This window comes from Chiloscyllium plagiosum, unplaced genomic scaffold (assembly GCF_037043375.1).
Source record: "Chiloscyllium plagiosum isolate Xiang-an unplaced genomic scaffold, Cpla_swu_hap1 HiC_scaffold_52, whole genome shotgun sequence".
In the NCBI taxonomy this organism is placed as follows: Eukaryota; Metazoa; Chordata; class Chondrichthyes; order Orectolobiformes; family Hemiscylliidae; genus Chiloscyllium; species Chiloscyllium plagiosum.
In genome coordinates, this window is record NW_028270190.1 from 25,573,677 (window position 1) to 25,645,765 (window position 72,089).

A 72,089-nucleotide genomic window follows, 5' to 3' on the forward strand; every position below is an offset into this window, starting at 1 on the left:
TCACCGAAATTGAACAAACTTTCTCCCCTACATTTTATTTCAAGATCAAGAACACGAACGTGCAAGTGTTTACGTCTGCTCGGGTTTTTTGTACTGTCAAATCTATTCAAGCATGTCGTTACCATTTCAAATCACGGACGTGAACTCCCAAATCTCTTACAACGTGGAGTAACCCTTGTGCGTAATTTAAAACCAGCAACGGAAAAATAGAAATTTCCCATGCAGTAATTGATGGAAAATCGATCGGCTAAGAACTATTTTTTAAAAATAACAACTTTATTTCTTAAAGTATAACAGAGAATCATTAGCTAACAATTATTCCTAAGTCCTTACTCTAACCTGTCTCTTACGTTCCCTTCGATAATAGCAGTCTGAGAAAACTCCAATTAAATTTTACAAAACAAAACTTCTATCTCAAAACCAGTTAGCTTTCAATTTTTCTATTTGAAATTTCTTGCAAATTCTTTTCTTCTTAGCGATTCTGCTTCATAGGTTACTGGTCGATAGAGGTATTTTTTAAGGGAGCTCTTTTCCTAGCAGTCTTTTACATGATGGAAGATAGGAAGTTCTCCTCCCAACTGTTCAGAACTTAACGCGGTCATATGCCCCACAGCATCGGATTGTGTCATTGGATTTTAAGATAGTCCATGTACTCAATTCAAAATGGATTAGAATTTGGTATTTTTCAGCGTGTAATTTAACTGGGTGGCCTAATTCGCATTTTATTTTGTCGTTTCCAGGGATCCAGCTAATCCAACATCTGAAGCATATGTTACACTGAGAAGACTTCGTGCTGTCACTGTTCGCTTTTAACTTTCTAAAAAGGTATATTTTTCACCCACATCTTCAAAGCACAGACACACACACACACACACACACACACAAACATACACACCAACACACACAGAGGTGTGCACGATCTTTCACACACACAATTACATGTGTGTGCACGCAAATGAACACACAGATGTACACTGTCACTCCGTCTCTCTCTCTCCGCCCAAACATAGATACACACCTACACATGAGCAGGCACGGACCGACACACACGCTCAGATGTACACTGTCTCTCATACACACTCATACATACACACATTCACTTAGAGATGTAAACTGTTTTTTCTCACACACACACATGAACACACACACGTACACAACGGCACCCAGGTTCCTCTGCACATCGGCATGCTGCATTTTTTTCCAGTTAAATAGTAGTGCAATTTTGCTGCTATTCTTTGCAACATGGATGACCTCCAATTTCTCAACACTGTACTCAATCTCTCATACCCTTGCTCATGCACTGTGCTGGGGAACTCGGTTTGATTCTTTGAGTGACTGTCTGTGTCGATGTTGCGCATTCTCCCCATGTCTGTGTGGGTTTCTCCGCATGCTATGGTTTCCTCCCACAGACCAAAGATGTGCAGGATTCATGGATTGTCCATGATAATTTTCCCAAAGTGTCCATGGATATGCTGATTGGGCGGATTAGCTATCGTAAATGTAGGGTTCCAGCTGGATAAATTATATGGGGTGGGTCTGGGTGGAATTCCCGTCAGAATCTCATTGAAGACTCGGTGGGCGGAATGGTCGGCTTCCAAGCTGTAGGGATTCTGTGATACATGTCTGCGAATGACTGACATCATTTATCAGCTGTTCGATGACAGAATTAACAAATAGCTGACTAATCTAACAACAAGCATAACCAACTTTTACATATGGGCTTGTAATTCATTTACACAAGCTACTTTATGTTCAAAAAGGAATAAGTGCAGCAGCCGCCTGTTCCGATGGCCAACTTCGCCAAAAATCAACAAATTCAGACTACATTGGCGAACGAAAACTCTCAAGATACAAAAGCCACTCGGCAGACTCAGTGCAAATACAGCAGCCAGGTGTTTATGCTGTCAGTATAATGTAAGAGTTAACATTTCTCTTGGAAATACATACCCACACAAACATAACCACCAAACAAACAAGGGATCAGACAGGAAGGCACCGGGTCTTGCTGCAATAAGAAACATACTGTAGCAAGAAAGCCAAATGATCGACAACGTTTCAAAGTATGAATGAATTCTCCTGATTGGTCAGAATTGTCGAAAAGGCTTCCCCTGAAGGCTGGTTTGTCATCGTATGCCTATATTTGGAAGGTATTGTAACATGTTTCACAATAAAGAAGAAACTGATTATATTGTTATTGCCTTGTGTTCTCATTGAACTGATTGTTTCAGTACCGTGTGACAACTGGGCCCATTCATTCAAACATTTAATAAGTTGTCGAAATTGATTTAAGTGGGAACTAGACAACAGCTTCATTGCTGGAATTACCTCTTACAGTTCTTCTGAACAGCCACAAATGCAATAATAACCCTCAATCTCAATCATAACCCCACTGTTATGCTCTATTATTTTAGACGTAACTGCGAAATTCAATTTGTCTTCCTTTTTTGCTGCTGTAGCGGTGAAGCTAGAGTGAGGTCAGAGATGGATCTCTATGGAGAGGGAAAAAAAAGATTGTTGTTAGTGATGCCTACATTGCAGGAAGCCCATCCTGCTCACTGAGTCCCCTTCTCTCAGGAAAGGCGGTATGTTGTCCCCATGTTCTCCTTCGTGTAACTCCGTATCCTGGAATAATAGTGTGAGGAATAAATGCTGAACTCGTTCGAAAAGCACATATTCAATGCATGAGAAGATTCGCGTTTCAATCAGTGAGTGAAATGTTCTTGTTTAAAGAGGGCAGCTCCTGAAACAGAGTACAGAATAACGGCTCTGAGACATATTTTCACACATGGAACGAACTGACTCGATGGAGCATCGGTTGAAATGATATGTGATCTTGTGATTGGACTGTACTTGAGTGGAAACTGTTATTGCTGGCAGATTCCAGATGCTGGTTTTTGTTATTTCATCACGATGAACTGAGCAGCAACGCTCCTCCCTAATAGGAATTAAATGTGTTCTTGTAATTAACATATCTTGTACAATACCGCCCTATTCTGAAGTAGATCACCATTTCATTAGTTTACTGTTGTTTTATTCTTCCTGCCATTCTAGTAAATCGATGTCATGTTACTGTTTCGGACGAATGTTTTTTTTTTAACTCACTTCCCCTGCCTAAATCCCAGTAGAGACTCTGGGACTCCACTTGCCAAAGTTTGAATGACCTTCCAGGTGTGTGAGTTATTTGAGCTGCAATGAATTCAGTACGCTCATCCAAATCATTGAGAAAAATGGAAATTAAGTGAAGATCCTGAACTGATCTCTGTGGTACTCCACTCGTTACAGCTTTTCAACACATCTGTCCGTACATTTGACTGCCTTCTGGCTGAAACACAGACCCAGTACTGTTCTTTTGGCGATGTTAAAGAGCTCATTCTCCTCCCTCTAATATGCTCAAAGATTGAATTATATAATATTGTTTCTGCTCATTTTTTCAGAGGAAATCAATGTTTTTTTTTCCAAATGGTAACAATCGGAGGTTGATGGGTTATCTATTCCTCGGCCACAGTATCAGCTTCAAAGATTGAATAAGAGATAAACGCACGAGCTAAGAGCAGCAGTCAGCTATTAAGACCGTGGACTCCACTGTACTGTTCCTTAGAATCCTTACGTTATGGCAACAGGCTCTTCGACCCAACATGTAACACGGACTTCTCTGCAGAGTTACACACGCAGACAAATTTGCCTTCTTTTCCCCCTGGCTAATGCACCAGAGCTTCACATCCAAAAACACTATGGGCATTTTGGCATGGCCAATTCAGGTAACTGGCTTATCTTTGGATTGTGGATGGAATTTGGAGTACAACATGGAGAATGTGCAAACTCTATAGGGGGAGGCAGGCGAGGCGAGAGTGGAATCTAGGATACTGCTTACTGTGAAGCAGCAGTGCTGACTACTGACCGACCGTGCAACCATATTGCAGTTGATCTGATTGTTGCTGAGCACCCTATTCCTGTCTGTTTGAAATAAGCATTAACTCCTCTGTCTATCAAAGAATTGTGACGGTCAGACTTCAATGCTTTCCGTATGCTCCACTGCACTGTTCCCTGGGGAAGAAAATGAAGCCTGAAGATGCTTGAGGGTCTGAGTCCATAATTGTGGCGCTGGAAAAGCTCAGCAGGTCAGGCAGCATCCAACGAGCAGCTTCAGCCGTTCATCAGGAATACAGAAGGGAAAGTGTTCTGAGAGATAACTCGATTTGTGAGGGTGCGTGTGAGGTACCTGGAAGTGCAACAGGTAAATGCAGGTGGGACCTAATTTGATATGTCGGTGGGTAAGGTGGAGAGGAGAGATTGGAAGGAAGATGGACAAGTATGACAAGGCACGAGAACGATGCCGAGTTTGAAACTTGTGTCGAGGATGAGGTGTGGGGAGGGGAGAATTGTAAATTAGCAATATCGATTTCAATGCCATGTGCATGGAATCTACCGAGGGAAAGTTGAGTCTTACTTCCTCCAGTTGGCAGTGCGATTGTTATCGTGGTGGAAGAAGTCCTCGCATGTCTTTGAGAAATGCGAGTTTGTGTTGAAGTGGTAGCCTGCAGTTTTGTCTGGTGCGTGTGACCCAGACATGTTCCCCGAATCACACTGCCGAGTTGACATGCAGTATCCCAGATGTAATGGAGAATACATCGAGTGCAACACATGCAGTCAACGAGGTGGGTGGGTTTGCAAGAAAATCTCTGCGGGATGTGGAAAGATCCTTTGACGACTTGGACGCAGGTGAGGGGTATGTGTCAGCATAGGTTTTATACATCTTATGGAGCAAAGGGAGGCGCCACGTAAGGAGAATTGGGTGGTAGGGGGTGCGCACCTGACAGGGGAGTGGAGAAGGGAAACGTCTCAGCGGAATTCTAAAAGGCTGGGGATGGAAACACATCTTTGGTAGTGAAGCATGACTGCGGTTTGTGGAAACGGCGGAGGATGACGGTTGTATGGTGGGCTGGAAGGTGAGTAACAGGGGAGTTCTGTCTTTGTTGCAGTTGGAGGGGTGTGGTTCAGGTGTGGGGTTGCGGGAGGTAGAGGACATGTGTTGGAGGGCATTGTTTATAATGTGGGCGGGGAAATTGTGGTCCCTGAAACAGGAGGACATCTGGGGTAACATGCGATTTCAACGATCACAAATTCGCGTCTGTCATGATCAATAATGCTCTGAAACGCAACTTCTCCACCACCCCACCCCTTCTACCGTAACAAGGATAGAACCCCGCGTCCTCACCTTCCACTATATTAATCTCTGTCCACAATGCAGTATCCTCGGCCATTTAGACCACCTACAAACAGATTCCACCCCCGGAGATATTTTTTGCTCCCAACTCTTGTCTGCGTTCTGTGTATGCCATGCCCTCCGTGACTCCCGCATTAGGTCTGCAGCCCCCAACAGCCCAGCATCCACTCCTGGCACCTTCCACTGCTCCTGCAAGAGGTGTAAGACTTGCACCCACACCTCCCTCCTCACCTCTCTCCAAGGCCAAAAAGGTTAATTTCACATTCAGTGGAGATTTTCCAACACATCCACCCACCTCATCTGGTGCATTCATTGCCCTCGATTTAGTCTCCTTGCTCTACTGGGGTGACGTGCCGGCAACTAGCGTTGTAGGTGTTCGGCTGGTCTCTTACTCGGCTCCTTGGAATGCGTTCAGAAGATTCAAGAAATCTGTGTGCATGCGAACTTTGTTTTTCGACTTTGGTGGACGTATTCCGGAACTTTCTATAACTCTGGCCAATGGGAGAAACGCGTATTAGTTTGAAATATTGTCAATTGTTTGGATGAATGTTGTTTCTTTGTGGAGCTATGATTTGGGCTTACTAGTGCTGGACTGGAATAGATAAAGTAAAAATTCACACAACGTCAGGTTATAGTACAAAATGTTTACTTGGAAACACTAGGTTTCGGAGTTCCTCTTCTTTCTCAGGTAGTTGTGGTAAATAAGACTATAAGACACAGAATTTATCTCCAAATAAGCACAGTGGCATGAAGATGTGATGATATATTCAACAATCTTATGCGAAGTCATTCAATATTTAGGATGGGATGGTTTGGTTTCTGTTCTTTGATATGTAAAGCAGAATGACTACTAAATTACATTGTCAAGCAATGTTTTCTTTTCGAAAAATAGGTGTCATCTCAGCTCAGATAATGCGTTAATTTTGGAGGCCTGTCTGTGTCCCAATGCTGAGTTAAGCTGGTTCTGTTTATAAAGTGGAATTTACGGGGTTTTACATGGATTCATGCATTTTTTGAGCAAACTAAAATGTAATCGTACAAACACAAATTGAATCCATAAACTCCTGGGTCTGCGTATGCAAAAGAGACAGCGCGAGTGTGTGTATGTGAGTGTGCGCGTGTGGTTGCGAGTTCATATGATAGAGAGTGTGTGTAGTCTTGGTTCAGCGTGTGGTAGTGTGTACGCCTGTTAGAGTGTGCATGCGTGGGAGTGAATGTCGGGCGTGTATGTGTGTGCATATGAGAGTGTGTGTGTATGAGAGAGGTTCTTCATGGGTATGCGAGAATGTCAGAGTATATGTGAGAAAGACAGTGTACTTATACATTAATGGCAATATTGACACATTTATTCCTGCTCTGTGGAGTGTGGCTTCATGTAGTTGTCAATAGCTGTTATGTGAAGGGTGATAGTTGGTTAAGGAACACAACATCGCAATAGATTTCCTCACCTTTGCAAGATGCAGATTCTGAATTAAATAAATCTTCCGCAATGAATTTAAGCAAGTAAAATAACTCACTGATAATAACTTGCCATGAGTAGCTTGATATTATCGTGGCATAGTGGTTCGCACCAATGCTTCACAGCGCCTTGTGCCCCAGTTCGATTTCAGCCTCGGGCGACTGCCTGCGTGGAAATTGTCCACTCTCCTCGTGACTGTGCAGTTTTCTTCCCACAATCCAAAGATGTACACATTAGCTTAATTGGCTATGCTAAATTGCCAATATGATGGGTGTAGTACAATTATCAGGGATAAATGTAGGGTAATGAGTTTGGGTGGGATCGTCTTCGGTGGGTCAGTACTAACATGTTGAGCCGAGGGCCTGAATCACGACAGCAGGAATTCTCATTCTAATTCTGAACCAAAACCACTCTTAACGGTTACATAAGCTCCAATGAATACAGACTCTCCGACGAGGGCAAGTGTGCCTAGAGCATGTTTCAGAGCTGACTTTGAGACACACACCATCTGTACAAGAGCTCAGGGGCATGATTTATTCTCTGTTTCCTGTAGTGTAGTGCACATGTACAGATGAGAAACCTAAAACATCTGACTGATGTTCGGATGCAACAGTTTCAAGCAAGATGGGGATGTGAGGCCAGGGAAGGATTTGCGCACATAAGGAGGTATAACTGTCAAATTTTGGAAATGTTTGAGCCGGAGTCCAAATTATGAATGAGGCCTGCAGTGGTGGGGAATTGGGACTTTGAGTGAGAACTGGGAAATGATAGAAAACAGAGCAGGAATAAATGTGTCGATGTTGCCATTCTGGTAGAAGTCATGGTCATTTCTCGAGACACAGCCATTTATAATCTCAACAAATGAAGAGAAGATGACATTATGTATTACGTTTGTTGACAATACAATGTTCGGTGTGACAGTAAAAACCAAGGAAGACAGGAACACGGAGAAGGAATAGGACAGTTTCAGGGGGTGAAAGAAAACAACATTGTCTGTGCAACATAATGTTCATTCATTTCAGTCTGGAAACGTTTCCGCCCATCGATAATTTTTTAGATGCTTATCCTAGTCCAGTCAAGAGGGCAACAAGATGCCTTTCCACCCATTCAACGCCAATAATTTTCTTTACTATCTTGAAGACTGTACTCATTTCAGACCTTCATACATTTGAGGAATTCACCCTTGGGTTGGAATTATTACATTTCCTCACCATTGTATCCGTGTTCTCCAGCTATCATTTCGTCAATCGATGCTGCACTCAAATGTTTGTGCTCTTCAATCTCCTCAGTGATGTTTGTCTTTCCCTATTTGTAAAGTCAATTCGGTAATCTGTTAACGTCAAATGGCAGCAGTGGACAAATCTAAAAAGACTGACTCACTCAGTCAGAATCATCAGTCTTGACTTGACAGAGTGTAGGATGGTATATTGTCTCAACTGTGCCTGGAGTCTGGAATGACTCTACAGCACGTCAACACACATTGAGGTATGGAATTGGCAAAGGTGCGATAGGGATGGGAGCGAGAAAGTTGGAAAGTGAAGAGCCCGAAATCCTGGTGCACAAAGACAAACATTATTTGTTAACGAACTCACTCTTTAAAGGCCAGCACCCTGTCATTCGTCACCTTTTAGTTACGAATGCATAGCTTCTTCCAGTGGTCTCTTATTGAGTCTGACGTTCAGCATCTTAATATCCCTGATATTCATGCTTCTATTTTTTAAGCCGTTGCTCCCTAATTGGATCAGATATACAGCCACAATCAGAGAACTCATATTTGATAAGTTCCAGTTGGCTGAACTCATGACAATAATAGATATAAACAGCGATGAACTCCCATAAGTAAAATTCAGGAAATCGGGCAAGAAATTGAAAAGCTGACCACTTCTTACTCTGAGCAATCTTTGGGCCGATGAACATGTGGCTGGAAACAGTGGTTACAGGAGGAAGGGTTTTGGACGTGTGGATTATTGGTGCGGATTCTGGATCTTGTGCGAACTGAACACATTGGAAGCATGGGTTTTGCTGTATTCTGATGGGGATTGCTGGTCTTCTGGGAAGCATTCTACAGCCATTGTGAATGCTTTACTCAAAGCAGTCTGAGGATTGGGAAAATGGCATCAATCTCAGTTTGGAAGTAAATGAAGTGTTGAGAAATTGGAGGTCATCCATGTTGCAAAGAATAGCAGCAAAATTACACTACAAGAGCACAGATGTGAGCATGCAGAAAGTTCATATACTTTCTTCACGAAATACGGACACAGCTCAATATTATTGCATTGGGGAAGAGTGATCATAAAGTGCTTGAAATGTTCATTCAAATGCAAAATGAAGAATTTCAGTAAGAATCTGGGCCCTGAATCTAAGTAACGAAAGAAATTATAGTTGAACAACGATGGACTGAGAAACCTAACTAATTAAGTTCTCAGTGGATAGACTGTCGCCAAAGAGGAAGAAACACTTGAATGATTTTCAACAATTATTCAGATTCATCCAGTTCAACAATCAGAGAGGAAAAGTGAGAGTGACAGCCCTGTCGGATTATAGATCTCATCAGGAAGCTTTCTGATTCCCAACCACTGCACTGATAATATTGTTTAGAGCAGTCGCATTCATTTGTGGATTCACTTCTAAGAGCGCAGTTTGAAAAGAACATCCAACATTTATGTGTGTGAGACCCTGTCAATAATCTTTACCTGGTCGGGGCTGGTGAGATCGGCTTCTAAGTCCCCTGCACGTGAACGACTCCATTTCTGAGAAGTGAGAGATTTTCACGAACCGTGCTGCCAGTACAGATCACCTTTGTTCAGAGTGAAACACTGGGCTCAATGCAGAACTGACCCAGTTGGTGACGAATTTAGTCCGGACGTTTCAATTTACATTCAGCAAGGAAATTGGTCGTCAGTCATCCCTCTCCTTTTTCTGATTGCAGATGAAGTGGAATGATACCGGTCCTCATGAATTTACAAAGACTACCTTTTCGAAGCGTATTGCTGTCCATTTCCATCAGATGTTGGCCAATCAAGTCTCACAGAATCAGAATATAAATTGGCTGGTAATCCGTCACTTCCAGTAGTCCTATTCTTTTCTGACGACTCGAGGGCCTTTGTCAGCTCAACTCGAGAAAACGGTTAGTGCAGCCTCTCCTGGGTGCTGTCATCTTAGACCGACATGGTTGGGAGAAATGACTAGGAGGCTGTGCAGTCTGAGGGCTTCATGTCATAAAATAATTTGTAAATAGTTTGATATAATATAATTTGCTAATCCTCAGTATGTCCGACTGAGATAACGTTACAGAGCGGTCTTCTGCCTTCAGTCTCTGAACACAGAGCTCTCCATATACACCTTCTGGAAAAGCAAGAGGGAGCACGGTTTATCCTGCTCCACGGTGTGGAGCTTCGGAGGTCTTGCTGGCTCTTAACCGCCTTAAAGTCCTCCATGACACCAACCCAGATTGTCTGCAGCAGGCGTAGATTGTGCACGCTTTTCTGGAGTGTTGGCTTTTCTCCACGTTACTCTCTCACCTTGAGCAAATCTTTAAGGATAGTGAAACTTTTGTCGCTCACATTGAAAGTTTCCCACAAGTTTCATTGGGGACGCAAAGAAAGCCTTCAACTTTGTCCAAACTGCGTATTTCCTTTCATGATTATCCATATTTACTGGGAGCAACGGTTTAACGTACAGATTGCACGTTCCCTTGATGGCCAGCAGGAGGGAGTAACACCGACCTACTGGAGGTGGATTTGACTGAAACGAATCCCAGAGTCTCTCGTCTCACTTCACAGCAGAAACACTCGAGTACTGCTCAACCCCCCACATTCCCTTCCTTTGTTTTAATGTGGCAGGCATTTGCAGTATAGACAGCATCGAGCCTTCTGAGCATATTAGATTTTGATAACCGGTCCAGTCGCATCGTTTTTCTTCTCTTTTGTCTCACTTTCATCTTTGTTTTCATTCCTTGTGGGGTGACGGTGGAGGAAGATTGCATCAGTGACGTCTCCGGAAGCAGCTAGTGGAAATGGAACAGGACTCATCGGATCGATGGTCGTGTCGGTGTGGCCGGCCCACGTACACAAACCCCTTATCTTGATTGATTACGCAAACCCCTTATCTTGATTGATTGTATTGAACTGCGGTTCATGAAACAGTGCAGCTAAGATATTAATCCAGGAAGATATTTGTTTTTAATATGGAGAATTGAAGAGGAGAAATTAAAGTGTTCAGTACCGTCTTATGTAACACCTGTCCTGAGATAGAAACAGAATTTAAGTTAAGCTGAATACATCGTTGCAGCAAACTATTGATATGCCAAAGAAGTCAGACATGTTCTGGATAACTTGCTAAAAGAACGTCGGAATTCACTTTAAAGCTTGTGGTTTCAAATAAAGCCAAACAGCGATAATCTGATCAAGATGACAGTGCTGCTGGAAAATACAGCAGGTCACACGGCAGCGGAGGAACAGGAAAATCGACGTTTCAGGCAAAAGCACCACTGGCTGGTTTCATGCATCTTCTGACATTCTCCACACAAGTCCAATACTAGCATCTCCACCTCAAAGGTTAAAAAAAAAGCCACTCAATTCAGAGACGTTCCAGATGCACTTCAGAAAACATCAGGGCAAAGAAGCAGAAACCTTGGAAGTAGGAAGAACAGACTCAATTCTAGTTTGATGAGTTGTAGTGGAGGATTATAAACTAGTGAATGGGCATATACATTTCAGAACTGTAAGGTCATTCGGGGTAAGACGGATTTTGTAAAGTTGTATATCTATTTATCTTGTATTTTAAAGATAATAAACCTCGTCTCACTATTCGTGTTAAATGAGGCCCACTAATTAAGCAAGTGATTCAGATCAAATGAAAAGTAAGATTACAGGGGATAGTGTCAATGTTCATAGGGAAGTGGTCAACCCACTGATTCATTATTTTGTCTCGGTAATTTCTAGAAGAATAATGTGCTGTCGGAAAGGAAGCTGCCATCCTTCGCCGATCTGACCTATATGTGACTCCAGACACACAGCAACATGGTTGATTCTTAGGTGCTCTCTGGAATGGGCAATAGATGTTGTCCTTAACAGTGAACGTCTATTCCCATATATGACCACAGACATCATGCTGCAGTTATAGAAATCACATTTTAGAGATCTCCTGAATTATTGTGAGCAGAGTCAGGCAGCACATCTCAGAAAGGATGTATTAACCTTGGTGGGAGTACAGTGTTGATTGGCAAGAACTTGGACTTTCGTGATTTATTTATGAGGAGAGACTGTAAAAATCAGGCTTCCTTTCTCTTTCGCTTGAAATTAAGAGACAAAGTGCATAACGATAACCTAATTTCACTGTTGGGAGATTCTGGAGAAAAGGGACTTTGTCGGAGAATTCAGGCCAATATGTTCAGGAGACGTGTTAGGAAGCACTCCCACATAGAAAAGCTGGTGGATGTTTGTCACTCTCTGGCACAAATGGTATGAATGCTGGATCAGTTGTTCGTTTGAAATCTGAGATAGATGTACTTTTGTTCAGCACAGGTATTAAGGGAAAAGGTAGAAGTGTAGGAGTATGACAATAGCTTACAAAAAAGCCAAAGCGTGGCAGAACAGGTTTGAGGGGCTGAATAGCCTTTTATCATGCCCCGACAGCTCTTAATCTCCTCTCATAGAATATCCACGGTATGGACATCCTAAAATGTGGTGTTCAGAAGTGGCCAGAGCTCAGTTTTATCGCGTTCCAAGTCATTTGCTCTTAAAGAGTTCAAATCAGATTTCCTACCCGCTACTGTGGTTGTAACAGTGAATTCCGTAAGCTTAGCAACATTTCCCTTCCCTTTGCACTCTAACTGACTATCATGTGGCTTTTTGCACGCCTGCCCAATCTACCCAGTCACTTTCCAAAAACCGTGCATTTCCAAGTCTTGATGTTATAATGTCCTATTCAGGATTGGGGCAGTTTACCTATATTATATCGCCATACCAACCATATTAGAACTTTGTCACTCCCTACGATATCTGCCAATAGTCTGTCAGTTTCACTGGTTACCGGTGTAAAAGGAAGCCAGATATATCCTACTAATTGATAGTGAATAGCTGAATTTTTTGAATACTGCAAGCAGCCCTTATTTCAAAGGAACCACTAAAATACTACTCAACATTATAACAGAGAGTTGACAATTTCACTGAGGGATTTTCTTTTTAATTCAATTGTCAATGCATTGATTAGTATTCAATGATTAAATGAGTGTATTGTTCGCAAAGAGACATCCAACAACACTGGGATAGGTGGACGCTATTCAGTTCCTTCTCCAACCTGATCACTGTTAAAGGAACCACTCAGCTTAGATTTCTCTCCGAAGTTGCTGCCAGACGTGTTGGATTTTCACAGCAGTATCTGATTTTTGTTTTTGATTTCCAGCAGTTACTTTTGTTTTTATTCAGTCCCTGTACCAGCCTGTTACACAGAAGAAAGCAATTCAGCAGGGAGAGGCAATGACCTTGTGAAATTACCGCTGGACTGTTAATGAAGAGATCCAGCTTACGTTCCGGGGAACAAATATCACTGTGGAATTTGGCCTCAGTACAAGTCTGGAAATAAAGTGTCAATGATAATCACAAATCCAATGCCGACTGTTGGTTCTGTCCCCTTTTGAAAGGGAAACTGTTGTCCTTCTCTGGTCAGGATGACTTGCGACTCCACGCTTACAACAATGTGAATGAGACAGTCAATTAGATGGGCAGTAAATGCTCGCGCTGGCCAGCAACACTTTCTTCCCATGAATGAATAAAAGAAAGCCCCCTTTTCAGCCTGGTACAGAAGCAGTCGAGGAGACAATCTTGAGATGGGAAGAGGAACACTTGAAGGCGATTCATCCATTTCAATTTGAGACCAAGCACAGCGGAAGGGCACAACATCAGTCCACACTGCTCTACGTGAAATAGCGGATACAGGAGGGAAAATGAAGGTGTGAAGAGGGTGGGCGAATGCGATAATAGACGACAACTGGATAGGGACTAAGTGAGCAGTCAGTGAGGTGGAGAGAGGTGATCCTGGGATGTAGCGCAAAATGGATGCAACTAGCTATTGTGATGGACGGAATGAGAGTTCAAGCTCAACTCTGTGGTTTGAAAATTTGAATGAATGACATCATTTATTGGTCGCTCATCCCCAATCCCCTAGCACGACACATACTGAAACTGGATCCTCATCTCAGTAATTGTAATCTCTTCCCTATTTCGCAACATTTAATCATCTCTATCTCGCTCCCTGTCATCCACTATTTTCTCCAATGTTTTATTCACGCCCTATTGCTCTGCATTTCACTCTCTCCCTCAACCCACGTATTTAAGCTGCATTTCTTCTTCACACATCTTATCCACTGCCGTTTACTCTATCTAGTCTCCATTGGTTCGTGGTTAGTCGTCCACCATCACTCTTTACTTCATCCGACAATTATCTGTATAATCAGAACTCCCGTATTTAATTATCTCTGTCTTCCACTGTATTCAAACCTCTCCCTGTTAATCATGATGAAACCCTGTCCCTATTACTTTCCATTTATTCCTCTCACAATTGTTGTCAAAGAACAAAGCTGGCTAAATAATTCAACCAGTTCAGGTATTCGGATTCCACCCCACCACCCCCCAAAAAGCAGAAACCAACTGCAACAGTAACACACTGACTGTGGCTCAGCCAGCACAGCGTCAATCCCCGAAACTAAGGAGACTCAGAATCTCCTGTTTATGTTGTTTTTAATTTTATTGAACAATTTACAATTTACAGAGCAAGTATCACTTACAGCTGTATACAGAGAAACAGCAATTTTACAAGGGAGAGGAACGCCAAAGCGAAGCCCCAAAACATGATATTCAACCGGTTTTCAGGGAAATGAGGACAAACCTCAAATCCCAGTTTCAATCATTACAAACAGTAACAACGACATTTGTATATATAAGACAGTCCAATCACGTAAGGAAAAGTGCATACAATACGGACACCCGAAAACCCCCCGCAAGGACGCCAAACATCCCTCCCACCTTCCCTCTAAGGCAGCTCACCCCTACGAATCTTCCCGGTACCATGCCCCTTCCAGTCTTCGGTCCGCCCTGTCGCAACTTTCGACCACCAGCCCATGCCAGTACTTGCCCGAGGTGACAGCGGTCAGCACGGTCTACCCGCCTTCCGGCGTGCCTAATCGCCCTCAGCACCTTCCGACCACCTCTAGGACATCCGCCCCGGTACCCGCGTGGTGTGACAGAGCTGAGGACGGCCTACCCGCCTACCGACTCTTCGTCAGCAACGACGTACGTCTGGGCTCTCACCTACCTAAGTACGTACCTAGAAGCCAGTGGTCTTTTTGCAGCAGAGAGCAGAGGAAGCTGGGCGGAAGTGAAGTCGGAGCGCAGAGGCTGTTGGGAAGTTGGGTGAGTGTTATTTAAGTAGGTGCATTCTCGGCCCCAGGTCCGACACAGTAGGACCTCCCTCCCACCCTTCTCCTCTAACCTAAATTAAAAGTCCACAGACTTGCAACACAACACGGGGGTCGAGGGAAATTTCTGTTGAGAAAAGAGCGAGGCTTTGGCTCAGGAGTCTTTGACAAAAAAGTTGAGAGAAGTGTTTACGCCACAGTTGAAGAGGGTGAAGATATACTGCCAAGCTAATTCATTGTACTGCGTGCATGATGTCGGAGGTCAGGGACTCTGGTGTAGCTGGCTCGTATAACAGGGGAATATGTGTACAAGTTCAACTATTAACAGAGCATAATGCAGCACTGAGGAAAGAACGAGATAACTTCAGGCTCATCCGAGAGAACGAGATCTTTCTGGACAGGACCTTCAGCAAGGTTATTACACCGAGCATATCAGAAGGGAGAAGGCAATGAGGAAGGCAGAGATAAGACAATTGCAAGACACTCCGGGGGAAATGTCTGTCAGGAACAGGTTGGATCTCCTGGAAATTGTAGAGACAGACATCATTGCCAGTCCGAGAAGTGGTCAGGTCTTTCAATCAAAAATTGGCGTGGAGGCAGACCTGAGGAGTCAGACATTACACAAAGCCGTGGTAATACGAGACTCCTTTGTGAGAGGGACAGAAAGGGGTTTCAGCAGCAACAGGCGGGATTTGAGGATGGTGTGCTGCCTTCTCGGTGCCAGGATTAAGGACATCACAGATAGGGTGCAGGAAATTCTCAATGGCGAAGGTGAAAGACCCGGACGTGGTAGTGCATATCGGTACAAATGACTTCGGGAAGAAGAGGAGGGGCATTCTACAGCGGGACTTCGGAGAACTCGGAATAAGGCTGAAACGTAGGGCATCCCGGGTGGTTATCTCCAGCTTGCTTCCAGTTCCTCGGGCTGGAGAGAACAGGAACAGGGAGATATTGGACTTCAGTGTGTGGCTGGGGAACTGGGGCAGGAAGTAAGGATTAAAATTATTGGATCACTGGGGTATGTGTAGCGGTAAGAATAACTTATACAAGAGGGACGGGTTACACCTTAATAGGCCGCGGACCAGCATTATGGCAGGTAGGTTTCCCACTGCTAAACAGCTGCTTTAAACTAATCAGTGGTGTTGGGTGGGCGGGGGTGGGGGGAGGCTGTGGGGAGGGAACAAACTGAACGTTTACGAAGGAAATTCAAGGGAAAGTTAGAGCAAGAGAAGTCGAGAAAGACAACGGAATCAATGGAACAGAAAACTCAAAAAAGGATCATGCCCTCAGGTCAAGTGAAATAGGGATTGATTGGAAGGTTGAGGGGAGTATTAAATTAAAAATATTATATTTGAATGCTCGAAGCATTAGAAATAAGGTGGATGAGCATGAGGCTCATTTGGAAATTGGAGTTACGACGTTGTGTGAATAACTGAGACGTGGCTTCATGTGGAGAGCGACTGGGAAATGCATATTCAAGGCTATACGTGTTATCATAAGGACAGACTGACTGGCAGAGGGGTGGGGCGGCCCTGTTACACGGGGGGGACCTAGAATCAGAGGATGTAGAGTCAGTAGGATAGTGCTGAGAAATTCTAAGGGTAGAAACACACTTATGGGAATTATCTAGAGGCCCGCAAACAGTAGTCTGGATGTAGTGTGTATGTTGGATAAGGAACTGAAATTGGCCTGTCGCAAAGATATTACTGCAGTTGTTATGGGGCATTTCGACATGCAGGTGGACTGGGAGAATCAGGATGGTACTGGACCCCAAGAAAGGGAGTTTGTGGAGTGCCTCCGAGATGTATACTTAGAACAGCTTGAGCTGGAGTCTACCAGGGAGAAAACAATTCTGGATCTGGTGTTGTGCAACGAAACGGATTTGATCATGGACCTCGAAGTGAAAGAGCCATTAGGAGGTATTGACCACAATACAATAAGCTTTAATCAGCAGTTTGAAAGGGAGAGGGTAGATTCGGAAGTGACAATATTTCAGTTGAATAAGGAGAACTATGGAGCTATGAGGGAGGTGCTGGTCAAAGTTCAGTGGTACAATACCGTCGCAGGGACGGCAGTTGGACAACAATGCCAGACATTTCTGGGTGTAATGCAGAAGATGCAGGGTAAGTTCATTCCAAAAAGAAGTGGAGGCGAGGTGGCTATGACTGACGAGGGCAGTTAAGGACCATATAAAGAGAAATGGGAAAAAGTATAGCATAGCCAAGATGAGTGGGAAATCGGAGGACTGGGAAGATTTTAACGAACAACAGAGAATAACTAAAAAGGTACGATAGTAAACTGGCCAAAAATATAAAGGAGGATAGTAAAGGCTTTTTTATGTATGTGCAACGAAAAAGAAATGGTTAAGACTAAAATTGGGCCCTTGAAGACAGAATCGGGTGAATGTATTGTGGGGAAGAAAGAAATGGCAGAAGAGTTGAATTGGTACTTTAAATCTGTCTTCACTGGGGAAGACACGAGCAATCTCCCAAATGTATTACTGGCTGGAGGACCAAAACTGAAGGGATTTATATTAGGCAGGGAATGGTGTTGGAGATACTGTTAAGTCTGAAGTCTGATAAGTTCCCGGGATTTGATGGCCAGGGTATTAAATTCGGTGGCGCGAGAAATCGTGGACGTATTGATGATCATTTACCAATGTTCTCTATATTCACGATCAGTTCCTGCAGATTGGAGGATGGCTAATGTTGCCCCACCTTTTTAAGAAAGGAGGAAGAGAGAAAACAGAGAATTATAGACCAGTTATTCTGACCTCAGTAGTGGGAAAAATGCTGGAGTCAACTATAAAGGACGAAATTACGACACACCTGGATAGCAGTAACAGGATAGGTCAGAGTCAGCATGGATTTCTGAAGGGGAAATCGTGCTTGACTAATCTTCTGGAATTTTTAAAGTTGTAACTCTGAAGATGGACAAGGGAAATCCGGTGGATGTAGTATAACTGGTCTTTCAGAAAGTCTTTGATAAAGACTCACATAGGAGGTGAGGGAGCAAAATTATGGGACACGTTATTAAGGGCAAAATACTGACATGGATTGAAAATTGGTTGGCTGACAGGAAACAAAGTGCAGTGATAAACATCTCCCTTTCGGAATGGCAGGCGCTGATCCGTGGTGTGCCGCAGGAACCAGTGCTGGGACCGTATCTCTTTTACAATGTCCATTAATTATGTAGATGCAGGTATTATAAGTAATATTAGCAAATTTGAAGATGACACAAAGCTTGAAGGCAATATGAAATGTCAGGAGGATGTTAGGAGAATACAGGGTGACCTGGACAGGCTGGACGGATGCATGGCAGATGCAGTTTAATGTCGGTAAATGGGTGGTTATCTACTTTGGTGGCAAGAACAGGAAGGCAGCTAACTACCTAAATGGAGTCAAGTTATGTAAAGAGGCAGTAAAACGAGATCTAGGTGTTCTTTTACATCAGTCAATGAAAGCACGCATACAGGACAGCAAGCAGTGAAGAAGGCTCATAGCATGCTGGTCTTCATAACAAGTGGAACTGAGTATAGAAGCAAAGAGGTCCTTCTGGAGCTGTACAGGGCCCTGGTGAGACTGCACCTGGAATATTGTGCGCAGTTTTGGTCTCTAAGTTTGAGGAACGACATTCTGGCTATTGAGGGAGTGCAGCGTAGGTTCACGAAGTCAATTCCCGGAATGGCAGCACTATCTTACGCTGAAAGGTCGGAGGCACTGGACTTGCATACGTTTGAATTTAAAAGACTGAGAGGGGAACTGATTGAGGCGTATAAGATTATTAAAGGATTGGACAATGTGGAGGCTGGAAGCATGTTTCCGCTGATGGATGAGTCCCGAACCAAAGGACACAGTTTACAAAGAAGGTGTAGGCCACTTAGAACAGAGTTGGGGAGAAACGGCTTCACTCAGAGAGTGCTTGGTGAACGGAATGCTCTGCCCTAGAAGGCTGTGGAGGTCAAGTCTCTGGATAATTTCAAGAAACAGTCGGACAGAGCTCTTAAGGATAGTGTAACCGAAGGGTATGGGGATAAGGCAGGGACACGATACTGATTGAGGATGATCAGCCTTGATCATAATGAATGGTGGTGCTGGCTCGAAGGGCAGAATTGGCTACTCCTGCACCTATTGTCTATTGTCTACCCCGATGAGCAATCTGGCTCGTGGAATAGATGAAACACCATCTGGGCTCTTCTCGGACAGCCCGTCCCCTATCCCTGGGACGACAGCGTGCAGGGCAGCCCACAAGTCTTCAGTATCTCAAACAGCCCCTACAGTTCTTCTGACTTTTGGCTGCCCTGACACACCTTCCAAACACCATTAGAACAGTCCGCCCCCCCCCCCCCCCCCCATCACACCTTCTCGGAACGATAATGATAATTATCAACAAACAGTTTTCGTGATCCTCGATGGGGAGGTGGAGCTGGCCCATGTCGGCGTCAACATAGGCACCAACAACATGGGTCGGAAGAGAAATGTGATCCAAGGCAGCACGTCAGGCAGCCGGGGTGGGCGTTTAAAGCTGGAACCAGCAGATGTTTTCTCTGGCGTGTTGCCCTGCCATGTGCGCAAGAGGCGAGGAAATGGGAGAGAGAGGACTTGAACACGTGGCAACAGGGATGGTGCAGGAGTCAGGTTTTTGGTTTCCTGGATAATTGCGGCTCCTTCTTAGATTAGGTGGGACCTGTACAAACAGGATGGTCTTCACTGGAACCAGAGGAGTATTAATAAAATGGGGTGGGACTGGGGCGATTTACTCATGCCCTTCGGGTGGGTTTAACGTAATTCAGCAAGCGGATGGTAACCGAAATTCTACTTGAAGAACACAGGAGGTTGAGAGTATTGATGTCAGAACTATGATGTTAAGGTGGCAAGAAGTCACCGGCAAGCAAACAGTTGGTTTGGACTGTGTCTACTTCAATGCCAGGAGCATCGCAATAAGGTATGTGGAGTTGCAGCATAATTTGCTATTTGCGATTTCGATGTTATGGCCATTTCAGAGACATGGGTAGAGCAGCGCGAGGAATGGTTGTTGTATGTTCTAGGATGTAGTTGTTTCAGTAAGGACAGATAAACTGGTACAACAGGAGGTAGTGAAGCACTGTTAATCATGAAATGTATCACAGTAGGAGAAAGGACGTTTGAGGACTCGTTTATTGAGATAGTATGGTCTGAGAGTAGAAACAGGAACGGAGAGGTTACCGTGTTGGGATTTTTCTGTTGACCTCTAAATAGTTCCAGAGATGTAGAGGTTGAGACAGCAAAGACGATCCTCAGTAGGAGCGAGAATGACAGCCCAGTTGTTATGGGGTCTTTAATTTTCCAAATATTGGGGAAGACTATCGTTCAAGTACTTCACATGGATCATTTTTTGTCCAAAGATGCAGGAGTGTTTCCTGACACTGTAAACAGACAAGCCAACAAATGGGCGAGGCCACATTAAATTTGGTACTGGGGAATTAACCCACCAGTTTTAGGATTTGGAGGCAGGTGCGCACTTCGGACATGGTGACCAGCAAAATACGGTTATGTTTATTTCATTATGAAAATACATAGGTATATACAGGAGGGCAAAAGCTATAGCTAGGCTAAAGTCAATTAAGATGCTAGTAGGCAAGATATAAGATGCATAAGGAAACTGTAGGGAATGGGCACAGTTGAAAGGTCCTTGCAGGTCCTTGATAATTATGTATCGGTCTGGCAGGGAGGACGTTGTGGACTTCTCGAGCAGTGGTTTACTAAGGACGTTGAATCTTCAGTCAAGTGGAAAAAAAAAAGTCACTCTCAGAATCTCTTGCTTTCTCTTTCTCTCTCTCTCTCTCTCTCTCTCTCTCCTCCCCGCCATACATTCTTTCTTGGTCCTCCACTTCCATGCTACCACTCTTTTCCTTTGCCACACACTATCTCTCTCCAACCCTGCCTCACACTCTCTCTCTCTCCTCACCTGCTACACATTTTCTCACTCTCTCATCCAATGTCACACTGACTCACATTCTGTTTTTCTCTGCTTCCCTGCCACACTTTCTTTCACACACGCCCTAACTCCCTCCCTCCTCCTTGCCACACACTCCGTCTCTCCTCCCCACTACACGCGCGCTCTCCTTCCGTGCCAAACACTCTCTCTCTCCTCCACTGCCGTACACTCTCCCTCTCCCACCCTGCAACTCTGCTTGTCTCTCAGCCCCACCAATCTTTTTCTCTCCTCCCCTGCCACATTCTGTCTTCACTGCCATCTCTCCTCACTGGCCACACACTCTACTTATCTCCTCTCCTCCATTGCCAAGCTTTCCCCCAACTGCCCAATCTCTCTCCCATTCTCTGCTGCTATTTTCAACTTTCTCACCTGTCACATACTCTCTCTCCTCTACCGCCACACACACCCTTCCTCTCCTGCCCGCTCTCCCTCCTCCCCAGCCACAAATGCCATCTTTCCCACTCTGTCCTCCCTGCCACACGCACTCGCATTCTGTCTGTCTCCCCTCCGCCACATCTATCGCTGTCTCTCTCTCTCTCTCTCTCTACTCCCCTGCCACACACGCTTCCTCTGTCTCCCTTCACGCCGGTCTCTCTCTCATTCCCTGGCATACACTTTCACTCTCTCTCTTCCCTTGCGATCCTCTCTCTCTCCTCCGCTGCCCTGCCACACACCCTCTACCTCTCCCTGGCACTGCCACACAGCCCTCTCTGTCTCAACAAATGCCACAAACATCTCTCTCCTCCCCAGCCAAATTCTCGAACTATCTCTCTACTCACCTGTCAGTCCCTGTCCACCCCGCCACTCTGTTTTTCTCGCCCTTTCTCTCTTCTCTTGCCACACACATTCTCTCTCCTTATCTTCTGTAATATAAATTCTGCCCCGCTCTCTCACTGTCCCTTACCCACATTCTCATTCTCACTATTTCCTCCCCGTCACTCTCTCACACTATCTCCCTCTTCTTCCCTGTCATACACTGTCTTTCTGCATTACTCTCTCTGCTTCCCTGCTGAACATTCTATCTCAGTCTCTCCTCCTTTGCCATACACTCTCACCCTCTCTCCTCCCCTGACTCACGAACTCTCTGATTTCTTTCAGCCAGACGCTCTTTCTCCTTCCCTGCCACGTCCAATCTGTCTCCTCCCTTGCCACACGCTCTGTTTCTCTCCTCCGCTGCCACAAACTCCCTCTGACTCTCATTCCCTGCCATACACACTCTCTCTCCTCGCAACTTTCATTGTTTCACCACAACTGCCACTCTCTCGCTGCTCCACTGCCACTGTCGCTCTCCCCATAATCTCTCCTCCCCTGCCGCTCTCGCAATCTTTCCTCACCTGCAACGCGCTCTCAATCCCTCGTCCGCCGCTACACACTCCCTCCCTTTCCTCCGCATCTCTGTCCCTCCTTCCTGGCCACAAGCGCTCTCTTTCCCCTCTCTACTCCCCTGCCTCACACATTTTCTACCTCTCCCGTCAACCCGGCCTCTCTCTTACTCCCTGTCACACAATTGCCCCCGCTCTCTCTCCTCTCCTGCCACCCTCTGTTTCGCCGTCACAAACCTGACACGCACCCTCTCTATCTCCCCGGCCCTTCCCCACACGCTCTGTCTCCTGTCCTGCCAAATTCTCTCATTGTCTCTCTCCTCACCTGCCAGTCTATCTCTTGCCCTGCCACTCTGCCTCTTTCTCACGCTTTCTCTCTTCTCCTGCCACACATATTCTCTCTCCTCCTCTTATGCAACATTGCTTCGATCGCTCCCCTCAACTGCCCCACTCTCTCACTGTCTCTCTTCTCCCCCACACTCTCACTCTCGCTCTTTCCTCACCGTCAATCTCTCTCACAATCCCCCTCTTCTCCCCTGCCGTACTCTCTCTCTGTTCTACCCTGCATTACTGTCTCTCTGCTCCCTGTCTCTCAACCACTGCCACACTCACACTCTCTCTCCTGCCCTGTCACATTCATTCTCTCTCTCTCCCCGCCAGACTCTCTTTACCTCTTCTCCCCTGCTGTCCACATGATGTTTTTTTTTTTCAATTCAGCGTTGACACCATAGAATGGCCGAGCAGACATAGGGTGAATGTCAGCTTCATCAGGTCAGATGTGTTTCCTTTGCAAAACACAACGCTTCACAAAATGGGCGGTTCAATGAAGCAGGAGAAAGTGAGGACTGCAGATGCTGGAGATCAGAGCTGGAAATGTGTTGCTGGAAAAGCGCAGCAGGTCAGGCAGCATCCAGGGAACAGGAGAATCGACATTTCGGGCATAAGCCCTTCTTCAGGAATGGGCAAAGTTTGTCCAGCAGGCTAAGATAAAAGGTAGGGAGGAGGGACTTGGGGGAGGGGCGTTGGAAATGTGATAGGTGGAAAGACGTCAAGGTGAGGGGGATAGGTCAGACTGGGGTGGGGGCGGAGAGGTCGGGAAGAAGATTGCAGGATAGGAAGGCGGTGCTGAATTCGATGGATTTGACTGAGACAGGGTTGGGTGAAGGGAAATGAGGAAACTGGTGAAATCCGAGTTCATCCCTTGTGGTTGGAGGGTTCCTAGCCGGAAGATGAGGCGTTCTTCCTCCAACCGTCGTTTTGTTGTGGTCTGACGATGGAGGAGTCCAAAGACCTGCATATCCTTGGTGGAGTGGGAGGGGGAATTGAAATGTTGTGCAACAGGGTGGTTGGGTTGGTTGGGGCATGGGCCCCAGCTATGCCTGCCTCTTCGTAGGATATGTGGAACAATCCATCTTCCGCAACTACACTGGCCCCACACCCCACCTTTTCCTCCGCTACAACGATGACTGTATCGGCGCCGCCTCGTGCTCCCACGAGGAGGTTGAACAGTTCATCCACTTCACCAACACCTTCCACCCCGACCTCAAATTCACCTGGACAGTCTTAGATTCCTTCCTCCCCTTCCTCGACCTTTCTATTTCTATCTCAGGCGACCGAATCAACACGGACATCTACTACCGACTGACTCCCACAGCTACCTGGACTACACCTCCTCCCATCCTGCCCCCTGTAAAAACGCCATCCCATTCTCCCAATTCCTTCGACTCCGCCGCATCTGCTCCCAGGGGGACCAGTTCCAAAAACGCACAACCCAGATGGCCTCCTTCTTCAAGGACCGCAATTTCCCCCCCCCCCAACGTGGTCGACGATGCCCTCCACCGCATCTCTTCCACTTCCCGCTCCTCCGCCCTTGAGCCCCGCCCCTCAAACCGCCACCAGGACAGAACCCCCCTGGTCTTCACCTACCACCCCACCAATCTCCACGTTCAGCGCATCATCCGCCGTCATTTCCGCTACCTCCAAATGGACCCCACCACCAAGGATATATTTCCCTCCCCTCCCCTATCAGCATTCCGTAAAGAACACTCCCTCCGTGACTCCCTCGTCAGATCCACACCCCCCACCAACCCAACCTCCACTCCCGGCACCTTCCCCTGCAACCACAGGAGGTGCAAGACTTGCACCCACACCTCCCCCCTCACCTCCCTCCAAGGCCCCAAAAGAAACTTCCATATCCGCCACAGATTCACCTGCACCTCCACACACATCATCTATTGCATCCTCTGCACCCGATGTGGCCTCCTCTATATTGGGGAGACAGGCCGCCTACTTGCGGAGCGTTTCAGAGAACACCTCTGGGACACCCGGACCAACCAACCCAACCACCCTGAAGCTCAACATTTCAATTCTCCCTCCCACTCCACCAAGGATATGCAGGTCTTTGGACTCCTCCATCTTCAGACCACAACAAAACGATGGTTAGAGGAAGAACGCCTCATCTTCCGCCTAGGAACCTCCAACCACAAGGGATGAACTCGGATTTCACCAGTTTCCTCATTTCCCTTCCCCCCACCCTGTCTCAGTCAAATCCATCGAATTCAGCACTGCCTTCCTAACCTGCAATCTTCTTCCCGACCTCTCCGCCCCCACCCCAGTCTGACCTATCACCCTCACCTTGACCTCTTTCCACCTATCACATTTCCGACGCCCCTCCCCCAAGTCCATCCTCCCTACCTTTTGTCTGAGCCTGCTGGACAAACTTTCCCCATTCCTGAAGAAGGGCTTATGCCCGAAAAGTCGATTCTCCTGTTCCCTAGATGCTGCCTGACTGCTGCGCTTTTCCAGCAACACATTTTCAGCTTGAATGACCAGTCGTGATGATTAGATTTACTGATTGTTCTTCTTGAAATCATGATCGTTTTTGCTCATTTACGTGATAACATCACCTTCAGTCTATCAGCTAAACTCCATTACGGGGTCAGTGGTGCAATGGACAATATGCCTTGCTACGACATGGAAGATTATAGGTTCGTCTCCTACCTGGCTGGAGAGCAGCATTGACTTTTATTACAGTTACAATCTAATTGTACTTATTATTCATAAGCCAAAATGAATATTGAGTTCCAAGTCGCCAGCAACGTGGATCCCTTCAGTCAATTCCCTTTTCAGAAACAACGACTTGACCATCCTCAACCCATTTTCTATCACAAAGACATTTGAATACTTCTGAAGGATATTTGAGTATCTGCCTTGCAAACCCTTCCAAACTGTGTATTCCAGATTAATGCACCAGCTGACTGATAAAAAATTACTGTATCTCTACTCAAATCTTCCTATCACTTACATTAAATCTTGGCTGCCTGGTGATTGATCAAGAAGATACGTTTCCTTCAGTCTGTCCGACCGATTTCACTCATTATTTGGTATGTCTCAATCTTATCTCCTCACAATCTCGTCTGCTCGAAGAAAAACTACCCCAGTATGTCCAATCTCTCCTTATAAAAGAATCACTTCGACAAGATAATATCCTGGCAACTTTACTCTGCAGTGTTTCCAGTGCTATCACATCACTGCCAAAAGGCCAGTTACGGAACTGCACACAAATACTCGGGCTACAACCGAATGATCAAATAAAATGCATGCTCCAAAAAGCCATAGAAACTAATCTTTTGCAATATAGTTTCTTTTGTCAATTCTGTTCTGTCTCCTTTTCCTAAGACTAGTGCTCCAATAATGTGTTGTGTCAGTCAGTTAAATATTAAGATGATGACTGATCTCACATTCTGGCGTCCAAACGGATGGACTGGTTTGAAAGTACCGGTGGTGGTAGTAGGGCACGTTCACTGAACAACAGTGAAAGGAGCAGGACAGATTAAACAGTTCCAATGTGAGTGTCAGATTGTGCAGTGCCTCCGTGAAATGGGAGGAAGGAAGTAAAGGAGGGTTAATGATTGTGGCAGGGAGAGAAATCTCCGGGAATGGATGTGTTTGAATCCTGATGAATGAAAGGCAGAGGTGTGAGAGCGTGGGTGATTGAAGGAACAAAATCATCAACGTGCAGACTACCTTCATGCAAAAAGTGATTGATTCCTTCCCGTGTTTATAAAGCACGTGTTACATGGAGTGAAACAGGAAATAAATGCCCGTTACCGAAACTCCGATTCGAGATGATCGTGCTGCTGTGACAACTCAAAGCAATAACCACTGCAACATACCAGTGACAAATGCAAAAGCGTGATGTGAAAGGCAATAAGGACAGTGGGAAAGGAGATGTCAAGATGAACACCATATGCACAACAGGAATACTTGCAAACTGTGACTGATATGTGGGAACTCAGAAGGGGCTGAATCTTTAATTTCGATGTCCGCCAAGGTTGGGGATAATCCATCATTGACATTGTTGAAGACTGAGATTGATAGATTTCTGCAAAACTTCAAAGTGTCAGCGCACAGTGCACTATATTATTGAAATGTATTTCTCAAAAACAGTGTAGTTTAACATCGGTTACTTCACGAAATTAAGTAACCCCTCCTGCGCAAAATCAAAAAATCCTAGTTCGCAGACCAGGAATCAGAGAAACTGAGTGGCGCAGCCCCGAAGTTCCAGCTGAAACTGAGCATATTGACGAGTGCGCAGTTGTTGCTGCAGTGATGCAATCGCCGAGCGCGAGAAATGTACCTGCTGGCTTCTAGTCGCGTGAAAATGCTGGGAGCGCCAACCTCATCTGGAGCAGTCTCGATTGATATGGAGCCGGGGGAAAAGGAAACTCAATTATTTTGGTCCGAAAGGGAAAAGGTTTTTAGCAGGACACATATTTGTGGATTGGGGGTTTATCAGTCCGAGGGAAATGTTTCAGTTATAAAGAAAACTCCAGCAAAGTCTAAACGCGTGGAGGAGCATCTGTGCAGAGAGCAATAAAGGTAATGTGATGTGGCTGTCTCCGCACTGCGTTAAAATGCAGGAAGTGATTTTTAGCACATTACACATATTCAAATGCCTGCAATCTCGTACAGGTATTAGAGTAATTTAAATCTCCGAAAATTAACGGGGATACATGATGTTATTCGGCTCGAATTTGCCTCAAATTGTCGAGGAAAATCATGAAAGTGGATTTGATTTTTTTTTTCAGACCAGTGGTGACACCATTGCATGGCTGAGCAGACATAGGATGAACGAAATCTTCATCAGGCAGATGTTATTTTTTGTGAAACTCGTCGCTTCACGTTGTGAGGGACACTGGAATGAAGCAGTCGCGGTGATTATCCCTACTGGTTGCTCTTCTTGAAATGATGACGACCGTTGTTCATGCCCATGTTAACATCCCAGACTTGCATCACACAGAGTCAAGTCGAACAAAGACAATCCCTTCAGTAAATGTCACTGAGAACATCAGATTCAATGCCCCAGTGTCATCATAGAAAGTGACGCTGAAATAATACCAGACGCTGCTCATTTACAAGTTTCCATTTCCCAAACCCACTGATTCAATAACTGCATATCCTAGGACTACAAGGATAGAAAACGTATAACCCAGTCTCAGCTTTGAGAATCTTCAGAAACCCCTTGGGAAGCGGAATCAGAGGAGAATTAAGGGTGAACTCTCCGATTGAAGAGAGCTAGCGAGGCGCCATCCCCTTCTTTAAGACGCTGGGACATTTATCCTTATGTCCATGGGGTCATAAATTCATGTGAGACATTGGAAGGACTCCCGTCAGAGATACTCTGTTTTTGCTGTTGTCGCAGAAGAGCAAGTCCCCGGATTTTATAAAACTGGAATTGAACCAGGTCTATGGCTTAAAAAGCAGTTAATCCTGAACTCTGGACCAAGAGTGGCTGGCATTGCCGATGGGGTGACACCCATTAAGTTTCTTGTACGTGCTCTTGTCAGAACCAATCGCTTCCTGTCCTCATCCTGTTTTCTATTATTTCGCCTTGTATGTCTCAGCATCACAAATTCACAGCAGAATACTTCTGCAGATAATGTGCGTTTCTGACTCATGAAACCTTCCAGACAACCTATCCAGACTTAACCACGCGCTGACTAATAATGTATTTGATGTATATTAACTAAACATTTCTTCCTCTTACATTAAATCTACGCCTCCTGGTTATTGATCAAGAGCAAAGATTTCTTTCAGTCGACCCTGCCTTTTCCCTCCTTACTTTGTACATCTCAATCATGTCTCCTTATATTCTCCTCAGCTCAAAGGCTAACTACCTCAGTATTTCCAACCTCTCTTCGGAACTGAAACTATTTAACCAAATAATATCCTTCTAAATCTATTCTGCACATGTTCCAGTGCTATCACGTCCCTGCTACAGTGTGAATTACAGAACTGGACACAATAATCCAGGCAAAGCGGTATGAACAAATCAAATAAATGACGCAAACATCCTCAGAAACTGGCTTTTTCGAAGAAAATATCTTTTTTCAATCCTGCACTATGTTATTGTCTGAGCCTGCTGCTCCAATAATCCTTGGACCATGTCAGTAAAAGCAGCTACATGATGACTGATCTCACAACTGCAGCACACAAATGGATTGACTGGTTCGCAGGCCCTGTTGTTGGATTTGTGGCATGTTCACCTAACAACAGTGACTACAGCAGCACAGAATGAAGAGTTTTAATTGAGTGTCAGACTGTGCAGTGCCTCAGTGTAACAGGAGAAGGGATGGATTTTATGGGAGGGAGAGAAACTTTCGAGAAGGGGGGGGGGGGTTGATACCTGAAATATGAAGTGCAGGGCATTGCAGCCGCGTGTGTTTGAAGGAACGAGATCATGACCTTGAAGAAGATTTTCATGTGAAAAAAAATAAGATTGCTTCCTTCCAGCGTTTGGTCAACACATATTACGTTGATTGAAACAGTATCAAAAATGCATAATTCGAACTAATTTTGCGGCAACCACAACACAAACGTGGCTCCCGGTGCCTCAAGGATAATCACGAAGCAAAACCAAATACGGATATTGGCAGATCATGTGCAACCCATGCACAAAAGGGATACGTGTCAAACAGTGACTGTCATGTGCGAACTCGCAATCTGCACAGCCTATGACGACACTGAATTTAAAGATTCAGCACACTCTGAGTTTGTTGAAGACTGTGCTTGATAGATTTCTAAAAAAATTCAAAGGATCGGGAGATAGTTCACGGTATTGACGAAATCTATTTCTCAATAACAATGTCGCTTAACATCGTTTCTTTAGCAATTTCCTCAATCAAGGAAACACTCAATACTGCAAACGATCCTATGATCCCCGTTGCCAGATACTGAATCAGAGAAACTGAGGGGTGCAGCCCCAAAGATACGACATGTAATAGCGATGGCGATGAGTATACGGATGTGGCTCCAGTGATGCTTTCAATGAGTGGAAGATCCTTCTCTGATGGTACACAGGTACGAGAAATTCCGAAACTGCGAGCGACGACCTCACCTGGTGCAGCTTCTCACTTGGATCGAAGGTGGTTAGAACATTGAACATTACAGCGCAGTACAAGCTCTTCGGTCCTCGATGTTGCGCCGTCATACCAATCTGAAGCCCTTCTAACCTACACTACTCCATGTACGTCCATATGCATGTTAAATGTACTTAAAGTTGGCGAATCTACTACCGTTGCAGGCAAAGCATTCCCTACTCTTACTACTCTCTGAGTAAAGAAACTACCTCTGACATCTGTCCTATATCTATCACCCCTCAATTTAAAGCTGTGTCCCCTCGTGCTCGCCGTCACCATTCTTTGAAAAAGGCTCTCTCTGTCCACTTATCTCACCCTATGAATATCTTTTCTGTTTCTCGTAAGTCATCTCTCAACGTTCTTCTCTCTAAACAGAACAGCTTCAAGTCCCTCAGTCTTTCCCCATAAGACCTTCCTTTCATAACAGGCAACATCCGAGTAAATCTTCACTGCACCCCTCCAAAGCTTCCACATCCTTCTTATAATGCCGTGACCAGAACTATATACAATACTCCAAGTGCGACCGCACCAGAGTTTTGTACAGCTGTAACATAACCTCATGGTCCTGGAACTCGATCCCTCTGTTAATAAAAGCTAAAATTCTGTATGCCTTCTTGACAACACAGTCAACCTGGGTGTAGACCTGCAAGGATCTGTGTACCTGGACACCGAGATCTCTCTGCTCATCTTCACTACCAAGAATCTTACCATTAGCCCAGTACTTTGCATTCCGGTTACTCCGATTAAAGTAAATCACCTCACACTTGTCCGCATTAAACTCCATTTGCCACCTCTCAGCCCAGCTCTGCAGCTTATATATGTCTCTGTAACCGACAACATCCTTCGTCACTATCCACAACTCCACCGACCTTCGTGACATCTGCAAAATTACGAACCCACCCTGCCACACCCTCAACCAGGTCGTTTGTAAAAGTGTCGAACAGCAGTGGACCCAACACCGACCCTTACGGTACACCACTAGCAACTGGACTTCAGGATGATCATTTCCCATCAACCACCACCCTCTGTCTCTTTCAGCAAGCCAATTACTGAGTCAACCTGCTATATCTCCCAAAATCCCATTCCTTCGCATTTTGTGCAATATCCTACTGTGGGGAACCTTATCGAACGCTTTGCTGAAATCCATATCCGCCAAATCAACCAGTTAACTCTCATCGACCTGTTTGGTCACCTTCTCGAATAACTCAATACGGTTTGTGAGGCACGACCTACCTTTCACAAAGCCGTGCTGACTATCCCTAATCAAATTATTCTTTTCTCGATGATTATAAATTCTATCTCTTATAACCTTTTCCAACACTTTACCAACAACTGAAGTGAGGCTCACTCGTCTATAATTACCAGGATTGTCTTTACTCCCATTCTTGAACAGAGAAACCATATTTGCTATCCTCCAGTCTTCTGGCACTATTCGTGTAGACAATGACGAGTTAAAGATCAATGCCAAACGCTCCGCAATCTCCTCCCTGGCTTCCCAGAGGATTCTAGGATAAAACCCATCCGGCCGAGGGGACGTATCTATTTTCACACTCTGTAGGATATCTAATACCTCTTCCTGGTGAACCTCAATCACACCCAGTCTCGTAGCCTGTGTGTCAGTAATCTCCTCGAAAGCATTGTCGTTTTCTAGAGTGAATACTATTTAATAATATTCATTTAGTGCTTCCCCATCTCCTCTGACTCCACACAGAATGTTCCACTACTATCCTTGATTGACCCTAAATTTAGTCTTGTCATTCTTTTATTCCTTAAATAGCTGTAGAAAGCTTTAGGGTTTACCCTGATTCTATCCGACAACAACTTCTCATGTCACGTCCTGGCTCTTCTGTGGTCTCTCTTTAGGTCGATAGGTGGTTGTTCATGGGAAATGTGCATGTTTGGGGTTTCTGTACTAGTGGGATACGGCAAAGGTCTGTTTTGAGTCGACTGTTGTTTGTCCTTTATATAAAGGAGCTCGCTGCGGGGTTAAAAGAATGCGATAGTAAATTTGCGGATGACACAAAGATCGGTAGAGTTGTGGATAGTGACGAAGAATGAATGTTGCAGAGAGACATAGGTAATCTGCAGAGCTGGGCTGAGAGGTGGCAAATGGAGTTTAATGCAGGAAGGGGTGAGATACTTCACTTTGGAAGGAGAAAAAGGAATGCAGAGTACAGAGCTATTGGTAAGATTATTCGTAGTGTAGATGAGCAGAGACATCTCGGTGTCCAGATCCATAGATCATTGAATGTTGCCACCCAAGTTTATACGATTGTTAAGAAGTTATACAGTGTTTTAGATCTCATTGGTAGAGGGAATGACGTTGGGATCTGTGCAGTTATGCTGCAGCTTTACAAACTTCCATGCTGCCACATTTCGAGTATTGTTATGGTGAACGCTGTGTATGAAGGATGCCGAAGCTTTTGAAAGTGTTCAGAGGAGATTTACCAGAATGTTACCTGGTATAGAGGGAAGTTCCTAACAGGAAAGGCTCCGGGACCCGAGGCTGTTTTCGTTCGAGAGAGAAAGGTTGAGAGCCCACTTAATTGAGACATATAGGATAAATTGAGATTTAGATATGTTGGGCAATGCGAACCTTTTACTTTGGGTGTGGATGGATAGCTCGAGGGGATATAGTTTTTTTAAAAGGGGGAGAGATATCGGTCAAATTTCAGAGGTAGTTTGCTTACACATTGAGTAGGAGTGGCGTGGAATGCACTGCCTGCAAAAGCCGTGGACTTGCTAAATTTAAGAGCATTTAAAAGGTAATTGCACAGCCATGTGCACGAGAATGGAACATTGTGTGTTAGATGGGCATCAGAGTGGTTCCACAAGGCGGCACAACATCGATGGTTGAAGCGCCTGTACTGTACAGCTGTGTTCTATGCTCCGTGTCATCTGCTCACCACGTGCAAAACAGGAATAATTGCAAACAGTGAATGAGTTGCGCGTACTAAGAGTGGGTTTAATTTTTAACTTTGATGTTCGCAGAGGTTGGGGACATTCCATCGTTGAGTTTGTTGAAGACTGTGTTTGACAGAATTCTGCAAAACGTCCAAGGAACAGTGGACAGTGCATGGTATTTCTTTGAAATGTATTTCTATATATCAACAAAACCCTCAGAAAGCAAGTAACCTCTTCTGCACAATATCAAAAAATCCCTGTTCCCAGAGCAGGAATCATAGATACTGAGTGGCACAGCCCCTAAAATCGAACTGAAACTGGGATGTGGATGATCTCACAGACGTGGTTCCATCAAAGCAATCGGTGAGAACGAGAGATTTACCTGATTGTTTGAGGCGTATGAAATACCGAGGCTGGGAGCTCTCATCTCACTTAGAGCAGCTTCTCGTGACATGAACAAGGGAGCATCGGGACATCAGGCTTTCGGATAAGGAAACTCAGTTATTTTGATCTGAAATGAAAAGATTTTAGCAGGAGAGGAATTTGTGGATTGAGGGAGCATCTATACCAGGGAAAGGTCTCAATTATAAAGAGAAATCCTGCAAAGTTTGTACTCGTGGAGAAGCATCTACGCAGAGAATAAAAGAAATAATGTTTAAGTCATAGAGATGTACAGCATGGAAACAGACCTTTCAGTCCAAACCGCCCATGCCGACCAGATGGCCAAAACCCAATCAAGTCTCACCTGCCAGCACGCAGCCCATATCACTCTAAACCCTTCCTATTCAATACCCATCCAGATGCATAATTGTACCAGCTGCCGCCCCTTCTTCTGGTAGCTTATTCTATGCACGTACCATCCTATGCGTGAAAAAGGTGCCCCTCAGCACTCTGTTTTTATCTTTCCCCTCTTACCCTAAACCTATGCCGTCTTCGCTATGTCACCTTTGCCATATGGTTGTCTCTGTACTGCGTTAAAATGTCGGAAGTGATTTTGGCACGTTTTGTGTTATTCAATTTCCTGCAATCTAGTACAGGTAACTAAAGGGATCTAAACACCAACAACTAAAATGGAATAGACTATGGGATTCGGCTCGAGTTTCCGTCAAGTTTTCCAGGAAAATCAGGAATGTTGATTTTAATTTTTTGATAACAATAGTGGCAGCTTTGAATGCCTGAGCAGACACAGGGTAAATAGAAGCTTCATCGGCACAAATGTCGTTTAAATTGGGAAATTTGCCGATTCACAAAGTGGGGGCCGTTGGAATGAAGCAGTCACAATGAGTGTCATCCTGGTTGTCCTTCTTGAAAACATGACTGCCGTTGCTCACGTCCGTGTTAACATCACGATCCTAAAGCATAAGTGCTTGGCATGCGTGCAGAGCGAGTTGTACAATGGACAACGCGCCTGACCCTCAATCAGGGGTTTTTAGGGTCGAATCCTACCTGACTCGAGGGCAACGTGCACATTTGTTATTCCTACACGTGGATTTTGTTTTTACTATTCTGAATCTGAAATGATATTTGAAGTCCTGATCGACAGGAATGAGAATCCTTTCTGTAAATGTTGAGAACATCAGAGTCAAGATTCTAGCAACATCACAGGTGGTAAATCTGAAATAGTCGCACACGTTGCTTGTGGGCATCTTTCCATTTCCCAATCCCTGTTACACAATCACGGTCACTCCGAGGAAGGACAAGGAAACAAAATTAATAGCCCTGTCTCAGCTTTGAGAATCTTCAGAAACGCTTTGGAAAGCGAATCCAAAGAGAATAAAGGGTAAACTGTGAAAAGTGTCGGGACTTTCGAGAAACCTTTCCCTTCTTTGAGAGGCTGGCACATTGACACTGATGTTCACGGTGCCATTAATCGATCCGCGGCATTGAAAGGACTCCTGTCACTGATGCTCTCTCGTTTTGCTGTTATCGTTGTCAGAAACAAAAATCCCTCTTTCCATGATCGTGAATCGGGTGAGGACGACGGCAGTCCAAGCTTCGAATGTAAACCACTGGACCATCAGGGATGACTGGAGAAGAGTGTTGCACGAATGGCGTAAAAGCCATCAAACTACTTGTACGTGATGCTGCCAGAAACGAAGACTTGATTATCCTTTACCCATTTTTCATCATGTAACCTTGTGTACCTGAGCATCACAAATTCACATCTGAATATCTCGGATTTTTATGTGGATTTTACCATTTGCGACACTTTCAAATGGTTAGCTTCAGATTCAATCACCCTCCGGATGATAAGCTTTTACTGCATATCTATTCAATTCTTTCTGCCTCTTATCTTAAATCAGTGCCACCTGGAAATCGATCAAGATGAAAGGTATCTTTCAGTCGAACCTATCCAAAGCCCTCATCACCGTACACATCCTAATCATGTGATTTTTAGTGGTAGATGTCTCGCCCGACACGCGGGAGGAACTCGTTCAGTTCCCAGCCAAAGCATTACAATATCGTTTTGGGGGTGCCAAGGTGGCTCAAGGGTTAGCACTGCTGCCCCACAGTGCCAGGGACTCAGTTTCAATTGCACGCTCAAGTGACTGTCTTTATCCAGGATACAAATGCGACAGGAAAGGTAGAAGGGGAGGCAAGAGAGGAGAGGGAGTGGCATTTTTAATGAGGGATAGCAGTACAGCTGTGTTGAGGGAGGATATTACCGCAAATACTTCCAGGGAAGTTATTTGGTTGGTATTGAGAAATAAGAAAGGGATGATCACCTTATTGGGATTGTATTATAGACCCTCCAATAGTCAGAGGGAAATTGAGAAACAAACTTTTAAGGAGATCTCAGCTATCTGTAACAATAATAGGGTAGTTATGGTAGGGGATTTTAACTTTCCAAACATCGACTGGGACTGCCTTAGTCTTACAGGTTTAGACGAAGAGGAATTTCTGAAGTGCGTACAAGACAATTTTCTGATTCAGTATGTGGATGCACCGACTAGAGAAGGTGCAAAAATTACCTACTTTTGGGAAACAATGTAGTGCAGGTGACTGAGGTGTCAATGGGGGAGCACTTTGGGGCCAGCGACCATAACTCTATTCGTTTAAAAATGTGATTATAAAAGGATAGACCAGATCGAAAAGTTGAAGTTCTAAATTGGAGAAAGGCCAATTTTGACGGCATTATGCAAGAACTTTCGAAAGCTGATTGGACGCAGATATTTTAAGGTAAAGGGACGGCTGGAAAATGGGAATCATTCAGAAATGAGATAACAAGAATCCAGAGAAAGTATTTTCCTGTCAGGGTGAAATGGAAGGCTGGTAGGTATAGGGAATGCTGGATGACTAAAGAAATTGAGGGTTTGGTTAAGAAAAAGAAGGAAGCATATGTCAGGTATTGACAGGATACATCGAGTGACTCCTTAGAAGAGTATAAAGGAAGTATGAGTGTACTTAAGAGGAAAATCATGAAGGCAATGGTGACATGAGATAGCTTTGGCAAATAGAATTAAGGAGAAACCAAAGGGTTTTTACATATATATTAAGTACAAAAGGGTAACTAGGGAGAGAATAGGGCTCCACAAAGATCAGCAAGGCAGCCTTTCTGTGGAGCCACAGAAAATGGGGTGGGATACCAAATGAATATTTTGCATCAGTATTTATTATGGAAAAGGATATTGAAGGGAAATAGACGGTGATATCTTGCAAAATGTCCAGATTAGAGAGGCGGAAGTGCTGGATGTCTTCCAATGGTTAAAAGTGGATAAATCCCCAGGATCAGGTGTACCCGGGACCACTATGGGAAGCTAGAGAAGTCATTGCTGGGTCTCTTGCTGAGATATGTGTAACATAGATAGTCACAGGTGAGGTGCCGGAAGGCTGGAGGTTGGTAAACGTGGTGCTAGCATTTTAGAGGGGCGAGAAAGACAAGCCAGGGAACTATAGCCCGGTGAGCCTGAACTCAGTGTTGGGCAAGTTGTTGGAGTGAATCCTGTGGGACAGGATGTATATGTATTTGGAAAGGCAAGGACTGGTTAGGGATTGTCCACATGGCTTTGTGCTTGGGAAATCATACTCACAAACTTGATTGAGGTTTTTGAAGAAGTACCAAAGAAGATTGATGAGGGCAGAGCAGTAGATGTGATCTCTATTGGCATTAGTAAGGCGTTCGACATGGTTCACCATGGGAGACTGATTTGCAAGGTTAGATCCCATGGAGTACAGGGAGAACTAGCCATTTGGATACAGAACTGGCTCAAAGGTAGAAGACAGAGGGTGGTGGTGGAGGGTTGTTTTTCAGACTGGAGAACTGTGACCAGTGGATTGCCTCAAGGATCGGTTCTGTGCCCTCTACTTTTTGTCATTTGCATAAATGATTAGGATTCGTGCACAAGAGGTACAGTTCGTAAGTTTGCAGGTGGAACCAAAATTGAAGGTGCAGTGGACAGCGAAGAGGGTTAACTCAGATTACAACAGGATCTGGCCCAGATGGGCCAATGGGCTGAGAAGTGGCAGGTGGAGTTTAATTCAGATAAATGTGAGGTGCTGCTTTTTGTGAAAGTAAATCTTAGCAGGACTTATACAATTAATGGTATGGTCCTAGGGAGTGTTGCTGAACAATGAGACCATGGAGTGCAGTTTCATAGCTCCTTTGAAAGTGGAGTCGCAGATAGATAGGATTTTGAAAGAGGAGTTTGGTATTCTTTCCTTTATTTGTCAGAGTGTTGAGTACAGGAGTTGGGAGGTCATGTTGCGACTGTGCAGGAAATTGGTTAGGCCACTGTTGGAATATTGCGTGCAATTCTGGTCTCCTTCCGATCGGAAAGATGTTGTGAAACTTGAAATAGTTCACGTAAAGTTTTACATGGACGTTGCTAGGTTTGGAGGATCTGAGCTATAGGGAGAGGCTGAACAGGCTGTGACTGTTATCCCTGTAGCGTGAGAGGCTGAGAGGTGACGTTATAGTGGTTTATAAAATTACGAGGAGCATGGATAGGATGGTGCAGGAGGGAGGGGGATGGTGCAGGAGGGAGGGATTCGGGTATTGGGATAACTGGGGTGCTTTCTGGGGAAGGTGGGACCTCTATAAACAGGATGGTCTGCACCTGAACCTGAGGGGCAACAAGATCCTTGGTGGGAGGTTTGCTAGTGCTCTTGGTGGGGGGGGGGGGGGGGTGTTAAACTAACTCTGCAGGGGCATGGGAACCCAAACTGTAGCTTTAAGGTGCAGGAACTGGAGTGTAGAGAGGTTAGGAACATGGCATCAATTTCAAAGGAGGAGGCCTGTAAACAGGAAAGTGGCTTGAAGTGTGTATACTTCAATGCAAGAAGTACACGAAATAAGGTAGATGAACTTGCAGCGTGGGTTGGTACCTGGGACTTCGATGTTGTGGCTATTACGGAGACATGGGTAGAACAGGGACAGGATTTGCTGTTGCAGGTCCCAGGGTTTAAATGTTTTAGGAGGGGCAGAGGTGTGGGTAAAAGAGGGGGATTTGTGGCATTGCTTGTCAAAGATAGTATTACAGCTGTGGAAAGGACGATGGATGAAGACTCGCCATCTGAGGTAGTTTGGGCTGAGGTTAGGAATAGGAAAGGTGAGCTCACCCTGTTGGGAGTTTTTTACAGGCCTCCTAATAGTCCTAGAAACGTAGAAGAAAGGATTGCGAGGATGATTCAAGAGAAGAGTGAAAGTAATATGGTGGTTGTTGTGGGGGTCTTTAACTTTCATGATAATGATTGGGAAAGCTATAGCTCAAGTTCGTTAGATGGGTCAGTGTTTGTCCAATGTGTGCAGGAGGGTTTCCTGACACAATATGTAGATTGGCCAACAAGAGGTGAGGCCATACTGAAATTGGTTCTGGGTAATGAACCAGGCCAGGAGCTAGAATTAGAGAAGGTGAGCACTTTGGGGACAGTGACCACAATTCGGTGACTTTTACTCTAGTGATGGAGAGGGATAAGTGTGCACTGCAGGGCAAGAGTTATAGCTGGGGGCAGGGACATTATGATGCGGTGAGGCATGACTTAGGATGTGTGGCTTGGAAAAGTAAGCTTCAAGGCAAGGGCGTAATTGATATGTGGAGCTTGTTCAAGGAGCTACTATTGTGTGTCCTTGATAAGTATGTACCCGTCAGGCAAGGAGGAAAGGATCGTGTGAGGAAGCCGTGGTTTAATAAGGAATTGGAATCCCTTGTTAAATGGAAGAGGGCGGCCTATGTAAAGATGAGGCATGAAGGTTCAACTGGGGCTATTGAGAGTTATAAGGTAGCCAGGAAGGACCTGAAGAGAGAGCTAAGAGCAGCAAGGAGGGGACATGAAAGGTCCTTATATGGTAGGATTAGGGAAAACCCTAAGGCTTTCTATAGGTATGTCAGGAATAAAAGAATGACTAGGGTAGGAATAGGTCCAGTCAAGGATAGTAGAAGGAAGTTGCGTGTGGAGGCTGAAGAGATTGGGGAGACACTGAATGAAAACTTTTCGTCAGTATTCAATCAGGAACAGGACATTACTGTCAATGTGAATACTAAGTCACAATTAAGTAGAATGGATGGCTTTGTGGTATGTAGAGAAGAGGTATTGGAAATTCTGGAAAGGGTGAAAATAGATAAGTCCCCTGGGCCTGATGGCATTTATCCTAGGATTCTCTGGGAAGCAAGGGAGGAGATTGCAGAGCCATTGGCCTTGAGTTTTATGTCCTCGTTGTCTACAGGAGTAGTGCCAGAAGATTGGAGGCGAGCAAATGAGGCTCCCTTGTTCAAGAAGTGGAGTAGGGATAACCCTAGTAACTATAGGGCAGTGAGTCTCACTTCTGTTGTGGGCAAAGTCTTAGAGAGAATTGTAAGGGATAGGATTTATGAACATCTGGATAGGAATAATGTGATCAAGGATAGTCAGCATGGTTTTGTGAAGGGCAGGTCGTGCCTCACAAACCTTATTGAATTCTTTGAGAAGGTGACTAAGGAGGTGGACGAGGGGAAAGCGGTAGATGTGGTGTATATGGATTTTAGTAAGGCGTTTGATAAGTTTCCCCATGGTAGACTACTGCAAAAACTATGGAGGTATGGCATTGAGAGTGAGTTGGAGGTTTGGATTAGGATTTGGCTGGCCGGAAGAAGACAGAGGGTAGTAGTTGATGGCAAAGGTTCATCTTGGAGTGCCGTCACTAGCGGTGTTCCACAAGGATCTGTTTTGGGACCATTGCTGTTTGTCATTTTTATAAATGACCTGGAGGAGGGGTTAGAAGATTGGGTGAGCAAGTTTGCAGATGATACGAAAGTCGGAGGAGTTGTAGACAGTGAGGAAGGACGTGGCAGGTTACAGTGGGATATGGATAAGCTGCAGAACTGGGCAGAAAGGTGGCAAATGGAGTTCAATGTAGCTAAGTGTGAGATGATTCACTTTGGTAAGAGTAACAAAAAAATGGGGTACTGGGCTAATGGTCGGATACTTGGTAGTGTGGATGAGCAGAGGGATCTTGGTGTCCATGTACACAGATCTTTGAAAGTTGCCAGCCAGGTAAATAGTGCGGTGAAGAAGGCATATGGCATACTGGCTTTTATTGGTAGAGGAATTGAATTCCGGAGTACTGAGGACATGTTGCAGTTGTATAAGACTCTGGTGCGGCCGCATCTGGAGTATTGTGTGCAGTTTTGGTCGCCATACTATAGGAAAGATGTGGAGGCACTGGAACGGGTGCACAGGAGGTTTACCAGGAAGTTGCCTGGTATGGTAGGAAGATCGTATGAGGAAAGGCTGAGGCACTTACGGCTGTTTTCATTGGAGAAAAGAAGGTTTAGGGGTGACTTGATAGAGGTGTACAAGATGATTAGGGGTTTAGAAAGGGTCGACAGTTAGAATCTTTTTCCACGTATGGAGTCAGCTATTACAAGGGGGCATAGCTTTAAATTAAGGGGGGGGGGGTAGGTATAGGACAGATGTTAGGTGTAGGTTCTTTACTCAGCGAGTCGTGAGTTCGTGGAATGCCCTGCCAGTAGCAGTGGTGCACTCTCCCTCAATATGGGCATTTAAGCGGGCATTGGATAGTGATATGGAGGATAGTGGGCTAGTGTATGTTAGGTGGGCTTGGATCGGCACAACATCGAGGGCCGAAGGGCCTGTACTGCGCTGTATTCTTCTATGTTCTATGTTCTATGTTCTAAATAGACAATGTATTTTTCATGCGACCGTTGTGTCCAGAACTGGAGTGCATAGGTTTCGGGTGAGAGGGAAAAGATCTAAAATAGAGAGAAGGGGCAACCTTTTCACGCCGAGGATGGTACGTGAATGGAATGAGCTGCCAGTAGATGTTGTGGAGGCTGGTACAATTGCAACATTTAAGAGGCATTATGGATGGGTATATGAATAAAAAGGGTTTGGAGGGATAAGGGCCCGGTGTTCACAGGTGGGAATAGATTGTGGTAGGATATCTGCTCGGCGTGGACAGGTTGGATCTAAGGGTCTGTTTCCATGCTGTACATCTCTCTGACTCTATGACTCTGTCACTCCTGACAATCTCCCCAGCTCCAAGAAAAACAGCCCGGTCTGTCCATTCTATCTTCACAATCGCAACACTTCAAATAGACAGGACTCGTGTCAATCTCTTCTGCACCATTCTCATTGCTGTCATCTCCATGCTATAACGTGAAGTTTCACACTCCACAAAATATGCAAGCCATCGGCGAATGAACAACTGAAATTAAAGATGCAGAAAACCAAAGATATTGCTTTTTTTTTTTCCAAAAGAGTATCTGCTGCTCAATACTGCATTGCGTCATTTTCCTGAGACTGATGCTCTAATAATCTCTGATACATGTCAGTAAAAGCTGATCCTTGTGGATTGATCTCAGAACTGCGGCATGGAAATGGTTGGACATGTTTGAAAGTCCAGATGGTGGACTCTGGCACGTTCACCCAGGAACAGTGACCGCCGCAGTACACACTGAACGGTGTCAATGTGAGCGTTAGATTGTGCATTGCATCAGTGAAATTGGAGGAGTGATGAAAAGGAGATATATTATTGTTGAGGAAGGGAGATCTCTGAGAATGGGTCAGTTTGAAGCACAGAGATTTGAGAGGGCGAGCCTTTCAAAGAGCAAAACCATCACCTCGAAAAACGTTTTCATATTAAAAAATATTCCTTCCAGCGTTTGCTCAGCACAAAGTACTTGGAGTAAAAGCAGAATATTCCATCATCCAGATTCGAACTGATTTTGCGGCAGCCACAACGCAAACCAACATACCCGATACTACATGGGAAACCAAAATGTAAAAAACAATGTGGAGAGTGTCAGCGGATATGTCAGGAACAACACCACATGCACAATAGGAATACTTGCTAACCAGTGACAGTGATGTGTGAACTCAGAATCTTCACAGCCTCTGGCGACATTGAATTTAACGATTCAGCCCACACTGAATTTTTTGAAGACTGCGATTGTTAGATTTCTACAAAACGTCAAAGGAGGAGGGTGCAGGGCACATTATTGAGGAAACCTGTTTCTCATAAATAATGTAATTTAATATCGATTACTTCACCAATTTCCTCACTCAACGGATTACGCACTGCTATGGATGATCATATATTCCAATTGCCAGACCCGGAGTCAGGGAAACTGCAAAGGGCAGACCGAGAATACTACAAGCAATGGCGATGGAGATGATTGCACAGATGTGTATCTCGACAGATGCAATCGGGGAATGGGAAATCCTTCTCTGACAGTTTGCAGGTGCGTGAAAGACTGAGCCTAAGAGCTACAACCTCACCTGGAGCAGCTCCTCGTTATATTGAGCAGGGAGCATTGGGCGAACAGGCTGTGAGCTCCTAAATCACCTGGAGCAGCTTCTACTGACATTCAGCATGTATCATTTGGACACCAATCTGGGTGCTCCAAACTCAAAAGGAGCAGCTTCTATTGACATGGCGCAGGGAGCGTTGGAACATCAGGCTCGGAGCTCTAACCACACTTGGAGGAGCTTCTATTGACATGGAGTAGGGAGCATTGGGACACAGGCTTCGAGGAAAAGATACTCAGCTATTTTAATCTGAAATGATTTTTTTTTGCATGACACATGCTTGTAGATTAAGATAGTATCTGTCGTAGGAAAATGTCTCAATTATGTGAAAAATCCTGCAAAGATTCCACTCGTGGACGAGCATCTGCGCAGAGAGAAACAGAGGGAATGTTTTCGCTCTGTGACGTTCCTCACCTGCCTGACTCTGCGTTGGGTTAAAATGCAGGATGGGATTTTCAGCTCATTTCCTGTCATTCGATTTCCTGAAAACACACATTAAAGTAACTTGAACCTCAGAAACTTATCGGGAATGTATGATGTTGTGATTTGGCTTGAATTTATGTCGAGTAATGGAGGAAAAATATGCAAGTGGTTTTTATATATCTCAGATCAGCGGTGATCCCATTGAATAGCTGAGCAGACAAAGAGTGAATGGAAACATCGTGAGGACAAATGTGTTTGCTTTACAAAACTCGCCAAATCGCAAAGAGGAGGGTCATTGGAATGAAGCAGTTAACAGTGATTGTCTTTATTGATTGTTCGACATATGAACATGAATGCTATTGCTCATGTCTCTATTATCATCACATCTCTGTAGCATGCAAGGCTTCCCTTGCAAACGGCCAGTCGTGCAATGAATAACGTGCCTGATTACGGCATTGTCTGTTCGAGTAATGGAGGAAAAATATGCAAGTGGTGTTTATATATCTCAGATCAGCGGTGATCCCATTGAATAGCTGAGCAGACAAAGAGTAAATGGAATCATCGTGAGGACAAATGTGTTTGCTTTACAAAACTCGCCAATTCGCAAAAGCCTTTATTGCACTTACAAACAAATCTTACTCATTTTTCTGAAGTTGAAAGGATGTTTGAATTCCTAATCTGCAGGAACGAGAATCGCTATTATCAACGTCGCCGAGAACATCAGAATCAATGACCCAGCGTCATCACTGGAGGTGAAGCTGAAAATTCCCACACGCTTCTCATGAGCACATTTTCATTTCGCAGAGCTATCGTCCCAATCACAGCAGTTTCTTCACCATCTAAACTCACGCTTAAACTGCTCCACAGAGAAACAAACTTTCAAGCAGACCTTACCCCCATCACTGACCCTGGAGCCTGCAACCTGGTACTGGGATTAGGAAAATCAGGAAGGATCAGAGGAAGCAAGATTACCTCACACTTATAGCGAATAGCAAGACTCATTCCAGGGGTTGGGAGAAAGGTTTATGTTAAACACATACCAACATGACTCCACTGTAAAAGCCACAAGAAAGAAACACAAACCCGCCTAGCTCACTGAGCTACATACACCGAGCTGGCAGCTTTCTGAACCTTGCACCATGGCCAGGAGCGCACAGTGCAAGACATGTTTGTCCGGATCCAGCGCCTGGCAGAATGGGGATTGTGGTATGCAATGCGCGATCTGCTATCCATTACACTCTTAAAACTGATTTGTGATAGCTGATTGACCTTGATGGGCGTGACTGCTCTCTGGTCAGATACAGTGCAGAGCGGCAGCTCTCTCTACTGTACCCATTCTCTGAACCTTTCCCTACTCCATTCGCAGTGATTCCCACACACTGCTGTTGTCCCTTGTTCCTCCGCATTGCCTCGGTTACTTCAGAAACGTGGAAATCCCTGATATGTATGTGACTGCTCCACGATACCGTACTCTCTTGCGGTTTACTTTCCACACACTCTCATCCCTTCAGATGTCGGAACTATTACTCGATCCTTGTAGAAAACATGCAAATATCACGTTGAGTTCAGCCGTTTCCTGTTGCAAAAAATTCCACAGGCTTCCAACTCTCTGAGTGAAAACAAAATCTCTTCATCTCCGGTAAAATGCTTTCCATCTGCTCCTCTGTTTCTATGTGTCTTCCTGACTGTCCTTTCTCTGTATTCAGGATTACTGATGTCCCATTCACTCCACATCCAAGCACTTCTTTTGTCTCTTCGTTTCCGAATTGGCATTCCCCTAGTTTCGCAATACGAAACATTTTAGTAGTGAATCTCTTACTCTTTCCAACCCTCGTTCGCTTTGTAAACTGCCCTTCCCCCTCTCAATGCCCTGAATCGGCGACCTGAACCATTCACCTAGTTTCTGCTATTTCCACCAATTCGTCCACGGCTGTGTCTGCCATGGTATCACAAATATGCATGAAACTTATTATAAAGTGCCATGAGGCTTTCTGCCTCTACTATCCACGTCCAGACAATGAATTTCAGATTCCAATTACGTAAGTGAAAGAAAATCAGCATTTACATCACTTCAGAACGTCCTACACGTTTCAATCGATCTATACCCCTGTGCCCCATATTGATTCCAGCACCAAGCTGAAAGATTAATTACTGTCTTCCTTGTCGGTGTCCCTAATAATTTTATACATCTCAGTCAGGTTTCCGCAATCTACACTGCTCCCAAGAAACTACTCAAGTCGTACGGTGGCGGTGTGGTTCCCTGCTGATGGAGAAAGATTAGATCCTGCCTTCTGGGTGAAGTATCTGCTAATTTCACCCTAAACCAAACTGCGTATTTTACATGCAAAGCAGCGCAGAGGTTGGCCACAGTCGCGAATCCGCCTGTGCGGCCAGAACCTGCCTCCTGAAACAGAGAAGCGGGCAAAAGGGGACGCGATAGAAGGAGCAATATAATTTAAATCCACTGGGCGTTTCAATTCATCTATATTGCCATGATAGTGACAGACACTTCAGAAACACTCAGCAGCCCAATGTTCGTGAAACATTCAGGACGAAAAGGTAGAACAGAAGCTGTTTACGTTCTGAAATGCTCAGAGATTCGTCAGTCACAGCCCAACTCCCGCTCAATGGCCTCTCTGCGATTCTTGCCGAATGCTGCCATCCCATTTTAACAAGCAAATTTACTCCTCATTCCGCTGTTGGTGTGGTGACGTGTGTGTGTGTGTGTGTGTGTGTGTGTGTGTGTGTGTGTGTGTGTGTGTGTGTGTGTGTGTGTGTGTGTGTGTGTGTGTGTGTTTTTGTGTGTGTGAGTGTGTATGTGTGTGTGTTTGTGTGTGTATGTGTGTGTGTTTGTGTGTGTGTGTTGTGTGTGTGTGTGTTTGTGTGTGTGTGTGTGTGTGTATGTGTGTGTGTGTGTGTTTGTGTGTGTGTGTTTGTGTGTGTGTGTGTGTGTGTGTGAGTGTGTGTATGTGTGTGTGTGTGCATGTGTGTGTGTGTGAGAGTGTGTATGTGTGTGGATCAGTGTGTCTGACTTGTTTTTTCCTTGCTACGTGTCTCTCTTCTTCACAATCAATCTTGCAGATTTGAACTATTAACAATGCTGTTGCCATTCTATAATCCCAGCATCCTACCTAAACATTATCACGAATTCAATCCATGCTCCATGTGTGATTAAATTTCACTGAAAGTGTGATTAAATTTCGCACTCTATCACCGTTGGCATAGAACGTAAGCGTTATTGCAATCTAGCCAGTTGCCCAATTGGAGCACGGTGTCTGCCAACGATATGAGTTCCTCACCAAACATCAATGGATGCTGCATATAAGGTGGAAGGAAGATGGAGACCAGACATCATTCAGTCACTTTCTCAATTTATAGAATCGTAGTCACACAGCAGAGAACGAGATCATACTGTCCAACCAGTCTGTGCAAAACAAAGCCCCAACCTAAACTACTCCCATTTGTCTCCTACGGGACCATGTCTCTCAAAATCTTTCCCTTTCAGGCAATTATTCCAATGTCTTTAAATGTAGTAATTGCACCCGCAACTTCCACTTCCTCGGGAAATTCATTCCACACGTGAAGTGATCTGTGTGAAAAGTGCCCCTCGTGCCTTTTTAAAGTCTGTCTCTTCTCATCTTTAAATTGTGTGAACCTAATCTTCAAATCCCTCATTCTCGGGAAAGGACTGTACCATAAAAACTTTGTTGTGCCCAATTAATTTTGTAAAATTATTGAAGATCGCCTCTCAACCTCCTATACTCCAGTGAATAGATGCCTTCTGAACTCTCTCATTGCTATAATTTCCTTCCTAAAACAGGACTATGGCAACTGAATACTTTTTCTTTCAGAATACGTCACACCAAAGACCAAATTAGAATGGTGATGGAAAAGCAGAACAGGTCAGGCAGCATCCGAGGAGCAGGAAAATCGACGTTTCGGGCAAAAGCCTTTCATCCAGAATAGAGGCATGGTACCTGTAGAGCCTCACCAACGTCCAGGCAATCCCAACGTAACTTCCCAACTCCGACACTCAAAGGACTGAACCATGAGGCGAACGTACTGGACCCCTCTTCTTACTACCCTGTGGGGCAAACTTCAGCAATTTTTCACTGGGATCCAGTATCCCTCTGTTCTGCAACACGACAAAAACGCTTCCGATTAATTATATAATCGTGGCCTTGTTTGTTTTTCAGATTACAATGTTGAGAAGTTGAATTTGTAAAGTGACAAAGTGGAAGGGAAAGAGAGGGTGAGATGCAATTAGAAAATATCACTCAAAATGTTTAAAAATCAGGGCGGGTTCGTACTCCACTTGTGGAGATAGACTGTATCCCAGGAAAACGAGAGGACTGCAGATACTGGAAAGTTAGAATTGAAAAGTATGACGATAGAAAGGCACAGCATTTGACATTCCTGACGAAGGGCTTATGCCCGAGACGTAAACTCTCTTTGCATGCTGACTGACCCGCTGTGTTTTTCCAAGGCCACATCTTTCAATACAAAACGGATTTTACCAAGTGGTGAATTCTGTGTTTCCAGGCCCGTTGGCCCAACAACTCGACAGTGACGCACCGAAAAGTAAGCCACCAAACCCCATTCTCATACCCTGTTTACCTATTTTTACATCGAACAAACGCCCCAAACCTAGTCATCCCTGAACACAATGGGCAATTTAGCATGGCTAATTCTTCTTATCTGCCCATCTCTGGATTGTGTGAGTAAACCCACGGAGGTGCGGGGAGAATGTGCAAACTCCTCAAGGACAGTTGCCATAGGATGGAATGGAATCCAGAGCCCTGGCACTGCGAGGGCACAATAATAACCAGTGGGACCCCGTGTCAAATATGCAAACAGCTTTGTCCATTTCCGATCAAAACATAAACAAGAGCAGAATCTACCATGATAATAAACAGAAATATTGTCATTCCTGACAGACAGTAGGTGAATTGGAAACCTGCAGCTTCACCTCCTCAGTTTCTCCGACGTGTGTTTTTCTATTACAGACAACGTTTTGCTCCGTTACTGAATATACACCTGCAGCTCTGTAAGTGTAGAGTCATATTTCTTCGAATTAAACCTTCATCTGATTAATTCTCATGATCAGGTTCCTAAATCTGTCTTATGATGCTCACATATCCAGAGTTCCTGGGGAGGAGGAAACTGTCTGCGGTACCAGGCTTTCTGGGTGATCAGCGCATGTTCGAGTGCATCAGCATCATTGCTGTTGGAGCTGTCCAGGATGTGTTTGGATGATCAGAGGGATAGCTGGTCCTCCAGCCAATGGAAGTGCATGGAGGACTGCACTGTTGTATTGCGCTGCAACGGCCGGTCTCCCATCCAATATAGTAAATGGATGGTCCTCCCAGTTTCCAATTCTTTCCCTCTGTCTGACTCTCCCATTCTCTTACACTGTCCCTCTTTCTGACTGCCTCTCTCCCTTTCCATCTGTCTGATTCTCCCTGACCCTCGGTCTCACTCTCTCCCCCCTCCTCTCCCTCTGACTGATCCTACTTATCTCTGTCTCTCCCTATGGCGGACTCTCTGTCTCTGTCTCTGGCTCCATCTGTCGGATTATCTCTTCTTCCATCTCACTCTCTCTCCCCACGTATCCCTCTTGTTGACACTCACTGTTTCTCGCTCTCCCTCTGTATGTCTCTGTCTCTGTTTCCATCTCCCTCTCGATGTCTCCCTCTCCTCTCCATTTCGTTAGCACTCTCCCTCTTCCTCTGCCTGACTATATCTCTCTCCCTCTCCCTCTGTTTGACACAGTCTCTCACTCTCCTTCTCCGAATGTCTGGCTCTGTCTCTCTGTCACTCTGTTTCTCTCTCTCTCTCCCCCTCTCTCCCTCTTGCTCTCTCCCTCCCTCTCCTGCTGTTTGAAACTGCCTGTCTCTACTTCACACACACACACCCTCCCGTTCTGTCTGACTCCCACTGCCCTCTCCCTGTCTCTCTCTCTCTCTCTGTCCCTCCCTCTGTTTGACTATCTCTCTCTCTCTTTCGCTCTCTCACTCGCTCCCTCTCTCCCCCGTCTCTTCAGGGGTCTGAAACTCTCTCATCCCTCCCTGTCTCTCGCTGTCTGGCTCTCACTTTCTTCTCCTTATGTTTGTCTGATTCTCACTCTCTTTCCTCCCTCACCCTCTGTCTCACTCACTCTATGTCTCCTCTCCCTCTCCCCGACTCTCTCTCCATCCCTGTCTTAGTTGGTCATTGTCCCTCTCACTCTGCCTGACACACCCTCCCACCCTTCCCTCTCTCTGATTCTTACTCCCTCAATATCCCTCTGCATGAGTCTATCACACTCCCTCTGTTTCCTTCTGACACACTCTCCCTCTCCTTAACCTTTGGTCATACGCTTTCTCCCTCTCCCGATCCTTCTCTCCGACTTTCTCTTCCCATTTATCCTCTGTCTGATGCTCTTGCGGTGTCTTCGTCTGCCTCTGTCTGACTCTTTCTGTCTATCTCTGCCTCTGTCCGAATCTCTGTTTCACTCTCTGATTCTGTCTGTCTCTCCCTTTCCCTATCTCTCCCCCTCTCTCTCCCCCTTACTGCCCCTTCCACTCTGATCGATGGATATATGAACAGGAAGGGTTTGGAGGGATACGGGCCAGATGCTGGCAAGTGGGACTAGACTGTTGGGATATCTGCTCGGGTTAGACTGAAGGGTCTGTTTCCATGCTGTACATCTCTATGACTCTGTCTTCCTCCCACTCTTTCCAATTCTCTCTTTCTCTGGCTATCCTCCCTCTCTCTGACTCTCTCTCCATCCCTCTCCCTCAGTCTGATGCTCACTCCCTCTCTGTCTGCCTGACGTCTCTCCTCTTCGTCTGTTTTTAGCTGTCTCCCTCTCCAGCTCGCTCTCACACTCTTCCCCTTTGCAGTTTGTGTGCATGTGTCTCTCTCTATCTCCCTTTATCTGACTCTATCTGTCGCTCCCCTCTCCCTGTGTCTGCCTCACTCTCTCCAGATCCCTTTCCTTCTTCCACTGTATGACTCTCACTTTCCTCTCCTTATGTCTGTTTATCACTCTCTCATCCCACCCTCTGTCTGACTCTCTCTCTCTCCATCTCTCTTTTGACTCCCTATTTCCCTTACCCTCTGTCTGACTCTGTCACTCTACGTCTCTATATGTGTGACTCCGTCTCCCTCATACTCTGACTGATTTTCTCTCCCTCTTTTATCACCTTCTGTCTAACTGTCCTTCACTCTCTCCTTCTCCCATTCTCTCTGTCTAACTCTCCTCCGCTCCGTCTCCTTCTGCGTATCTCTCTGCCTGAAACTCTCTCTCCAACCCTCCCTCTCCCTTTGACCGACTCTGTCCGACCCTGCCTCTCATTCCGTCTCTCTGACACTCTCTCCCTCCCTCTCTGTCTCTCGCCACACTCTCCCTCTGTCTGCCTCTCTCCCCTTCTCCCTCTCTCACACCCTCTCTCTCCTCTCTCTGTCTATCTCTCGGCCTCTCTCTTCGTTTTACCTCAATCTGACTCTCTCTGTCTCCCTTCCTCTCTCTCTGTCTGGCTGGCTGTCTTTCTCAACCTACCTCTCTCCCATTCAATCTCTCCCTCTCCTCCTCTCCCTCAGTCTGAATCTCTCTTTCTCTCTCTCCCGTTCTCTCTGCCTAAATATCTCCTTCTCCCTTTCCCTCTGTGAGACTGTCATTCTGCCTCTTTTTGCCTTTCCCTCTTCCCGAATCTCTCTCTCTCTCTCTCACCCTGAAACTAATGTCTGACTCTTTGCCTGTATAGCTCCCGTCTGACACCCTCTCTCTCACTCTCCCTCTTTGTGACTCCGTCTCACTCACCCTCTTTCTAACTCTCCTCCTCTATCTCTCTTCTCCTTCCCCATTTTCCTTGTCTTACTCTCACCCGCCGCTCCCTCTCCCTTGCTCTGACTCGCTCTCCAACTGTTCCTCTACCTGTGTCTGACTCTGCCTCCCCATGTCTCTCACTCCCTCTGTCTGACACACTGTCTCTCTCTCGCCCCCTCTTCTGTCTGCTTGACACTCTCTCTCTGTCTGCCTGAGTCTCACTCTCCCCCGCTCTGTCTGACTCCCTCTTCTTCTCTCACACACATCCTTGCTCCCACCCCCTCTCTTTCTCTCTGCCCGTCTCTACCTCCATCTTGCCCCGGTATGGCGTTCTCTCTCTCTGTGTGTCTCTCTCTCACTCTCCCTCTTTCTTTACCCTCTCTACCTCTGCCTGACATTCTCTCTCTCCCTCCCCCCTGTCTTAATCGGTCTCTCTCTGCCTCCCTCTCCCTCTGTATCACTCTCTTGCCCTCACTCCCTCTATCTGATGCTGTCTCCTCATCTCCGTCTGTCTGTCTCTCCCAAAAATCCAGGTATCTCTCTCCTTCTCCCTCACAGACCCTCTCTCTCTTCCTCTCCCCACTTGATTCTCTCTCCCTCCCTCTCTGTTTTGTTTGATCTCTCTCTCTGCCTCCCTCACCCTAGGTCTGACTCTGCCTCCCCCTCACTCCCTTTCTCTGATGCTCGCTCTTTCTCCCACTCTCTGTCTCGATATGTACCTGTCATTCTCTCTCTACTGTAACAATCTCTTTCTCACTCACTCTCGTACTTTCCCACTCTCTCTCCACCTGTCCCACAATCTCGCTCTGCCGCCTTCCCACTCTCTCTCCAACTGCCTCGCACTCGCTGCCTTTGAAGTTCACTCCCTTTCTCTCTGCACCCCTTCTCCCTTTCTCCACATATCCAACTCTATCTCACCAAACCGCTCCAAATCTGTCCCTCTGTAGTCCCCCCACTCTCTTTCTTTCTATCTACGATACTCGCACCCCTCTCTCTACATCCCTCCCTCTCTGTATCTGCTGATCACTCTCTCTACCTCCCTCCAACTCTTCCCCTCGCCACTTTCGCGCTCTGTTTCTCTCAGCCTCCCCTCATCAACCTCTCTCTCAATTTGTAACCCACCAACGCTTTCTCTCTCAACACCCATCTTTCTCTGTCTCTCTATCCACGTCCCTCTCCATCTCTCTCTGTATCCTCCTCACATTCTCTCTTTTCCCTGTCACTCTCTCTCTCTGTATTCTCCTTCCCTCCCTCTCCATTCCACTTGCTCTGTCTCTCTCGCTCTACCTACCATCCACTGTTTGTCTCTATATGCCTGGCCCACCCTCCCTCGGCGCCTCTACCCTCTCCCTCTCTCTCTCTCTAACCCCTACCTCCCTGTATCTGTGTCTCCCCTCCCACTATTTCTCCCTCCCTGACGACTTCCAAATCACGCATTCTCTCGACATGCCTCCTCTCCAAGTCTGTCCCTCTCCATTCCAATTCCTTCTCTCTGACCCTCTGCCTCTCTCTCTCTCTCCAGCTCTCTCCCACTCTGTCTCTCTGCCTGCCTCCCACTGTGTTTCTCTGCCTCGCCAACACCTCTCCCACTCTCTCCCTCTCGAGTCCCTCCATTCTCTCCCTCTCTCCCTTCACCCACTCTCCTGGTCTCTCTGTAAACATCTCTCTCACTCTCTCAACCCCATCCTCCGTCTCCAGCTCCGTCTCTCTTTCACTCTCCTGCTTCCTCCAACTCTGTCTGTCTCTACATCCCTCCCACCCTCTCTCGATTCCACACACCCCACAATCTCTTTCTCTCTCCAACATCCTTCTCACTCTCTGTCACCATCCCATGCTCTTTTTCTCGACCCTCCCATCTCTCTGTCTTCCCTCTTCCACTCTCTCTCGCTACCCCCTCCCTGTCACTCGCCCCCCTCTCTCTGTCTCTGTCTCGAAACACCGAATCCATCTCTATCTCTCTCACCACCCTCTCAAACACTGTCTCTCCATACTCTGCCCAGCCTCACGAGCACGCTCTCAGTCTCTCTCCATAGTCCCTCTCTCTCTCTCTATCTCTCTTTCTCTCTCTGTCGCTACCACCCACCCCCGGGCGTGCTCAACCACTCTCTATCCCCCCTCCCAATCTTCCTCCCTATCCCATTCCAACTCACTCTTTTCGCCTGGCCCACTGTTTCTTCCTCTCTCGCGAATCCTCGCCCCAACCTCTCTCCAACTCCTCCCTCACACTACCTGCCTGCCTATCTCTCTCGATCGTCACTCTCCCTATCTCTGTGACTGTCTCCCTGCCCCCTCACACACGCTCTCTTTCTTTAGCGCCCTCGCTCCCTCTCCATCTCTCCCAACCCCAAGCACACGCTTGCTCCATTCCCCTACTCTCGCTCTGGACCCCTCCGCCATTCATCCTCTTCCTATATCTCTATGCCCTCCTCACACTGTCTCTCCCATCACCCCTCCAACACATTCACACTATTCCCCCCACTCTCTGATTCTCTTTCCCTCTTTCTAACCCGCTGTCAATCTCTAACTCTCTCACAGACTCTCCTACTCTCTCTGCTCTTGTTCCACTCGCTCAGACTCCATAATCACCTCGCATTCTCACCGCACATCTCTCACTGTCTCTCTGTATACCCACTTCCCGCTCTCGCCGTCTTCACTCTACCACTCTCTCTCGACAGTTCGCTCCCGCTGCCTCTCTCCCTCTATCCCACTCACTAAACCTCACTCTACCCCACTCTGCCACGCTTCCTCTCTCTCCACCCCCACTCTCGCTGTTCCTCGTCAACCTCCCAATTTCACTTTCTCTGTCTCGACATCCCTACCTCTCTGTGTCTCTCCCTCCACTTCCAACTCTCTCTCGACCGCCCCCACTATCTCTGTCTCTCTTCAGTTCGCCCCAATCTCTCTACCTTGTCCGGTTCTCTTTCTTTCTCTCCAACATCTCCCCCAATCTTTCTCTCTATTCTCCACTCCCACTCTCCCCTTCCTACCACCATCGCTCTTTCTCACAATCTCTTTGTAAACCTTATTTTCTCGACACCCCTCCGTCTCTGTATCTTATTTTTGCCAAAATCCAACTCTCTCTCTATCTGCTGCCTCTCTATCTCTCTCGACACCCCATAATTCTCCCTCATTCTCTCTCATCTCCTCCAACAATCTGTCTGTGCATCCCTCCCACTCTCTCTATACATCTTCCTCACAGTCTTTCTCTATTCCCGTCTCATTCTCTCTCTCTCTCTCTCTCTCTCTCTCTCTCTCTCTCTCTCTCTCTCTACTCTGCCCTGACTCCCTCTCAGGCTATCATTTTCCCTCCCTCTCTGTAACCATCGCACTCATCGAATATAGAACATACAACGTTACTGCGTAGCACAGGCACTTCAGCCCTCGATGTTGCGCAGACCGATCAAAATTATCTGATGCCCATCTAACCTACACAATCCTGTAACTTTCCATATGCATGCCCAATGTCCATTTAAAATTCACTTAATGTCGGTGAGTCTGCAATTTCTGCAGGAAGGTCGTTCCACGCCCCTGCTACACACTGAGTAAATACTCTACCCCTAATATCTGTCCTAAATCTATCAGCCCTCAATTTAAAGCTGAGTCTCCTCGTGTTAGCCTTCACCATTGGATGAAAATGGCTGTCATTGTCCAGCCAGTCTAAAACCTGATTACCTCATGTGTCTCGATTAAATCCTATTTCAACCTTGTTTTCTCCAACGAAAAAAGCCTCAGACGTTCCTCAGAAAACCTTCTGCTATACCAGACAGTCTTTGCCACATTTCCAAAGCCTCTGCATCCTTCCTCTAATGCGGTGACCAGAACTGCATTCAATACTGCAAGCGCAGCCTTACCAGTGTCTTGTACAGCTGAAGCATAACCTCCTGGCTCCGAAAGTCAATCGCCCTACGAACAAACATACACACACCTATGCCTTCTTAACAACCCTATCAACACGTGTAGAAACGTTTAGGTATTTATACGCCTGGACACCGTGTTCTCTCCGTAATACAAAGAATTTTACCAGGCGCGAATTACTGTGCATTCCTGTTCCTCCTTCCAAAGTGAACTACCTCACACTTTTCGTTTTAAAATATATTTGCCACTTCTCAAACAAGCTGTATATCTTATCTGTGTTCATCTGTAACCCACGACATTCTTCAGCGCTGTCCACAACTCTGTCCAGCTTCGTGTCATTCCCAAAGTTAGTAATCCATCCTTCTCCGCCGATATCCAAATCATTTATAAAAATGGCAAACAGCAGTGGCTCCCAAACAGATCTTTGCGGAATACCACTGATAAGAGAGCTCCAGAATGAACATTTCCCATCAACCATGTGTCTTCTTTCAGCGAGCCAATATCTGATCCAAACCGCTAAATGACATTCAATGCAAAAACACTATTATACGCAATAGCCGATCGTGTGGTAACTAATCAAACGCCTTACGGGAGTCCACATACACTGCTTTACCTTCATCCACCTGTTTTTGTCACCTTCTCGAAGAACGCAAAAATCAAGTGAGTCGCGACCTACCCTTCACAAAACTGTGTTGGTTCCCCGTAATTACTTTATTCCTTTCCATCTGATTATACATCCTATTTCTTCAAATCTCTTCTAACAACTTACCCACAATCGAACGATATCGAAATGGCCTATAATTAGAAGCGTTGTCCTGATTCCCTTCTGACTCAAAGGAACAACGTTTCCTATCCTCCAGTCTTCTGGCACTACTCGTGCTGACAATGACGACATAAAGACCGAAGCCAAAGTATCTGCAATCTCCTCCCTGGCTTCCTCGAGAATCTGAGGATTAATCTCATCCGGCCGAGGGATCTTACCTAAATTCCGATCTTCTCAACTGACTAAAATCTCCTCTTTATCAACCCCAATCTCAGTTAAACTTGTAGCCTGTATCTCCGCTTTCTCAAAAACATTGCGGTTTTCCAATGTGAAAATTGAACGAAAGTATTCATGAAGTGCTTTCCCCATGTGCTCAGATTCCACACATAAATTGTCACTACTGTTTTTGTTTGGCCCTAAATATAATCCAGGCATTCTTTTATTACTGATTTTCCTGTGGAACGACTTGGGTTTTTCCTTGAACATATCCAACAGCAACTTCTGGTGCACCCTACTGGCTCTTCTAAGCACTCTCTGTGGATATTTTCTATCGAACCTATAAGTCTTGTGCCCGCTAACCTAGACGTCTTGCCTCACCCTCGTATAAGCCTTCTTCCTTTTGACAAGAGCTTCAACTTCTTTCATAAATCATGGCTCCCTCTCTTGACAACTACCTTCACCACTAATAGGTATATTCTTATCAGGAACCAGCAGTAGCAGTTCCTTGTGTAAGCTCCACAGGTCAAGTGTGCCAATCCCCTGCTCTAATTTTCCCAATACACCGCTGAAAAAGTGAAACATGAAAGAATATATCTATTACCTCACTAACCGATGCACTGATGTGTTTTTTGTTTAGAGGAGGATTGCTGGAAGACACTGCACGAGTAGTGTTTAAGCTAAAGCAACTGCCCAAATATGGAAACTCGTGACCTGTCGGACAGCCTCCTACTCGAAGCTCCCATACTTCCTGCTGGAACAATGGCTGGGTCCGATGCTCAGAGGAGTGGTTACGAATATTTTTCTTACCTTCCCGACACCCACTTGCTCGACCTTCACGAACACCTGACTGCTCGATAAGCAATGGCGGGCACCGATGCGAAGGGTGAATTTCAAAAGTTTTTGCTCACCTTCCTGTCAGTCTCCTGCGCGATGCTCTATCGACTTTTTCTCTAGCTCACACTCCCACTCTCTCTCCCTTACCTTTCAGTCTCAATGAATCTCTCGCTCTCCCTCTCCTTTCATCTTTATCGGAAACACACACTCGCTCGTCCTTCTCTCTCCCTTGGACCCAGTGACGGGGAAGATGTGGAGAGTTTGAAGCATGCGTGTAAGGTTAGACAGCTGTGGGGTGTTGGGAGGAGGGAGAAAATTATGGAGAGATAAAAATGAGGTAGACAGAGAGAGCAGAAGAGTGAGAGAGAAAGGGAGTGTGAGAAACGAGAATGACGGAGAAGAAATCGGGGTGGTGAGAGAGGGAGGGTGACGGTGGTGTAGGATGAGTGAGAGTGAAACGCAGAAGGGGAGCGAAATAGAGAGTGGGCAGAGAGACAGAGGGAAAGAAATGACGAGGGCGAGAATATCTGGGGAAATAGTGCAAGAGAGGGGTCAAATGGGCAAGAACAATGGAAGAATAGAGAGATATAGACGGTTGCGATTGAGTGGAAATTGGATGAACAGGGTAGAGAGATGAATTATGCCCATGGCCTGGTTGCAGTGGGTGACCCAGAGGTGAAAACATGCACAGGATAATTTAAACTCGACTCTTGAGCACAGTCCTGTTCGCCTCCACTTCCCTGAGAAGCAGGGCTTGGGGCTGAGTCTGTATATCTCAGCTCAGCTTTCTCACCACAATGACAAACACCAATATCGCTGCTTCTGCTGCATGACACTTCACAATGAACATTTTTATTGCTGACAAATTGAAGTATTTGCTACAGCCAATGAGATGGTGCCTTATCTTACTGATCATTGAGTTGAGAGAAACCTTCAAATATGTCCCTGTGATCCGCTGTGGGACAAGATTGAACAAACTAACACTAAATTCAGTCTTATTATAGCGACAAGCTGCTTCATTGTTGAAACATTTAAATGAAATGAGAAAACCACGGATAGATTGATTAATGAGTGCATTTGATCGATTGATGAATTTGTGTAAAGGGAAATTTCAGCACTTGCTTCAGCTGCTGTCTGAACTTAGTCTGGGTCACGGCATAAATCACGGTGTTTGTGCAGCAACTGAGGAGCTGCAGCATAATACCCAAATCCAGCGCAAAGAAATCTAGATGCAAATTGCTGTACACCAACATTCCCATTTGGTTCCAAGTAGAATACAACATTAACGTTGACCAAAACAGGATGAAATTGGCCGAGATCACACACAATAAAATGATGGATTTTTTTCGATTTCTCATTTCTGTGTCAGACTGACCGGCTTCATTAGTGTGAGCCCGGAGTCTCCGCCGCGCTCTACTGGTCTTTAAAATGTGTCTGACGGTGATAACATTAAGCAGCAGAATCAGGAGAAAAGGGAGAGCCGGAGTTATAATGTAGTGGAGGAACTCGATTACGGCCCAGGCAAATACGGAATCGCCAGCTCTTCGATCATAACAAAACCAGGGTAAGTTAAACAGCTGATAACGAGGTCCGAGCATAAAATACCAGAAAATATTCTTTAAACAGCTCAGCACAGTCACTACTCCCAGAACCACAGCTGCCGTTTTCTCACTGCAATATTTAATTTTCAGCTTCTGGCAACAAATGGCTACAAACCGATCAAAGGTGAAAGTGACTGTGAACCAGACCGAACAGTCAGTTGCTGCATAAAGCAGGACAGCGTGGATATTACATACGCGGATAGAGAATAGGAAATAAAACCGTTTCTGAAATACGATGGGAATTTGTCTCAATATCAGGTCAAGAATAATGACCAGTAGATCCGCCACTGCCATCGCCCCCAAGTAACGTCTGACACATGAAGATAATCCACAATCTTTACAAAGCAGGACGTAGATCGTCACTCCGTTAACTATGAGGAAGCAAACAAAGACATTATACATCCGCCTGGAGGCAAATTGACAGTTTGATTGACGACAGAGTGAGATTTTCATACGTGTCCCCGTAATCAGAGATTTATTAAAATAAGTGAAGCTGAAATAACAAATCGGACTTTCTAAATTAATGAGAAAAATAGTCATACAATACAAGAACGCCTCCCCCCATCCCCAAACACACAAAGACCTCTTCATCATTATAGATAGCTTCTGGAACATTCCTGCACAATCGATCACTCGAGATCAGACACAGGTCACTTCTTTCCCTTTCCTAATACGAAGGGTGAATACTTCGCCGTCCTGAAGGATTCTGTCTCAGTTCCTTGAATACAAATGGAGGTGAAAATTTCTGTCTTTTGATTTAAGTTATGGTTGATCCGATGTCGGGAAGAAATGCAAACGCAGTGAAACCATACTCACCCCTTTAAATGCGTGAGACGACTTCAGGACAGTGTCTCCTTCTCCATGGAACAGCATCTCTTATCTTGCGGTCTTAGCTGTTGCTCTATAAACTTACGTTCGGCCAGTCACAAAAACATTCAGGGATTGAGTGTTTCAAGGATGTCGGGTGCAGAATATTTCAAAGAATAATGGAGACAGAATGTTCTCGAGAATGTCGGTTATAGATTGTTCCGGGGAATATCGGTTTAACGATGCTCTGACGAATATCAGTTACAGAATATTCCAGGGAATGTTGGGTTTAGAATGCTACAGAGAATATCAGTAATAGAATATCTCAGAGCATGTCGGTTTTGAAATAATCTTGGTAATGTCAGGTACAGTTTTCCGGGGAATGTAAGTTATAGAATGTTGTGGAGAATGTCTGTTTTGGAATGTCAGTGTAGAAAGTTCCAGGAATGTTCGTAAGGCAATGCCCCAGGGAATGTGAGGGTTATAATGTTATGAGGAATAGCAGTTACAGAAAACCGGGTGTAGAACGTTCCAGGGATTGTCAGTTATAGAAAGATTCCAGCAATGTCAGTTCTCGAATGTTCCAGGGAATGTTGGGATTCGTATGTTCTGGAGAATCTTAGTTATAGAATGTTCAAGAGAATGGCCGTTATAGAAAGTTGCGTGTAGATTGTTACAGAGAATGTTAGGTACAGAATGTCCTGGGCAATGTCAGTGAAGGAATGTTCCAGTAAAATTAGATGTAGTATTTTCTGGAGAATGTTAGTTATAAATTGTTCTGGAGAATGGCAATTAAAGAATTATCCGGAGAATATCAGTCTTATAATGTTCTGAGACATGTAGGGTGTAGATTGTTCTTGGAAACGTTGGTTGTAGAATGTTCTGAGGAATACTGTGTTCAGAACGCTCCGGAGAATGAAGGCTGTAGAATGTGCACACAGACTGGTCTGCAGAATGTCAGATGAGGAATGCCCTGGCGAATGTCAGTTATAGAATATTCTGGGGAATGTCGTATATAAAATGCTCCTGGAATGTCGAATGCGGAATCCTCCCGGGAATGTCAGGTATGAAATGTGGCAGAGCCATAGAGACTCACATCACAAAGGCAAGTTTTCCCCGTTGAGTTTGCTGAGACCCACTCAGCCTCATGGTGAGAATCCCTCCCCAAGCTCAATTCAACTGGGACTTTGCAGCAAAAACAACATGATTAAGACAATACATCAATCCTGATTTGTACCATTGTCTTTTGTGATCGTACAGATGTCATTCATTATTCCGAGAACTCTCTCACTTCCTTTTCATTTACGTATATTTGAGACGTGACGGGGGTAAACGCTCTTGTTAAATTTAAAACCAGGAACACAGAAAAGATTTATTCCATGCGGTATTCTGTAAATATTCGAGTCGCCAAGGACTATTCAAAGTAAAAATTAACAACTTTATTTCCTAAATTAAAACAGAGCATAATTTGTGGGCGGGACGGTGGCACAGTGCGTAGCACTGCTGCCTCAAAATCCCCAGAGACCCGTGTTCAATTCCGGCCTCAGGCGACTCTCTGTGTGGAGTTTGCACATTCTCCCCGTGTCTGCGTGGGTTACCTTTGGGTGCTCCGGTTTTGTCTCACAGTCCAAAACTGTGCAGGTTAGGTGAATTGGCCAATTAAATTGCCCGTAGTGTAAGGTGAAGGGATAAATGTAGGGAAATGGGTCTGGGTGGGTTGCGATTCGGCGGGTCGGTGTGGACTTGTTGGGCCGAAGGGCCTGTTTCCACGCTATAAGTAATCTAATCTAATTAACCTTTATTTACATTTGCGGTCTCTGAGCTATCTTTACCTTCCTTTCTTTAATACTAAGTTGACCAAACGCTCAATTAAGATCGTAATTAAGAAAAAAAAACAATACTGTATCTTAAAACCATAGAGCTTTCGGTTCTAAAAATCTTCCTGCGTCTTTTTTTCCTTCTGGTCAGGAATTCCTGCTTAATTGATCGATAAGGTGCCTTTTCAAAAAAGTAATTTTTTAGGCAGTCTGCTTAAATGCTCGGTCGTGGCAGTTCACCTCCCACTTGTTCAATTTTCCCTGGTCTTATACTCGAGAGCATCGGAATGTGTCATCAGCCCTCAAGATTGTCAATATACTCGATTCCAACTTGATTGAACTTTGATACGTTTCGGGGATAATTTAAACTGATTGGCCGAATTCGAATCTGTTTTTTGTCTTCAAGCAAAAACCCAATCTGGTTTTTCAGCCCAGTGTTACAATGTTGCCTTTCTGAGAACACTTGGTGCTGTATCCGGTCGTCTTCTGCTCTTAACTCTCTGAAAGTACACCCACGTCTTCATAACAATAGCACTCCCAAATCGAAACAGCTCTGGATATTGAGTTTCCAATCTCGGTCACTCTACAGCCATGTCCGTCTATTATCATTGAATCTTATCCATTTACTCAATGTTTGCAGTGAATTCCTTAGTCGGTTTTGAGAATAGAAAACACGATCTGATAGCGTGCGTTTCATTCAGCATTTTAACCCGTTATTTCCTGCTCCATTTTAGCCTTTTTTTCTCATGTTGATCCAGTTATGAAACTATCAGACACCGTCATAATCACAGAATCAGGACTGATGTGTAATGTTTCATGAATCCCCAGTCACGATCCCTGGGTGTATCATGCCCCATTGTCAGGGCAGATCCACCAGTGCTGGGTTCACCGTGGGATGCAATCAAGAAAGGAGTTTCCCTGGAATTCCTCAACTTTGATTCCAGAACCCGGGAAATCTCATGGTAACACGTCAGATATGATCAAGGAAATAGCCTGATGATGGACATCTGTTGACATCCACGCTAGCTTTCAGTAATAACTCAGGTCCCCATAATAGATTAGATTACTTACAGTGTGGAAACAGGCCCTTCGGCCCAACAAGTCCACACCGACCCGCCGAAGCGCAACCCACCCATATCCCTACATTTACCCCTTTAACCTAACACTACGGGCAATTTAGCATGGCCAATTCACCTGACCCGCACATCTTTGTGACTGTGGGAGGAAACCGGAGCACCCGGAGGAAACCCACGCAGACACGGGGAGAATGTGCAAACTCCACACAGTCAGTCGCCTGAGGCAGAAATTGAACCCGGGTCTCTGGCGCTGTGAGGCAGCAGTGCTAACCACTGTGCCACCGTGCCGCCCACAATTATAATGTGGAAAACAAATCGGAGTCAGCACTGTCAGTGTCTCCACAGGCCCAACACTAATCGAGTAGGGCGAGTCTTCCAATACTCAGTAGCCCGACTGTGAGAAGTGATGGGTGAACCAACAAGAGTGAAACATTCTCACCAAACTATTTGTAACAGATGCATCTGTCCCTAAAACGTTCTGTCAGAGCAATACGCAGACTGCCCTGGCGGAGGGAAAGTCTCAGCGTCATATTAAAGATATTGCCAACTGTCTTATGTGGCACTTTCCCCTGCGAAGTCGGACATAATTATAAATGACTGAGCAAATGAAAGCTGGGCATCCAAGAGGCATTGGGAGCCATCAGCAGCTGCGGCATACATAGCCTTCCACTCATCAGAAAATCAGGAGTGGGGGTTCCAATACTTTCCGCATAATTCACAACTATATCTATGCTGAAGCAGGCTACCCAGCCCATCAAGAGATTTAAAATGGAACAGAATGGGGTATTTCAGATATTCGAGGCGGTTCTCAGCAATTAGAGTCCATTTTTTCCCATCTCTCATGCCTGTTACAAAGAAAATGGACAGGAATATTACGCATTCCAAAACTGCTGCACAGGAATACGGGGAGGACTGGCAACTGAGTTGGAAGCAGTGATGAATGAGAGAAATTAGTTTCTTTATCAGGTTAACATAAAGTAAGGACGGCAGTGACACAGTGACCAGTACTATTTGCAATCTCTGCCTATGATTTTTTTTTTCATAAATGGAACAAAACAACTACATTTCTGGATGACACGATGTAGTTAGGAAACTAAGTTATCAAGGATGTAGACAATCGGCAGGTAGAGAATCAGTAAATGCATCAGCAACGGACAACAGTTTGACAGGTGGAATGCAAACTGGATAATGGCGAACCTGTGAATATTTCTTGAAGAATAAAAGTCTGTCCATTACACAAATGGAGACAGAATGCAAGACTTAGCAATATTCAGTGTTCAGTGAATTCTTCTCTCTAACCCGTTCATACATGGGATGTGTTGCTCCATCTCCCTGCTACCTTGCACCTAAGATGTGCACGGATGTTCCCAGTTCCCCCATTGCTGTCAGTACACACGATATGTTGTGATGTGGTTGTTTGGCGATGGGGATCAGCAAGCGGGAGGGTGTTTTGAGCCGTGTACCAAATGGACAACGTTTAACCGTGAGGCCATCCTTTATGGAGACCTAAAGATCAAGAGAATGATGACTGCTTCTGATTGAAGAGGCTGTGGTTGCTGCCAGGGCAGTGAATATTCACAAACATGATGTACTGTGAATGATCACAGTGCATCATACATGGAGTGAGAGAAGAGGATCCAACCACAAGAATAAGAACTGGAGGCATTGTCAGATCAGCTGAAATGATTATTTATATCACATTCTCATTTCACCTTACCGAATCAGCCCAGGCACCATAGGCCAGAGGAATTAAATTTTCAACACAGTGCACTGTGTAGATCAAGATCTGCTCGTTCCAAACCAGCAATCTGCCGAGTGTGGAATTCCCTCCAAATTACAGCAGTATATTGATCCGTAAACAAGGACCAGATATCTATTGGAGCACCGGTTGCTATACTGACCACGGCAGTGAATTTATCTATTAACCTGGAGTGGATATCTGGTCAGCACGAAGAGATTTGGCCTGGTGTGGTCTGGAGACTGAGCCTGGTTTGGTCTGGAGACAAGGCCTAGTGCAGTCTGCTGACTGGGACCAGCGTGGTCTGGACAATGGACCCGTCGTGGAGTGGAGACTTGGGCAAATGTGGTCTGGGGGACAGAACAGGTTCGGTGTGGAGATTCTCCACGGTATGGTCTGGACTCTGAGTCTGGTAATGTATACAGACTGGACGCAGTGCAGTCAAGAGACTGTGCCTGGTGCGGTATGCCGTATGGGCCCAGTGTATTCTGGAGACTGAACCTGGCACATTTTGGAGACTGGGTCCAGTGTAGTCAGTGGAGTCGGTTCTCACGCAGACTGTCGTGACGCGACTTTAAATCATGTATGTTCTTTGATTTTCATTTTTTCTTCAGCTGGAATTTCATTTATTATTCTTTTCATTTTGTACCAAAGACTTACGATATTATACCTAGCTACCTTGCACCTAAGATGTTTCCAGATGTGAAGACACTGCAAAACTCCCACTCCATTCATTGCAGTGCACGTGACAGTGAAGCTAATTCAGTTCAAATGTGAGAGATTCAATGACTTTGATACATTTTCCAAACAAAGCTGCTTCTTGTGCAGAGGCACAGGTCTGCTTGCAGAAGGTGGTATGACATCACTTTAAACTCCAGAAGGAGAGGGAGTTGCAGAGAGAGTGTGATATTGAGGAGGGACGTTCTGATCGTCATGTCAATGGATTCACTCCCAAAACTACAGAGACCCAAATGCTCAGAGATGCAGATGCAGAGATACACACATTAATACGCTGAAGGACACACTGAAACACAAAGACAAACGCACACAAACACGCAACTATGAACATTCAGGGAAATGCAAACATTCGGCCAATCATCCCTGCCTTGCCATTCAATGTGATCACGGCAAGTGGAAGTCTTTGAATAGTCAGTTAATCAGAGTTCAGGGACAGCATGTTCTTCTAAATGTGAAAGGCAATGCTCGCAGTAGTAGGGAACAGTTCATAAATAGGGATTTTGAGGCTCTGGTCAAGAAAATCGAACGAGGTCTACGTCAGGTTTGGGTTTCTGGGATGCAGTGAGTCCTTTGAAGAGCATATAGGTTACAGCAGTGCACTTCCGAGGCAAATCTGGAAGAAAAGCAGGGAACATGAGATCGATTTGATGAACAGTGTTAAAGAGCATCGGAAGGGATTCTTCAAGGATATTAAGGACAAAATAGCAATTAAGAAGAGAATCGGGCCCGTTAAAAACGGAAATCACGTTTGGACCCACAAAGAGATCAACTAGGCTTGTTAGGTTTATTGTCAAATTGTCAACAAGTCATCACACATGATGCAGTCTTAAGGTAAAAAGTACCTCTCCCACCCCGCCCCAGGGACAGAATCCTCTTGCTAAGCAGAAAAATAAAGAAAACAAAGTTAAAATATAAAACATTACAGAGATGCCGAAAAAAAAACGGAAGTAAAAAAACAGAAAGAAGCAGATTTATCTGTTCAGCAACACAGTTTATAAGTGCCTGGCCATGTTGGTTTCACATTCTTCACAAGGAATCTACCTATCCAAATGTGACGCATGACAGCCTGTTCCTGATATATGTTGAGATCCTACAGGGATATATCATGTCTGTACTTACTGTGAAGAAAGACATGGAAGCTCGGGAATTCGGCGCAATAAATCCGTGTCATGATGTTTTGAAAAGAGGTCACATGACAGAGGAGGAAGTGCTGGAGTTTTTGAAATGCATAACCACAGATAAATACCCAGGACCCGTTCCAATCTATAAAAGGTCATTGTGGGATGCTGGGGAAGAAATTGCAGAACCACGAGCTGAGGAATTTCTATTATTCCCAGAGTTCAGAGCAAGTGGCAATAGATCTGAAACATTAGCTCTGATTTCTCGGCATAGATTCTGCCAGCCTGCTGAGCGTTCCAGCAACTTCTAATTTTGTTTGTGATTAATAGCATCCTCAGTTCTTTTACTTTTATTTGTATGATGTACTGCCACCACTCAGGTGCTAGAGGACTGGAAAACAGCTAATGTTTCAACATTAAGTTTACAAAGATTGCAAGGTAAGCTGAGTAATTACAATCATGTGAGTCTGATGTCAGGTTTGGGGAAGTGTTTGCAGGAGATTCTGAGAGACAGGATCATCAGGCATTCTAAAATGCAAGATTGCTTTTGGATAGTCAGTACACGTTTGCATTTGGTTAAACTGATATCACGAACTTGAATAAAATTATTCAAGAGATGACCAATGAGATAAATGACAGTAAAGGAGCAGACGTTGTCAACAACCAACAAGTGTCCAAGTAGTATACTGGTTAATAAGTTTAGATCACAGGGGATCAGGGAGCGCGAGCCAATTACATACAACATTGGCTTGACAGTGGGAGGTATAGGGTGTTCGGATTGAATCATTGATCTGCCTGGAGGCAGGTGATCAGCGGTATACCAGAAGACGTTTTGCTCGGACCAGTGTTGTTTATTAGTTTCAAAAATGATTTGGATGAGAAAACAGGAAAATATAGTAGACCGTTTATAGACGACACTAAAATCGTGGACAATGGATATAGTCATTAAAGAGAATAATGGGATCTTGATCAACTGGGCCAGTCGGCCGAGGAATGATAGATAGAGTCCGAAGCAGAAAAGGTGAGGGGTTGCATTTTGTAAGACAAACCAGGGCAGGATTTACAGTTAACAATAGGGCTCTGGGGAGAGTTGTCAAACACAGACATCCAGCAATGCAGTTCGGTTGCTCCTTCAAAGACAATCGCAGGTAAACAGGGCAGTTTAGAAGGCAATAGATACACTCACCTTCATTGGACAAAGCAATGAGTGATACCAGAATGATAAGGCCACGTTTCGAGTACTGAGTACAATTCCTGTCGACCTACTACCGGTATAATGTTATAAATATTTTAAATGATGTAATTAAGAATGGAAATTTTGAGATATAAGGATACACTGGACAATGCATGATTCCGTTATTGCAACTTTTTTTTTCTTTATTCGGTAAGGAGACCAAAACTGCAAGCAATACTGCACAGAGATCGAGAGAGGTTGTCACTGAGGCCCTGCAAAGCTGCAAGGAGCATAAGACCTTTTACAGACTAATATTTCGAATCAATCAGTTTTCAACCGGTAGTCTGCTGTTCTATATTGTCCCCAAAGTGCACAAAGTAACATCTGCCACATCGCTCTTCACCTGCCAGGCATTTGCCCATTCATTCCATGTCTCAATAACCTTGGAGATTTTTCATGTCTTCAGCCACTCACAATCTGGCATCGTTTAGTGCTGTCAGAATACTTCAGATATTGCATTTGATTCTCGCAACCAAATATTTGATGTATATTAGGAATAACTGGGTCACAAGGCCCTCTTCCTCTGATAGTCCACGAGCCTTCGTCTCTCATAACAGGATCCTTTATTTTGGTGTTTCGGTTCCAAGGTCTCCTTTGTTAGACTTTGTCCGCTCTGACATTTTTTTCTGTTTCTAACTTTCTCCCGCTCTCCTGTCTCTCTGTAACTTACTGACCTTGTAGCTTGGATAGCACCTACAGTGGCAAGTGCCCAACACAGGGATTTTGAACGGTCTCAGGTCGTGGACATTAAGTGCTTTGAACCAGGGCCCAGAGAACGGACATCAATTTGGACCCAATGCGTAGGAGATTGAGTCCCTCCTTACATTTCCAGAGCAAGCACACTACCTGGAATCAGCAGCAGCTACATCGGCGGAGGGGAAATGCGGGAGATTGGGTCCAGGAGAAGATGATGATGCCTGAGGATCGGAGAGTTCGTTTTTGCCTGCATCCTGCGCTGGCAGTGATGAAGCAGATGGTGGAAGGGCGTCATCGAAACGTCGATATGGTGGGCCCAGTGTAAGCGACATGTCTCTGACATTGGAGGGTCAGGCACAGGGGAGATGATGCATTGATGGAGGAGTAATGGTTCAGCGGCAAAGATGGCACTTGTGGATCAGCACGGACGATATTGGGACGGTCCGGTGTCGATGGTGATGAAACTGTTATGGAGGGATGGCGTTGCAGGTGTCATCGATGTGGAGGAGCTGCCTCAGGGCTCATGGAGTTTCCTAACTCTATATCTATTGTTTGTTCCATTTTCTTAAATTATGCAAAACAGCGAGGTTTTGTAAAATCTTGTCAGTGATATTTTCCTGAAAAATACACATGGTAAGAATCTCAAAATCGAAAACTTTGACTCACTGTTTCCTGCCAGCTGTCCTATTCTAAAACTATATCCATAAGTGAGCCCCAATCCGACAAGATTTTATTTCGGACACTCGGCTTCGGGATTTATGAAAATTCTTTCTGAAAATCCCAACAACTTGCACCGGTTGCTTCTCCATAATATATCAGCCTGTAATTTTCTCAAATATAATTCCCATTTCGTAATTCTATGTTGACCTTGTCTCTGTCTAATACTTTCAATCCCAATAATTTCTCCGAAACCATGCATTTACTAATTTCATTCTCTTCCCTTTTCCCACCAGCTTAAAACATAGAACATAGAACATAGATCACAGGACGTTACAACGCAATACAGGGCCTTCGGACTTCGATGTTGCACCGTTCAGTGAACATAATCTGATGCCCATCTATACTACTCAGTTCCATTATGCTCCATATGAATGTCCAATGCCCATTTAAATGCCCTTAACGTCGGCGACTGTACTACTGTTGCAGGCAGGGAACTACCCATAACATCTGTCAAAAACCTCTCACCCCTCAATTGATGCTATGTCCCCTATTTTAGCCATCACCATCCAAGGAAAAGCACTCAATGCCCATCCTACCTAACCCTTAGGGTTGCCAGTTTTCTGGGAAGATCTTTTTAAAATATTGTGCTGGAATGCAGAACTGAAGGCACAATATCTTCGTGGTTCTGCCATTTCCTTGTTCTCCATTCTCTGCTTTCAGACGACAGAAGCTGCACTTGCTTTATATTTCCATTGACATCGACATACTGTTTATAAGGCATTAGAGTTAACTTCTTCAACCATTGTGAATATATTCTCCGGAATCACAGCATATTCTGTCATGAGCTGCTCAACGATTGACCTTGCTCAATCAGAGAAGCATCGACACTGCACCATCAGTAATCCGGCATGATCTACATTCGTCCCATTTTCCATCACGAGACCCGTAGCCAGGAATGTTATGGCACTTGAAGTGCTCATCCAACTAATTCTTAACGGTTGTGAGGTCACGCTTCTCAACTACCCTCTCAGAAAATACATTTCAGATTCCAACAACCTCCGCGTGAAAACAAATTCACAAATCGTCTCCAAATCTCAAAACTTTCACTTTCAAAGTGTGTTCCCTTATTGTTGACCCTCTGCCTAAACAAACAACACCTGCAAATCCACAGTCTCCATGGGATTCGTAATCTTATCTTTCTGAAACACAACCCCCTCTGCCTTACCTACTCCACAGCAGAAAATCAGAACTTATCCAACTTGTCTTCATAGCTGTTAGGCTCCAGCCTAGGGAACACACTGGGCGAATCTCCTCTGCAGCCCCACCCATGCAATCATATTCTTCCTGTAATGTGTCACTTAGAACTGCACACCGTATCCCATCTATGGCCGAAACAAAGATCTGTCTAACTTTTGTAATCTATGTCTCACTAAATGAATCGCTATCACCACGGTCGCTGCTGCCTTCTCAACTCATCTTTTACCCTGCCCAGTTGCATTGTGGCACCTTTGGAGAAGCACCCCTGAACTTCCCAGTTTGCTGCCATTCATTGAGTTCTCCCCTGTCAGGTTCCTTTTACGAAGATACACCACCTCATATTTATCAGGGTTCCATTCCTTCTGCCATTGATCTGCCCATCGTACTATTCCATATATGCCTTGTGATAACGTAAGACCTTCCTCTTCACTGTCAGCCAGTCGGCAAATGTTTGTGGCAAACTGAAACTTAGTGTTCACATTGGCCACACACCGCTCGGACGCCCCCCAACATGTACATCTACATCAGTTATGAATATCACCAATAATAAGGAACATAGCACTGATTCCGGTGGTGGAGGAGGGGACACGGTTCTCCAGTCACACAAACAGCTTTCTACAACCACCCTCTGTCTCTTGCCATGAACTTGAATTTCGATGCAACATGGCAAGTCATTAATGAGTCCTTGCTTATTGTGTTCCACTTCACAAGCGTGTCGAATATCTGGGGATTCTCGTTAATCTTGTCTGCGAGTAGGTTTCCGTTCTTCTCTTCGGCAGTTTCCTCAAAGTGAAGAATTTCCTCTTTATTGCATACGTATCTTGATTTTTTTCCTTGAATAAAGAATAGACAGCGAGAGAAACATTCTATTTACTTCCATCATGTCATATGCTTTGTGACTTTCGTAAGTTTCACTTGTTCTTCGAAACACTATAGGTCACAAGCGAGTATCTTCATCAGATAATCTCGCCATCTGAGGGTCGAACATGAGGAATATTCATGAAAGTTCCTTTGTGGTCAGTATGCATTTTCTGATTTTGGGACATGAAAACTGTACACAATATTCTAGGTACAGTGTCACCAAGACTCGATACAAGTGCTTCATGATATATTTATTTCTACATTTCCATTTCATTCAGTGAAGGCAAACCTAACTTTAACTTTCCATTTACATGTATTTCGCCAAACACCCTTTACCTTTATTGCATTTGCGAACTCACCGTGTAAGATCTAAAACAAAGCCTCCTGAAAATCCAAATATTCCATTTCCACTGTGTCGACACTGTCTATGCTGCAAGAAACAACTTCAATCAATTCTTAATTTTGTCAAGTATGATTTCTCTGCCAGAAAGACAGGCTGATTCTCTCCAACGTTGCCGTTAATTTCTAAATATCTTATAAATCATCCTAAATGATGGATTCCAACACGTTCCACACAGAGACAAGAAAGGCTATGGAATAATTTGCCTGCAACGGTAGTAGATTTGCCGATTTTAAGTACATTTAAGTCGTCATTGGATAAGCATATGGACATACATGGAATAGTGTAGTTTAGATGGGCTTCAGATTGGTTTGACAGGTCGGCTCAACATCGAGGGCCAAAGAGCCTGTACGGCTCTGTAATGTTCGATGTCGATGTCAAGTTCATTGGTCAACAGTTATCCACATTATCTTTTCTTATTTTTGTAAACGTTTGGATCACGTTTAATATCTTCCAGTTATCTGGAGTGGCTTCCAGATTTGCAGGATGTACAGAAAAATAAAACACCATCATCGACAGTGCGATTAATATGTTTATCACCCTTCTTTTCTGATGTTCTGATATGGAGTATACCTGGTCTGTCAAACTTATAAAAGCTCTATCCAGCTGCCTTTTTAAAGTATTACCTTGTTACAAATACGAAATGATTTTGCATCTTTAGTTCCAAAAGTTCTTATGATCGAATGGCATCTCTGGGAGATTTGCTGGATTTTCCTCCATGCAGGCTGATGCAAACCATTTGGTTCGTTTCTCTACGATTTCCCAGTTCTCCACGATATGTTTTCACGTCCCTATTACAAACTTCCACGGTTGATCTTGCTTTTATTTTGCCCTTTTTGAACTATAGACAGTATAATTTATCTGTGTTTGTATTTCCTGTTCGTTTGTAATAATCCTCGCATTTTGATTTCTTCCTGAGTTTCATGAACGTCCTTGAATGGATTTTTTTCAGAATTCTGACGTTTCTACAAAGTCTAGAATACATCTGAAGCCACTTTCTTTGTTTTAATATGATCTTGAGTTTCTGCATTTAACCATCGTTGAATCACCACCTTTTTAATTTGCTGTTTGTATCTTCGAAAAGTATATGTATTTTTCAGACGTTGCAGTATTTAAAAAAGTAATCGTTATTGCTTGTCTATCACTCAATGTTATATTGTACCTTCACTCGAACGAACTAGGGCATCTTGCCTCCAGGGTTCCATGATGTTTGACCGTAATGCTTAAAATGTCCATGCTGCGTAAAATAGAATATTTTCTTGTCAAGTTTTCTCAAAAGCTGATCCAGAGCAAGTTTACTATTCAGTCCTTTTGACCACACAACACCAAATCTGAAAGGCCTGGGATAGAGCTCGATTCACAACACTATCTTCAACCTACCTCATATACACTTATGAAATTTATTTTTCACAACATTAGCAGTCACTTAGTTAAGGCAGTTCAGATGCAACTTGACATCATCCATTAAAATTGCGGAACCCAAGATATGTACATATCAATTTTCTATAACCTAAAATGCACACAGTGTGTGCAACAGTTTGTGATAAGATTTATAATACACCAATGCTGGCTTCTCCATGCTATTTGTAAGCTCCACTGAAACAGATTCTATGGAATCTCAGGAACGTGGTCTGTGGCGTTATACGAGATAGACTTGGACAAAGCATTCGGGGACACTCACCTCGACGCAGAGATAATCTGAAGAAATGCTGA